The sequence below is a fragment of the Henckelia pumila genome, chromosome 4 (assembly GCF_033568475.1).
Source record: "Henckelia pumila isolate YLH828 chromosome 4, ASM3356847v2, whole genome shotgun sequence".
NCBI lineage: Eukaryota > Viridiplantae > Streptophyta > Magnoliopsida > Lamiales > Gesneriaceae > Henckelia > Henckelia pumila.
In genome coordinates this window covers 196939887-197011975 of record NC_133123.1, presented here as the reverse complement: position 1 = coordinate 197011975, position 72089 = coordinate 196939887, and the positions used below count along the sequence as shown (strand labels likewise).

At 36.3% G+C, this 72089-nt stretch overlaps 1 protein-coding gene across 1 annotated transcript; it reads right to left on the bottom strand.

Moving 5' to 3' along the window:
* Positions 1–47493: 47493 nt before the first annotated feature.
* LOC140866574 (uncharacterized protein At4g22758-like) lies at positions 47494–48800 on the bottom strand. The gene is made up of 2 exons (XM_073271600.1): positions 48172–48800; positions 47494–47827 (listed from the first exon to the last, which is right to left on the bottom strand). The coding sequence occupies exons 1-2, from the start codon at positions 48401–48403 to the stop codon at positions 47649–47651; spliced, it is 411 nt and encodes a 136-aa protein (XP_073127701.1). The 5' UTR covers positions 48404–48800; the 3' UTR covers positions 47494–47648.
* Positions 48801–72089: the final 23289 nt, after the last annotated feature.

Genomic DNA, 72089 nt, shown 5'->3' with positions numbered 1-72089 from the left:
TGGAATTTCCTAAAATGACATAGGGATGGACATTTTTGGAAATCACTGAATTCGGATTCAGAAAAAAATTATCTTGACTTTAAAAGGTGCAGAAATGGTTTCTGTGCACATTGGTGAAATCGGTTTATCAATCGAAGTCATGATGAATTTTATATTAATTTCTATAATAACGGGCTTGGCTTGTTGGGCTTAAGTTATGGATTGTGGGCCCTAAGAAGTTAGTGTCCTAATACAATTATAACTTAATCTAGTCTAGAAATTATATATATATATATGTGTGTATAATTTCGAAAATAAGACATTGATTCCTCCTTGGTATTTTCGAAATACTCACATATAATTTCTAAGGGGATTTTTCGAAAATTCCCCTACTCATTTTGAGAAAAATTCGGTCTGTGATTTTTCTGAAAAGTCACTTTCATAATTGACAGATCAAATCTGTTTATTCTCTACGATAAGCATCTGTTTGATTTCTAGTGCAATCAATCAGAGGGTTTCTGTTTTCTATTCGTGGACCTAATTCTGGAGATTGATCGAGCGAGTCATCGGTTCCCGGGATTTACAACAAGAGCAGATTAAATCTGTTGGAGTCCATAATCAAGCCTTAGCTTGAAGAGGTAAAAATATTTAATTGTGATTTTTTATTTTTACTTGCAAGATTTTAATCGTTTCGATTTGATACCCACTATATGGAATCGTTCCATATCGAAAAATAAAATTTTTAAACTTCCACTGCTCCGGGAATCATCCGTGTGATCAGAGAATGCGTGTTCCAACATCCTCTGTATGTACTGCATCAAGGGATATAAATCTGAATGATCTAAGTCATAGACTTGAAAATACAATGATAGAGGAGGATGATGAAGTCAATTGCTCAGAACAGTTCTACAAAAACACTTATATTCCAATTGTTGAAGCTTAAATTGAAACAGTTGAAAATATGTCTCAAACAAATCATGAATCAATTATTACTGAAGAATAAGAAGCAGTTCATCCAGAATAACCAGTTCTAAATAAACCTATTGAACCAAATCTTTGATGAAACAAAGATCATCCACTTGAGTTGATCATAGGTGATCCAATTGCTCCCATAAGAACAAGAAAACAGAATATAGATGAATTTTTTCATGCAACTTTTATATCTCAGAATGAACCTAAGAAGGTTGATGAAGCATTAGCTGATGCAAGTTGGATTGATGCGATGCAAGAAGAACTCAACCCGTTTGAACAAAGAAAAGTATGACATTTAGTTCCTCGACCTGGAAATCAAAATGGTATATGTACTAGATGGGTATTTAGAACAAACTGGATGAACACGGAACATTGGTTAGAAACAAGGCTTGACTTGTTGTTCAAGGTTATAAACAAGAGGAAAGTATTGACTTTGATGAATCATTTACACCAGTTGCAAGAATGAAAGCTATACGAATCTTCCTTGCTTATGTTTCATTCAAGGATTTCAAAGTTTATCAAATGGATGCCAAGTCAGCTTTTGTCAATGGTCTTCTTCAAGAAGAAGTTTATGTCGAACAACCACCAAGTTTTGTCAATCGAACTCATCCTCACTTTGTTTATCATTTAGATAAAGCTTTATATGGATTAAAGAAAGCTTCGAGAGCTTGGTATGATACTCTTCTTGGATCTCGTCTCATATTTATGAAGACATTTATTAAGTATATCGGAAATATAACAATACAGTTCAGAGAGAGATTCTAATTCATCAAGAAGAACGTTGCAAAAGATGACAATATATATTAGAGAGAAAGCTTCAGAAAAGAGTTAGTGAAGAAATATAAAAAGACCATAAGAAAGTTATCTCTCCGAGCACCTTGAATTTACAGATCTCACTTGCTCATCAAGCCCACATATTCAAGATATTCATCAGATCATCTCAAAGGATCATCAAATGCATTAGGATAACTTTCAACTGCTCATTAAAAAAGTGTTGAAAGAAGAGTTTCTCATAAGATTGAATCTACGGATTCATTCGAACCCTAATTTTGTTCATTCGTTTTTGTTAAGACATTGTGTCTTATTTTGTGTGTGGTGTACTAGGAGTTTCGATTTAGGCAAAGGATAAGTCCTACGATTGGAGTGGATTGCATACAAAAGAGTGTATAAACCAAAGTCATCTAGTGAATTCCTTTCTAAGTGAAAGAAGGAGAGACATAGAAGAAGTATGCTTCGAACTTCCATAATATCTTGTCTTATTTATTTATCTGCACAAGTTATTTTCACTCTTATATATATATATATATATATATATATATATATATATATATAACAAAAGCAATTGAACTGTTTATCTGCACTTTTCTAGTAGTCCAAACTGCTTTTAAAAATAACAGAAATAGTCTTGATAACTAACATTATTAACACTGCTCGCGAAAGGTTTTGAAAAATATTTTGAAATATTATAAGTGTGTATTCACCCTCACTCTACACACATATCAGATCTTAACAAAACGGTAACTTTCTCTTGCAACAAACCCCTCAGATTCTAAAAAACTCACTCCACTTAATTACCAACAGCAACAATAAAAAATGGGCAAAAATTTTAATATTTATAAAATCTTCCCTAATTAAATAATAATCCGAGATTAAAAGCATCCCAAATATTTCCATAAATAACTCCACATCATCTCAAATCCATTAAATCATTGTCAATCTAAAAAATTCAATTTTTAGTAAATAAGGTACTTCATCAAGTTTTATTAGTTTAGAACGTCAAACCCTGAAATGAAAAATATTCAAACTTCTAAATGCATGTGCATGTCCTATTTTATGCCTAAAACAGAATGTAACATAAAATAAAATGCAGTCACGTGTACATGATGTCCACAAGTGTAGTAACCCGCATTTCTAATTAGTGATTAATGAGTAATTAATCACGTGATCATGTTTAGATTAAGTAAAACATGATTAAGTAAGTTCCTGTTGGGATAACGGACTCCAGAAATAGATCCAAAATACTCGAACATGGTGGGCATGGCTCGGGAAGCTTGGACGCTCCGAACTGGAGTTCGGAGGATCCGAAGAGGATTGGAGGCTCCGTCGGTGGGATCGGAGGACCCGAACAGGGTTTAGGCTTACGTCATCAATTACGTCAGCAAGGTGATGTCATGGATTGAAAGAGTGGGTGCCCGGTGAGCCAACTTGTGGCTAAGGGCTTTGATGACTCTTTGTATAAACAATCTTTTGTTTAATATTATTTACACTTTTATTAATGGCAATGACTTTATCTTTCTTCATATTGTTATATTGTGATATACTATTGTTGTTTTGATAAAGACCTTGAATATACTATAGTGTATGTAAGATGTGGTAGAACATGGAGATGTCTATCATGAAACACATCTTATAGTCACTGTATATTCTAAACTGTTCCTAGTCGATTGAGCCGTCCGATAATAAGGATAAGGATCGCTCGAGTTTGAGACTAGCATTTGCGATGCAGAGTACCACGTTTCATTGGTAAGGAACATAGAGATGTTCGAAGAATGCAAATGGATATTCATACGATGAATGATCGAACTACCCTATCCGGACTTTCCAAGTGGTTATCACTTATCGAGTGGATAAAGTCCGCGGTTTTGGTTGTACACCATTAGTCCTTACTACTTGAAACATCATTGAGACTCTATATGCTAGTACTGTGCTTTGACTCGTTTACCGACTCTATTGGGGTCATTAGGTGTCGGGATTGGGTACAGTTACAACACATATAGGAGTCGATGCTTTGTTTTCAAGGATTCACCACATACTTGCGAGTGTGGATATCCTATGCGATCTAAGGAGATATTAGTGTGACGAATCTCTGGCCAGAGTACATGATGTGGTTTAAGAAATGGTTTTTTAGTAGCACATGCGATGTCACTATTTGATCTTCAAGATGTATTGCATAGTTATCGAATCTCGAACGACTCTCGATATACCAATGGTTGTTGATTCGATCGGGATATATGGATGAAGGGACCGTACTGTACGCTAACCAAAATCTATTGGTTTTTGCAGGCACTATCAGTGATACCTAGGGAATCATGGGGCGATGTTGCTAGGCGCTCATACCATGATTCGATGGGCAAGTCGGAAATTGTTGTTCCGAGTCACAAGGAGTTGTGAGCCCACGGCTAGCTGTATCCCTGAACCATTGAGGGTCACACAGAGTAATGAATTTTTAATCCCCGTTGAGATAGTTAAATTTAAAGAGTTAAATTTAATGAACAAAGAAGTTGGACTTCTTAATTATGAGTAGAGGAGTAAGATTTCCTAAAATGACATAGGGATGGGAATTTTTGGAAATCACTGAATTCGGATTCAGAAAAATTTATCTTGACTTTAAAAGGTTATGAAATGGTTTCTGTGCACATTGGTGAAATCGGTTTATCAATCGGAGTCATGATGAATTTTATATTAATTTCTGAACATGCGGGCTTTGCTTGTCGGGCTTGAACTTATGACTAATGGGCCCTAAGCTGTTAGCGGCCTACATTATAAATAAGTTATTGCAGTACAGAAATTAGACACAACAGGTCACAAATTTTCGAAAAACCCTAGTATTTTTCTCTGAAGTGGCCGCCCCCTTTTCCCTCTGCTCGGTAAAATCCAGTCTATGAATTTTGAATTACAGTCTGGTTTAACGGATCAAATTCGTTAATTCTCTTCGTAGAAAATTCTGATAGATTTTCTAGTGCAATCTATCAGAGGGATTAATTATCCGTTCGTGGACCTGATTGAAGAACAGTTCGTCCATCAGTTCCAGGGATATACAACAAGAGCAGAGCAATCTGTTGGTGTCCAAAATCTCGATTCGAGATTGGAGGTAAAAATTTATAATCGTTATTTAATTTTTACACACACAATTTAATCGTAAAAGTTTTGATACCCATTATGGAATCGTTCCATATAAAATTTTTAAACTTCCGCTGCACCGGGTATCAATTCTGATTGATCTGATCGCCGCGTTCTCCAACAGTGACATCACTGATGGGACTTCGAAGGACCCAAAGTAAAGATCGGACGGTCCGATCGTGTTCGGACGATCCGAAGTTATGATCGGAGGATTCGAACCAGTTCGGAGGGCCCGAAGCCGAGTTCGGACGGCCCGAACGTCGTCTATAAATAGAGAAGCCGAGGTTCATTTGTGACTCGCACCTTTTCTCTCTTCTCTCTCAATTCCTAAGTCTTATAACTCAGATCTAGGGAGATCTAGGCGTCCTATGGGGAATCCGAAAGTGGCTTAGTGATCTAGACGTCGTCGCGGAGCTATGGCCTAGTTTTGAGGCTATCGACAGCAAAGGGCTAACGACGGACGCAGGTATAGCTTTGGCATCCTAAAAATATTTAGAAGTACGCTTTAGCTTAGTTAAGGCTTTTAGAGCTTTATTGTTGATGCATGGATATTTGCATTGTAGTAGCAGTAGACTGGACTAGTAGGCTTGGAGTATAGGCCAGTGGAGCTAGGCTGTCCAGCAGTGTTAGAGGTACGTAAGTACTGACCGAGATAGCCGGCATGATATATTTGCTTGTATGTTGCATGAGTATGTGCTATATGCTTTATCATGTTTTAGCATGTTTTACCGTCTTAGCACATACATGATTTTACGTGTGACTGCATCCGGAGAGATGTGAGTCACTGACAGTCTCCATAGGGAACGATGATCTCATTTTGGACTCGAGTCAGGTATGACAGTTTCCATATGGAACTTGTATCCTATTTTGGATTCGGGTCAGGATGGGGTTGGCTCAGCCCTGATATGGAGTATACGAGTACCCCACGGAGTCGCCCTCTAGCCGGTACTGTATATTCCCGGCGCCATGAGCAAGTTTTTTCACTTGAGTTTTAAATCATCCGTGTGCGCATATTTGTATTTATATCATTGCTTCGTATTGAGCGTTCTAGCTCACGCCCCTTTGTTTGGGTATTGTGTACCTTGTGGCGGGGCAGGTTTGAGGCTGGACGGTCCAGGTGGCTCTCAGCAGGATTGAGCTTTGGGGAGTGCGAGGTTGTAGAGGGTAGGGATTTATTTACCCTGAACCTTCGATTTGGTTGTATAACAGTATTTATACACTTGTGGTAGCTTCGGTTGTATTCTGTCGATTGGATTTGTTGTATTTTAATTATCCGCACTTTACACTTTAAGCTTTTATTGCGTGCGCTTTTACTATAACTCTGATTAGGTAGTGGATCCGGGTTGGGTCACTACAACAAGTGAAGTGTTTTCTCCCATGTTGGTAACTAGGGATGGCAATGGGTCGGATCTAAACCCGGCCCCGCATTGAACACGACCCGACGGGGCGGGTTTAGACCCGGCCAAGCAGGTCCACATACCGAACCCGCCCCGCCAAAAATATATATATTAATTATACTTTAATATAAATATAAAATATACATGTATATATATTAATAATATATAATTATATTATTTATATTACATAATCAATATTTTATCCCTAATTTGAGTTTATAGTATTTTTAGATTTAAATAATTTTAATATATTATGACATTTTTAATATGAAAATATATTATTATGATTTTTTTTGTTATTAATTATTATTTAAATAAAAAATGATATATTTTAACTTGTAGGAATATTTTTGTGTCCTAAATATTATTAATATAAATTTAAAAAATAAATTTAATGATGATTTGTTAATTTTTTAACTTATTTAATTTTTTATTTAATAAAATTTAAATTATATTTAATTTGGCGGATCCAACGGGTCTAACTCGGATTGGACCCGTCGGGTCCGTGGGGCGGGTCTCGGGTTTTCCCGAACCTGCCCCGTTGCCATCCCTATTGGTAACATCCCCAACAATTGTAACGCCCGGATTTATTTTATTTTAATCCGAGAATAATTAATTTGGGAATAATTGGAGTTTTGATTTAAATTCTAATATTCTTAAATTGATTAGGATTGAAATTGAATGAATTGAGAAATTGAGGACCAAATTGTAATTTTGGAAGACTTGAGGGGCCTAAGTGCAATTATTGGAAAATTGTTTGGACACTTGTGATTCTGATAAGCAATCACGTGTAGGACATCACATTTCATCAGAAAATTTCAGAGATAGAACCGAGAGTGCAAAAGAAAGAAACCTCAAGTTTCTTCATCATCTTCCAATTCCGATATCTTGAGTTCCGGTTATTCGAATTCAATTCCGAAAGGTGTTCTGGACTCTTTGCAAGAAGACCTTCGATTTGATGTAAGTTTTCTTTTAGTTCCTTATGATTTGAGAAGTCGAAAATGGCAGAGATCAGATGTGATTATGAATTGATGTTGTTGAGCTTGTATTCGTTGTTCTATCGAGTTCGGGTTGAAGGATGGCTATCGATTATGTTCTTATGATTTCTCAGCCACTATTCGACTTATATGCTTGCTGATATGATGGGTTTGAGTTGATATGCAGCTGATATATGATGTATATGGTGATAGAATTGACTTAGTTGAGTTCGGGATTGCCGAATAATACCGATATGCCGTCGAACTTTTGATTTGAAGTTGTTTTGCTATCTTATGATTGAGCTGCTATTGAACTGAGTGTTAGCTGATATTTCCTTGATTTATATGCTATGATTTCAGTTCATAAACAGGGCACGTCAACTCGGAAATTCCAACTTTGAATCGGTAGAAGAAAGATCAAGGTTTGAAGCTATTCTACAATGGAGTTTGAATGGGTTTAAGTGCAGATTTTTATACAAGTCTTGTGATTGTATTGTTCAGATTTGGATAGCTTGAAGTTGCCTTGAAACATCACATTTGAAAGGTAAAAGTGAACTAGGATTCGATTGGGATTATAACTCGAGATGGTTTGTATCGAGTTCCCTAAATCACATACTTATTTTCTTAGTTTCTTTTATATGCTTTTATGTGAATGGTTGAATGAGTCTTGATGTTAATGAATGCTCTTTTGTTGATATATGATGCATTCATCTTGTAAGACTTGTTCTTTGATTTTGAAATGAACGAAAACGTTCGATTAGACGATTTGAGGGATTATATATGTATGGCCTGGGTGGTTGACTTATCCTAGCGTCTGATTTACATATATAATGGCTTCAAAGTCTAGAGAAGTAAGATAAGTAGCCCCACCTCGATCGGGAGAGTCGGTGGTTAGTTATGATATCTTCTTCTCGGGATCCCAAACGATGAATTAGAGAACCTTGTTTTAAAACATGCATTGTTGTTACTTCTATATCATGAATTTGATATATGTTTTGCTATGCATGTTTAGTTGCTTTTACTGGGAAATATATTTCTCACCGGAGTTATCCGGTTATTGTTGTGTTGTATGTGTCATGGCAATAGGCGGGAGTGGAACCGGACAGAAGCGAACTTGAATAACAAGGGATGAGAGAATAGCGTGATGATCCGGTATAGATGATGAGTAGCTGTCACTTGTTTAATAAGATCAAGAGTTATGTTGTTTAGATAGTAGACTTGAATCTTGTCTACTTTACTTTTTAAGTTGATCCTATGTTAGATTTGAAATTGTACACTTGAATATGGAATTATACTTGATCTTGTAATCACATTGGAACTAGATGTATTACTTTGGTATGGAGATGTTATTGTATATGATGTTGCCTTGTTAATGATTCTTAGAATATGGCGATGTGTTTTTGGATTTGATTCAACATGTCTAGAACTTGATCTTTATTTTGGGCATGTTTTTGTAGCAAAGAATCAAGTTGGGAAGCAATTTTCAGAACAAGAATGAGCTGCAATTCTTAGACAAGAATCTGCCTAGGGCAGCGCCCGAGCTGCAGAAAACAGCAGCCCGAGCGCACCCCTTTGGTGCTCACACCCGAGGGTGGGTGCCCGAGCGGCTGAAAAGAGCCGCCCGAGCGCACCCCCCCTCTAAAAAAAAAAAAATCTTTGCAGCTTCGGATGCTTGTTGATTTCTTATCTTTAATTCATGATCTTGGATTAATTTTATGATTTGAGAGATTAAGAACCGGGTCGTCACAACAGGTGGTATCCGAGAGAGAAAATTCTGGACTGAATTAGATAGTGAGTGGGGTAGATCGAGTCATCTTCATTGCTTCTTTATTTTATTATGCTATGATTTAATTACATGATTGAATTACATGTTGTAAATTCTAGCATGATTTACTTTCAAGTATTTTATTACATGATGTCGTATTTATTTTATTTGAAAGTATGAAGACGCATGCTTACTGGAATATCTGAAATGATTAGAGGCATGTGTTCTGATGAATTATGATATGCTACCTGATTATCTGAATGGATTGGAAGCATGTCTTGTTGAGTACTTCGATTATTTTTTTAAAGATTGAATCAGAACCGAGTCTTGATCAGAGATAAGATGATCGGAGGAGGACTGAGATAGATTTGATGATTGTGGTATCCTAACCCTTTTGATAATCAGATATGTCTCGAAGACCAGGACGACCTCCTCTTAGACCACAGGTTCCTACTCCTATGCCAGAGCAGACAGCTCATACTCCTCTGCCGGAACAAACAGTGGTAACACCGATAGTACCTCAAACTGCAGTCCCGAGTAATGAACAGGGAAGTACCTCTCGAGATATGACAGATATGACTGCCACTCTGATGGAAACATTATTGAAAAGATTTCAATCATACCATCCGCCTACTCTGAACGGTACTTAAAATGCGGTTGTATGTGAAGGATGGCTCGATGACATGGAGATGTTGTTTGATTCGCTTGATTATGGTGATGAGCGGAGAGTCAGATTGATTGGACATCAGTTGCATGAGGTTGCGAAGAGCTGGTGGTTCACGACCAAGAAAGCTTTGGAGCATAGAGGAACTGTACTGACGTGGAATGTCTTCAAAACTGAGTTTTACCAACGCTTCTTTCCAGTGTCGTACCGCAAAGATAAAGGTGCAGAATTTGCAAACCTGAAGCAGGGAAACTTAAATATTGAAGATTATGTTGCAAAATTCACTACATTGCTACGTTTTGCTCCACATGTTGCTGATAGTGACGAGGCTATGGCTGATCAGTTTATTAATGGACTGACTCCGGAGGTCTTTACTTTGGTAAACACAAGGCGACCGAATAATTTTGCTGATGCTATGAATAGTGCCAAAGGAGTAGAAGCTGGTTTGATACAATAGCGAGGAGCTTCGTATATCACTCAGCCTCCGAGACAGTCACAACCCTTAGCTCCAATCTTGCAACAACCTCCTCAATTTGAAGGTGGTGGTAGTAGCAGTGGCAAGAAAGGATATTTGCAAGCTCGAGGAAAACAGTTTAAGAAGTCAGGAAGCAGTTCTTCGAGTTCCAGTGGTACGAAACAGAAGACAGGAGTGTTTTGTAACAGTTGTGGTGGAGGTCATCCAACCGATCAGTGCCGAGGTGTATCTGGGAGGTGCCATATATGCCATCAGACTGGCCATTTTGCGAGGGTGTGTCCTCAAAGAGGTTCTGGACAGTCACGAGGTGCAGAGTCATCCAGATCAGTGGCTCAACCTGTGAGGCAAGCCTCTTTTGTTCATTCCTTCCAACCATCACATCCACAGCAACAGTCAAGGCTAGGAGGAAGTCAGACAGGCAGTCAGTCACAGAGACAGCGGGCTCATGTCTTTGCACTGACGGAGGAACAGGCACAGGGAGCACCAGATGAGGTGATTGCAGGTAACTGTTTTATTTGTGGTTATCCTGCATATGTATTGATAGATACAGGTGCATCCCATACGTTTATCTCTACACGATTTTCATCCTTACATGCTTTGTCTCTTGAATCATTACCTGCTATAGTATCTGTTTCTTATTCTTTGGGAAAAGGTCTTATATCTATTCAGACAGTTAAGAATTGTTTGCTACAGTATGATGGTAATGAGATAGAGATAGATTGTTTTGTACTTGGTTTGTCTGATTTTGACTGCATTATTGGGATTGATATGCTAAACAAGTACAGAGCTACTGTAGACTGTTTTCAGAAGATAGTGAGATTCAGACCTGAGATGGCTGGAGAATGGAAATTCTATGGTAAGGGTTCTCGTGCTAAGATTCCTCTGATTTCTATATTATCTATGACCCGACTTTTGCAGAAAGGAGCGGAGGGATTTATTGTATATGCAGTTGATATTTTGAAAATTAGCCCAAACCTGGCTGATTTGCCAGTGGTTAGTGAATTTGCGGATGTTTTTCCAGATGAGATTCCAGAACTACCTCCGTATCGTGAGATTGATTTCAACATAAAACTGATGCCAGGTACTGCACCGATTTCTAAAGAACCTTATCGAATGGCACCAGTGGAATTGAAAGAGTTGAAAGATCAGTTGGAAGATTTACTGGCCAAGGGATATATTTGACCCAGTGTTTCTCCTTGGGGTGCTCCAGTATTGTTTGTCAGGAAGAAAAACGGTTCAATGAGATTGTGCATTGACTACCGGCAACTGAACAAGGCAACGGTAAAGAACAAATACCCTTTGCCTCGTATTGATGATTTATTTGACCAGTTGCAGGGTTCTTCTGTGTATTCCAAGATCGATCTGAGATCTGGATACCATCAGCTGAGAGTTAGGGATTCTGATATTCCAAAAACTGCGTTTAGAACCAGGTATGGCCACTATGAGTTTATAGTTATGCCGTTTGGTCTGACAAATGCTCCAGCTGTGTTTATGGCTTTGATGAACCGTATTTTTCAGAAATATCTTGATGACTTCGTTATAATATTTATTGATGATATTCTGATATATTCAAAGAATTTGATTGATCATTCTGAGCATTTGAGAACCGTGTTGAAGACTCTGAAATCTGAGAAACTGTATGCTAAATTGTCAAAATGTGAGTTTTGGCTGAAACAGGTTGTTTTTCTTGGACATATCATATCTGGAAATGGTATATCTGTTGATCCAAGTAAAGTCGAGGTTGTGATCAATTGGTCTAGACCTACATATGTTCCTGAAATTCGTAGTTTCATGGGTTTGGCTGGGTATTATCGTCGTTTTATTAAAGATTTTTCTAGTACTGCAAAGCCGATTACTCAGTTAACTCAGAAGAATGCTCCTTTTATCTGGTCTGAAGCTTGTGAATCCAGTTTTATTGAGTTGAAGAAGCGATTGACCAGTGCACCAGTCTTGACGATTCCTTCAGGTACTGGTGGTTTCATTGTTTGTTGTGATGCATCTCATCAAGGTCTGGGATGTGTTTTGATGCAGCGAGGGCATGTGATTGCTTATGCCTCGAGACAGCTGAAGCCTCACGAAACCAGATATCCGATTCATGATCTTGAATTGGCCGCCATCGTATTTGCTTTGAAGATTTGGCGACATTATTTGTACGGGGAACAGTTTGAGATCTATTCTGATCACAAGAGTCTGAAATATTTATTTTCACAGTCAGAACTGAATATGAGACAGCGGAGATGGCTTGACTTGCTTAAAGATTTTGATTGTGAAATTAGATACTATCCGAGAAAATCGAATGCAGCAGCTGATGCATTGAGTCGAAAGGTATGTTCTTTGTCTTTATCGACTATTGGTATATCCCATTTAATTGAAGAATGTTGTCTTTCTGGATTAATATTTGACACGAATTGTCCGCCTCTGCGACTTTATCAAATTCAAGTTGAACCAGAATTACTTTTGAGAATTAAAGATGCTCAGAAATTTGATTAGAATGTGCAGAATTCGATTGAGAAAGTTCGATCAGGGCATGTATCTGAATACCAGGTTTGAGATGATCTTTTATATGTACGCAATTGCCTTGTAGTGCCTGATATTTCTTATGTGAGACAACAACTACTGAAAGAGGCACATTGTAGTCGTTATAGCATTCATCCTGGTGGTAGGAAGATGTATAACAATTTGAAGACTCGATATTGGTGGAAACCAATGAAGTCCGATATCACGGATTTTGTGTCTCGATGTCTGAATTGCCAACAGGTGAAGGCTGAAAGGAAGAAACCGCCTGATTTGTTACAGAATTTATCAGTGCCGGAATGGAAATGGGATCATATTTCCATGGACTTCGTGATGAAGTTACCTCGATCTTCTAGAGGTTGCGATGCTATCTGGGTGATTATCGACAGATTGACGAAATCAGCGTGTTTTACACCTTATCGTATGACATATAGACACGATCAGATGGCAGAGCTTTATGTCCGAGAAGTTGTCAGATTGCATGGAGTGCCGAAATCTATTGTATCAGATCGTGATCCTCGATTTACATCTCATTTTTGGTACAGTTTACAGAGTGCTTTGGGTACTCAGCTACACTTGAGCACAGCCTATCATCCACAGACAGATGGACAGTCTGAGCGTACCATTCAGACTTGGAGGACATGTTGAGAGCTGTAGTGCTTGATTTTGGCACTAGTTGGCAAGAGTCATTACCTCTTTGTGAATTCTCATACAACAACAGCTATCAATCGAGTATTGAGATGGCTCCGTTTGAAGCTCTGTATGGTAGAAAGTGTCGATCACCTCTTTTCTGGGATGATATCTCTGAGATACCTGACATTGGACCTGATATGATTCGAGATATGACTGAACAAGTGAAGCTTATTCATAATAGAATGAAGACAGCTCAGGATAGACAAGCGAAGTATGCCAATATTCGACGTCGACCTTTGTCTTTTGAACAAGGGGATAGGGTGTTTCTGAAGATTTCTCCATTCAGAGGCACTATACGATTTGGCAAGCGAGGGAATTTGTCTCCACGTTATATTGGTCCGTATGAAGTTCTTGAGAAAATAGGCAATCTTGCCTATCGATTAGCTTTGCCTCAATCCTTATCTAGACTACATGATGTCTTTCATATATCGATGCTTCAAAAATACCTTGCTGATGAATCTCATGTGCTTCAACTTGATGAGGCTGAACTCGACGAAACTTTGAGTTATTTTGAAAAGCCAATTCAGATCCTTGATCGTAAGGAGAAGCAACTTCGAACGAAGACTATTCCGCTTGTGAAAGTCCAGTGGAGTCGTCATGGTATTGAAGAAGCAACTTGGGAGACAGAATCAGACATGAGACAACGATTTCCAGAGATATTTCAATGATGTGAGTTCTCCTTTAGTTTTCTTTTATCTGATATATCTTATGTGCTGATATTACTTAAGATTTCGAGGACGAAATCATGTCTTAGTGGGGGAGAATTGTAATGCCCGGAATTATTTAATTTTAATCCGAGAATAATTAATTTGGCAATAATTAGAGTTTTGATTTAAATTCTAATATTCTTAAATTTATTAGGATTGAAATTGAATGAATTGAGAAATTGAGGACCAAATTGCAATTTTCGAAGACTTGAGGGGCCTATGTGCAATTATTAGAAAATTGTTTGGACACTTGTGATTCTGATAAGAAATCACGTGTAGGACATCACATTTCATCAGAAAATTTCAGAGATAGAACCGAGAGTGCAAAAGAAAGAAACCTCAAGTTTCTTCATCATCTTCCAATTCCGATTGAGTTCCGATTATCCGAATTCAATTCCGAAAGGTGTTCTGGACTCCTTCCAAGAAGACCTTCGATTTGATGTAAGTTTTCTTTTAGTTCCTTATGATTTGAGAAGTCGAAAATGGCAGAGATCAGATGTGATTATGAATTGATGTTGTTGAGCTTGTATTCGTTGTTCTATCGAGTTCGGGTTGAAGGATGGCTATCGATTATGTTCTTATGATTTCTCAGCCACTATTCGACTTATATGCTTGCTGATATGATGGGTTTGAGTTGATATGAAGCTGATATATGATGTATATGGTGATAGAATTGACTTAGTTGAGTTCGGGATTGCCGAATAATACCGATATGCCGTCGAACTTTTGATTTGAAGTTGTTTTGCTATCTTATGCCTGAGCTGCTATTGAACTGAGTGTTTGCTGATATTTCCTTGATTTATATTCTATGATTTCAGTGCATAAACAGGGCACGTCAACTTGGAAATTCCGACTTTGAATCGGTAGAAGAAAGATCAAGGTTTGAAGCTATTCTACAATGGAGTTTGAATGGGTTTAAGTGCAGATTTTTATACAAGTCTTGTGATTGTATTGTTCAGATTTGGATAGCTTGAAGTTGCCTTGAAACATCACATTTGAAAGGTAAAAGTGAACTAGGATTCGATTGGGATTATAACTCGAGATGGTTTGTATCGAGTTCCCTAAATCACATACTTATTTGCTTAGTTGCTTTTATATGCTTTTATGTGAATGGTTGAATGAGTCTTGATGTTAATGAATGCTCTTTTGTTGATATATGATGCATTCATCTTGTAAGACTTGTTCTTTGATTTTGAAATGAACGGAAACGTTCAATTAGACGATTTGAGGGATTATATATGTATGGCCTGGGTGGTTGACTTAGCCTAGCGTCTGATTTACATATATAATGGCTTCAAAGTCTAGAGAGCAAGATAAGTAGCCCCACCTCGATCGGGAGAGTCGGTGGTTAGTTATGATATCTTCTTCTCGGGATCCCAAACGATGAATTAGAGAACCTTGTTTTAAAACATGCATTGTAGTTACTTTTATATCATTAATTTGATATATGCTTTGCTATGCATGTTTAGTTGCTTTTACTGGGAAATATATTTCTCACCGGAGTTATCCGGCTATTGTTGTGTTGTATGTGTCATGGCAATAGGCGGGAGTGGAACCGGATAGAAGCGAACTTGAAGAACAAGGGATCAGAGAATAGCGTGATGATCCGGTATAGATGATGAGTAGTTGTCACTTGTTTAATAAGATCAAGAGTTATGTTGTTTAGATAGTAGACTTGAATCTTGTCTACTTTACTTTTTAAGTTGATCCTATGTTAGAGTTGAAATTGTACACTTGAATATGGAATTATACTTGATCTTGTAATCACATTGGAACTAGATGTATTACTTTGGTATGGAGATGTTATTGTATATGATGTTGCCTTGTTAATGATTCTTAAAATATGGTGATGTGTTTTTGGATTTGATTCAACATGTCTAGAACTTGATCTTTATTTTGGGCATGTTTTTGTAGCAAAGAATCAAGTTGGGAAGCAATTTTCAGAACAAGAATGAGCTGCAATTCTTAGACAAGAATCTGCCCAGGGCACCGCCCGAGCTGCAGAAAACAGCAGCCCGAGCGCACCCCTTTGGTGCTCACACCCGAGGGTGGGCGCTCGAGCGGCTGAAAAGAGCCGCCCGAGCGCACCTCCCCTCTAAAAAAAAAAAAAAAATCTTTGCAGCTTCGGATGCTTGTTGATTGCTTATCTTTAATTCATGATCTTGGATTAATTTTATGATTTGAGAGATTAAGAACCGGGTCATCACAACAACACAATAGTTTACCAAAATTATTTGTAATTTTCACACTTAATTAGCCTTAAACAATTGCAAGTACTTCTAGAAGTGATAACCTTCAAACTAAAAGAACAATATTCATTGGACTCAATTAGGTAGCTTTTTCATTTTCTTCCGATTCTTTATCAAGATTTTTGTTTATGACATTGGTCATCATTTGTAATATATATTCTCATACTTTTCAAAGCATATTTTTTATTCCTCTTGTTTCTCCTTCCTTTTCTACAAAGTGAGTTTATTACTTTTCTGGTTTTTGAAACTTGTGATTTATTGTGCTATTATCACAATTCAAAGTTTTTGTTTCTTGGAAGAAGATTGTCATATTCCTTCAGCACCAAGAGCGGCACAAAATATTTTTTAGAAAATTATGTTCAACACGAGCCTCAACTTATTGAATCCATTTCTGTTTTTCTGTCATCTTCAAATTTTTCTAACACCCACACCTCACAATGGATTGTTCTTACCTTATAAGGGCGAGCTCTGATCCCAAATCAGAAACGCGTGAGTCACACGTATATGGTCTCCTACTGAATATGTGTGGTCCTTGTATTTTTTTTCTATAAATATCGGATTTGTTAATTACATTTTATTCATTACTTTCATTTTGAAAAGCGTCCAAGCTAATTTCTATATTTATTCACGTCTCTAACAATCCTCAAATTTTAGAGAGCATATATATATAATTCATAACCTTCTTTTTGTACCTATTTTTTTTTATTCATGACGACTTTATTTTCAAAAAGATCGAGATTATGCCATAATCACTCATAGTCCTAAATTGGGAATGGCTTGTATCAAATTCTTGTCAATTTAAATAGCTAAATTTATGTTATTTTAGTTTTTAGTAAATTTTTCATACTTGAGTTCATAACTTTAGGCCTATTTTTTCGTTTTTAAAATTGGTAGAGTTGGTTTCCAAAAAAAAAAATAAAAAAATGTAGTGTTAAATTTAGTTTTAAAATTTTGTCCAAATTGGATACTGGTGAAGAGGGTTGCTGAGAAAATTAAAGGTTGGGGTAGAATGTTCTTCTTATCCGGTGGGAAGTAAGTACTAATCATATCCATATTATAAGCCATGCCTAACTATAGAATGTCATGCTTTTGCATTCCTAAGTTAACATGTAGTGCTATTGAAAAAGAGTGTGCAAATTTTTGGTGGGGACTTGATAATGACAAGAAGAAAATGCATCGGATTGCTTGGGATTCCTTATGTAAACCTAAATGTATGGGAGGCTTGGGATTTAGGAATCTTGAAGTGTTTAACAAAGTCCTTCTAACTAAAAAGGTGAGGAGAATAATCCGAAATCCAACCTCTTTAGTTGCGAGGGTGCTAAAAGCTCGTTATTTTAAACATTCAGACATAATGCAAGTAAATTTTGGATGTAAATCATCGTTTTTATAGCGATTCTTGGCTTGGAGTTGCGATCTTTAAGACGTGGGGATGTACTGGCGCATTGGGGATGGGGATTCAGTGGATATATATAATGATAAGTGGGTTCCTTCACTAAGAACAAAGCTCCGACCATGCGAGATTCAGAGCATTGATTGCGATCAGGTGAGGAGTTTGATAAACAATCATCAATGGAATGAGGATTTACTTAGGAATATTTGTCTTCCACACATAGCTCAGGAAGTCATGAATATTCCAATATCAAGAACAACGTTGAGTGATACTAGATTTTGGAAACACAAAGGGAAAGGGCAGTTTACGATGAGAAATGGATATCGAAATGGAATGGGATTCCACAAGCCACCAGAAAACCAATTGAGCACAATTACATCTGCGATAATGCATTGAGTGGGTGAAATCCAGGTTGTACCTTACTTGATTCTTGGAACGGAGAGCCATCATAGGATTTGGATGCACTTGATTTAGTAAAGAGAAATCGGGAGTTTCTCCACGTCAATTTTGTTCCCAAGATCTTCAGGGCAACTGATTCAAGTGGAATGGGTTGTTCAGGCAATGGAACGATCGGTAGAGAGGACTGTGGAATAGGGACCTCCGGTGTTGTAACATCGGGGGCAACATCGAAGTCCTTGAAGATCATCTCATTGTAGATATCCTAAGGATCAAAGTATGTCATGAAATTTGATTGCGAGAGTAAGAAAGGCTAAGGTTTGTTAAGAAATTCGGAGATCACGAAGGGTAAAACTCGATGAATCAAATTAGGGGATCCAATAATATATATATATATATATATATATATATATATATATATATATATATATATATATATATATATATAAACTGTAACCTTCTTCCACAACAAACCCCTCAGATTCTATCAAACTCACTCCACTCAGTTACCAACAGTAACAATAAAAACGTGCAAACAATTTAAAATAATAAAATCTACCTTAATTAAGGCAATAATCTGAGATTAAAACCAATTAAATATTCCCATAAATAACTCCACATCAGCTCAACTCTATTAAATAGGGTACTTTATCAAGTTTTATTTTTTTAGAACGTCAAACCCTGAACAAAAAAATATTCACTTCTAAATGCATAAGCATGTCCTATTTTATGCCTAAATCAGAATGTAACATAAAATAAAATGCAGTCACATTCACATGATATGTCCAAAAGTGTAGTGTTTTCTCCCATGTTGGTAACATCCCTAGTAACACACTAGTTTACAAAAATTATTTGTACTTTTAATATTTAATTAGCCTTAAACAATTGCAAGTACTTCTAGAAGTGGTAGTCTGCACACTAAAAAAAAATATTCATTGGACTTAATTAGGTAGCTTTTCCATTTTCTTCCGATCCTTTATCAAGCTTTTCATTTATGACATTGGTCATCATTTGTAATATAGATTCTCTAATTTTTCAAAGCATATTTTGCATTCCTCTTGTTTCTCTTTTTTTTTCTACAAAGAGGGTTTATTAATTTTTTGATTTTTGAAACTTGTGATTTATTGTGTTATTATCACAAGTCAAAGTTGTTGTATCTTGGGAGAAAATTGTCATATTCCGTCAGCACCAAAAGCGAAACAAAATCTTCTAAAAAAATCATGTTCAACACGAGCCTCAACTTATTGAATCCATTTTTGTTTTGCTGTCATATTCAAAATTTTCTAACATCCACACCTCACAATGATTGTTCTTACCTTATAAGGGGGGGCTCTGATCCCAAATGAGAAACGCGTGAGTCACACGCACGTGGTCTCCTACTGAATATGTGTGGTCCCTATATTTCTATCTATAAATATCGGGTTTGTTAATTTCATTTGCAATTAATTACTTTCATTTTGAAAGGCGTCCCAATTCTCTATTTACCTATTCACTTCTCTAACTTAAGCGTCAGGGGTGCTGGAACACCCTCCCGGTCCCCTCTCGCACTCTTTGTTTGTTTTTCAGATTCATTTTGGACTTAAATTTTTAGACTCGGGTTGGATTCGAATCTCGAATAAGGATCCTGAAATTTAGTGATCATATATAATTTAGTGAGCATATATATATATATATATATAATTCACAAACTTCTTTCTGTACCTATATTTTTTCTTATTCATGACGACTTTATTTTCAAAAAGATCGAAGGTACATATAATTCCATACTCACTCACAGTCCTAAATTGGTAATGGCTTGTATCAAATCCTTGTCAAGTTAAATAGCTAATTTTTTGTTGTTTTAGTTTTTAGTAAATTTTTCATACTTTAGTTCATAAATTTAAGTCTGTTTTTCGTTCTTAAAATTGGTAGAGTTGGTTTCCAAAAAAAATAAAAATATATAGTGTTAAATTTAGTCCAAATTGGATACTGGTGGACAGGTTGGCTGAGAAAATTAAAGGTTGGGGCAGTAAGTTCTTCTCAGCCGGTGGGAAGGATGTACTAATTATATTCATATTACAAGTGATAGTCGTGTTTGTGTTGCATATTTTAATGTTATTTTACTGTTGTTTTGCATGCATTTGTGTGTTTTAATTATGCATTTTGTTCATATTTCATATTTTGTGTCGACATTAAATGCTCTCGGGTTTATTTTGTAGGACGTGGCATTTTGAAGAAAAAAATGGACAGAGTAATCTCGATCGATCCGCCAATTTATACCAATCGAGCGAGAGGAGCATGAAAATTGAGTCAGAGTCATTTCCGCTCGATCCGTGTTTTTCAACCGATCGAGGGGCCGGAAGAACAAAAGGAATATTTTAATTAGAAACATTCTCGCTCGATCCGTGTTTTTCAACCGATCGAGCGAGCTGCGCAGTTCGAAAAAAAAAATATTAATTAGGAAACTTTATTTGTGAGGAATCTAGTCTATATTTAAGACTTTTATTCCGAATTTTAGAGATTTATTATCAGCCTTAGAAGGGTAGAACACCAAGTATTCCTTGGTGGCTAGGTTTTGTTCTAACTTTTCTTAGATTTCTTCTCTTCTTTTGATTTTTCTTGCATATTTCATGGATATTTGTGGCTAGACTTTAGAACTTGGTTGAGGAAGGCAAGCCCTTGAATTTATTTGTTTGTGAGATTCAAATTTTTAGTGTTTGATTATTATTGAGTATCAAAAGTTATTTTGGATTATTTTATGCTTGTATGTGAGATTTTTGGATTGATCACCGTAGGATTTCGCTACACAATCTACTGCTAAATTAGAATTCAAATCCGTAACTGTTTGAATCATCTAAGTTGTGAAGCAACTGCAATTAATAATCGTCCGCTTGTGAGTTTATTAAATTGCAAGAACAACGATTGATTGGATTAAATACATCCGCTTCTATATGTGTTGTCTAGATTCATCAGTTTTACTAGTTTGCATGTTGCCTTGAATTTTAATCTAATCACTTGTATTGGGTTGATTCATTGGTAAGGGTGTTAATTTAGAATGTTTGTGTCTAGTTAACTAAGATTAAGGTGAAACAGGAATTAAATTTTTAATGATGAATATTCAATTAGAATTAATTATTTTTAGATAATCGATGATCGAATAAATTATTTCAAGGGTGTAGTCGACCGATAACAGACTCGTTAATTAATTTCTTTTCTATAATTTTAATTCTTGCATGCTAGTTGGTAAAATTTATTTTAATTTTCTTTTAATTTTCGGTAGTTAATTTCAAAAACCCAAAAACCCCTTTATTTTATTTTAGTAGTTTTAAGAACACGATAAATTTTACTTTTCTCGTGGGAACGATCCCTACTCTCACTACTGCATATTTTATTTTTTCTGAATTGAGTCGGGCAATTTGGGTGCGACACGACTAAGCGCTACCAAATTTTGGCGCCGTTGCCGAGAAAACGGTGTTTAAGTTATTGTGTTCTATTTATTTTATTTTATTTAATCTCATTTTTATTTTCTTTTCTTTGTTTCTAGTACTTCTCCAGTCGCTCATGCTTTCAGGTGACTTTTCTGAAGAAGAATTTCCATACGACCCGGAGATCAAAAGAACTTTGCATAGGCAAAGGAGAGAAGCTCGCAGGAGACAAGAAGAGGACAAAATTTAGATTGAAATTCCTGAGAAAGAGATGGCTGCCAACGCAAATTTGAGCCTGAGACAACTGGGCACTCCTGATTTAAATCAGCAACCTTTATGCATTACTTTTCCTACTCTAGAAAATAATGCTACATTTGAGTTGAAATCCGGATTAATTCACTTACTGCCTTCTTTTCATGGTCTCGCAGGTGAGGATTCTCACAAGCACTTGATGGAATTCCTTGTGGTATGCACAAGTATGAAATCCATGGAGTAATAGAGGAGAAAATCCAACTAAGATTCTTTCATTTCTCTTTGAAGAGTGCTGCAAAGGATTGGCAGTACTATTTACCCTTTGGATCCATCACAACTTGGAATGAAATGAAGAGGATTTTTCTGGAGAAATATTTCTCAGCTTCTAGAGCAACAAATATCAGGAATGAGATATATGGAATCAAGCAATTTACGGGGAAATCACTTCACAAATACTGGGAGCGGTTCAAAAAGCTGTGTGCTAGCTGTCCGCAACATCAGATAAGTGAAAGCCTGTTAATTCAATATTGCTATGAAGGTTTGTTACCCCATGATAGGAGTATGCTTGATGCGGCCAGTGAAGAAGCTTTCGTAGACAAAACTCCAATACAAGCAAGGAATTTGATCGAGAACATGGCTGCCAATTCTCAACAATTTGGCACCAACAGAAGTAATCATGCACCTAAGATGAGTAATGAGGTAAATGTCTCTTCTCTTGAGCAACAATTGATTGAACTGAAGTCTCTTGTGCGTCAAATGACTGTAGGGAATGGACATAATGCAAAGGTATGTAGTATTTGCGCTGCAGTGGGACATGCTACTGACATATGTCCCACACTTCAAGAGGATTCAGTGGAACAGGTGAATGCTACTGGCTGATTTCCTGTACCACCACAGCGAAAGTATGATCCATATTCCAAGACATACAATATAGGTTGGAAGGATCATCCAAATCTTAGATACAAAAATCCTCAAGCGAATCAACCTGGACCTCAGACACAACCACATAATCAAGCTTATAGGCCATCGTATCCTCCACAACAGCGGCATCCTCAGATTCCAGCGCCAGGTGAGTTTCTTGAGAATATAGTTAAGGATCTTGCAACTAATACTCTGAATTTACAACTGGAAACCCGAGCAAGTATCCATAACTTGAAGAACCAGATGGGACAACTCGCCACTGCAATCAACAATTTGGAAGCACAACATTCCAACGCTTTACCTTCTTAAACAATTCTGAACCCAAGGGAGAACACAAGTTCCATTACTCTAAGGAATGGGAAGGAGTTGAAAGTCAAGGAGAAGGAACTTGATGCTTCGTCCAAGAAGGAGAAAAATGAAGAGATTAAGGTAGATGATGGAGAAGCAACTCAGGGAGAAGTGCCAAAAGGTAAGTTCCCTCCTCTATCTTAATATAAACATGTGGACCCTTTTCCCTTAGCACTTAAGGAATCTAGGAAAGATAAAGGGATTAAGGAACTGTATGAAACTTTTCGTAGATGTGAGGTAAATATTTCGTTGCTAGATGCTATTAAGCTGGTACGTCGCTATGCGAAGTTTTTGAAGGAGTTATGCACTGAAAAGCGGAAACAAACATTGAAGGGATGTCAGAAAGTGGAGTTGGGTGAATGTATCTGCTGTGATCCAAAGGAAATTGCCTGCAAAATGCAAGGATCCAGGTATGTTCTTTATCCCATGTACCATAGGGAATGTTAGACTAGAAAAATCCATGTTAGATCAAGGAGCATTGATTAATGTTATGTCATATTCCATTTATGCATCCTTGAAAATTGGTCCTTTAAACAAAACGGGAATTTTCATACAATTAGCTGATAGGTCTAATGCATACCCTAGGGGATTAGTGGAAGATGTGTTAGTGCAAGTGAACAATTTGGTCTTTTCTGCTGATTTTTATGTCCTCGACATGGAAAATGGTTATCACAATAGTCCAGTTCTGTTAGGCACACCATTTTTGAAAACGTCGATGACTAAAATTGATGTTCACTATGGCACACTAACTATGGAATTTGATGGTGAGGTTGTAAAGTTTAATATTTATGATGCCATGAAATTTCACAAAAGTTATGATTGTGTATATTCTGTTGACATTGTGGATTACTTGGCACAAGAATGTTTTGAGCAGGCAGGAAAAGATGAGCTAGAGGTAGCTATTATAGCACCCATTCAGCAGGATGAGGATGGGATTGATTGCAATGACTAAGTGAAATAAATTGTGAAAATTCTGAACAGTGCACCTGAGTTATCTCAATCAGGTAATCTTGCATATATCTCTTTACCAATTTCTAAAACTCAGCATCTTACATCTCTTTTGCAGGCGCCAGTTATTGGACTGAAAACATTGCCCAAGCATCTTAAATATGTTTTCCTTGGAGAAGGAGATGTAGGAAAACGGTGTTCAGATCAATTAGAATTGATACCCGGTGCAGCGGAAGTTTAAAAAATTTATTTTTATTAATATGGAACGATTCCATATCTGGGTATCAAAATTTTTACGATTAAATTCATACAAGTAAAACAAATAATCACAATTAATGTTTTACCTTAAATCTCAAAACGAGATTATGGACTCCAACAGAATTTAATCTGCTCTTCTTGTATATCCCGGGAACCGATGGCGTCACGATCAATCACCGGAATAAGGTCCACGAACAGAAAACAGAAACCCTCTGATTGACTGCACTAGAAATCAATCAGAAGTTTTGCGTAGAGAATAAACAGATATGAACTGTTAATTCAGATTGTAATTTTTCATAAAAATCACAAGCCGAATTTTCTCCGAAAGGGACAGAGGAATTTTCGAAAATCCTCTTGAAATAATTATGCAGTGTTCGAAAATTTGAAGACTGAATCACCCTTAATTTTCGAACCCACTACATGTATTTATAGATAATTTTTAGTTATAATTGTATCAGGACTCTAACTCCTTAAAGCCCACAATCCATAACTTAAGCCCAACAAGACAAGCCCGTTGTTATAGAAATTAATATAAAATTCATCGTGACTCCGATTGATAAACTGATTTCACCAATGTGCACAGAAACCATTTTTGCATCTTTTAGAGTCAAGATAATTTTTCTGAATCCGAATTCAGTGATTTCCAAAAATGCCCATCCCTATGTCATTTTAGGAAATCCCACTCCCTTTAGTTAAGAAGTCCAACTTCTCTTTCATTAAATTTAACTCTTTAAATTTAACTATCTCTACGGGGTTTTAGTAATCCATTACTTGTGTAACCCTCAATGGTTCAGGAATACAGCTAGCCATGGGCTCACAACTCCTTGTGACTCGGAACAACAATTTCCGACTTACCCATCGAATCATGGTAAGAGCGCCTAGCAACATCGCCCCATGATTCCCTAGGTATTACTGATAGTGCCTGCAAGAACCAGTAGATTTTGGTTAGCGTACAGTACGGTCCCTTCATCCATATATCCCGATCGAATCAACAACCATTGGTATATCGAGAGTCGTTCGAGATTTGATAACTATGCATTACATCTTGGAGATCAAATAGTGACATCGCATGTGTTACTAGGATAACCAATTAACCTAAAACACATCATGTACTCTGGCCAGAGATTCGTCACACTAATATCTCCTCAGATCGCATAGGATATCCACACTCGCAAGTATGTGGTGAATCCTTGACAACAAAGCATCGACTCCTATATGTGTCATAACTGTACCCAATCCCGACACCTGATGACCCTAATAGAGTCGGTAAACGAGTCAAAGTACAGTACTAGCATATAGAGTCTCAATGATGTTTCAAGTAATAAGGACTAATGGTGTACAACCAAAACCGCGGACTTTATCCACTCGATAAGTGATAACCACTTGGAAAGTCCGAATAGGGTAGTTCGATCATTCATCATATGAATATCCATTTGCATGCTTTGAACATCTCTATGTTCCATACCAATGAAACGTGGTACTCGGCATCGCAAATGCTAGTCTCAATCTCGAGCGATCCTTATCCTTATTTGCGGACGACTCAATTGACTAGGAACAGTTTAGAATATACAGTGACTATAAGATGTGTTTCATGATAGCCATCCCCATGTGCTACCACATCTTACATACACTATAATATATTCAAGGTCTTTATCAAAACAACAATATTATATCATAATATAACAATATGAATAAAGATAAAGTCAATACCATTATAAAAGTGTAAATTATATTAAACAAAAGATTGTTTTACATAGAGTCATAAAAGCCCTTAGCCACAAGTTGGCTAACCGGGCACCCACTCTTTCAATCTCCCACTTGCCTTAAAGCCAACTAGTCATACTACGTAATCCCATTGCTTCGCGATGTTTGTCAAACAATTGTCCTGGCAAGGGCTTAGTAAGCGGATCAGCGATATTGTCTGTAGAGGCCACTCTCTCGACACTGATGTCTCCTCTTTCCACAATCTCCCGGATGATGTGGTATTTCCTCAGTACGTGTTTGGACTTCTGATGAGACCTTGGCTCCTTTGCCTGAGCAACGGCACCCGTGTTGTCATAGTACATCGGGACTGGACCAACAGCTTCAGGAATTACACCCAATTCTTGGATGAATTTCCTTATCCAAACCGCCTCTTTAGCAGCAGCTGATGCTGCAATGTATTCTGCCTCAGTGGTGGAATCCGCTGTGGTGTCTTGCTTGGAACTCTTCCAAGAGACAGCACCGCCATTGAGCACGAATACAAATCCAGAGGTTGATTTCGAGTCATCCACGTCACATTGGAAGCTAGAGTCGGTGTAGCCTTCCAACTTCAATTCTCTTCCTCCATAAACCATGAACACATTCTTAGTCCTTCGCAAGTACTTAAGAATATCCTTTACGGCTTTCCAATGCATTTGACCGGGATTGGCTTGGTATCTGCTCGTGACGCTCAGAGCATAGGCCACATCCGGTCTGGTAGATATCATCCCATACATGATACTACCAATAGCTGATGCATATGGTATGTGTGTCATCTTCTCTATCTCTTCGTCAGTTTTGAGACACATAGACTTGGATAAAGAAACTCCATGACACATAGGTAGATGTCCTCTCTTGGACCCATCCATTGAAAACCTTTTCAATATGGTTTCGATGTAGGTTGATTGAGTAAGTCCTATCATTCTTTTAGATCTATCTCTATAGATCTGTATCCCAAGAATATAGGAGGCCTCACCCAAATCCTTCATCGAGAATCTACTTGATAACCATATCTTTGTTGACTGCAACATCCCTACTTCATTTCCCATGAGTAGAATGTCATCAACATAAAGTACTAAGAATGTTACCGCATCCTTAACTACTTTCTTGTACACGCATGGTTCCTCCGGGTTTTTGATGAAACCAAAATCCTTTATTGTTTCATCAAATTTCTGATTCCAACTTCTTGATGCTTGTTTGAGACCATAGATTGATCTCTGAAGCTTGCATACCTTATGCTCACTTCCCATGGATGTGTATCCCTCAGGCTGCGTCATATAGATCTCTTCCTTAATGTTTCCATTAAGAAATGCAGTCTTTACATCCATTTGTCATATCTCATAGTCATACCATGCTGCTATGGCAATAAGGATTCTTATGGACTTGAACATTGCGACTGGTGAAAAGGTTTCATCATAGTCAACTCCTTGTCTTTGAGTATAACCTTTTGCCACCAATCGTGTCTTGTAGGTCAATACCTTTCCATCAGGCCCAAGCTTTCTCTTGTAGATCCATTTGCACCCAATTGGAACAATTCCATCGGGAGGATCTACTAAAGACCAAACTTGGTTAGAATGCATCGAATATATTTCCGATTGCATAGCTTCAAGCCATAAATTTGAATCTGCATCAGAAATTGCTTCCTTGAAGTTTCTTGGATCACATCCAATGTCGGGTTCACTTTGATCCCCTTCAAGAAGAAGACCATATCTAATAGGAGGCCTAGAAGTCCTCTCGGATCTCCTAGTAGTAGGCGTGTCTTGTGATGATTCTTGAGGTGTAGGATCGCTATTTTGTATCTCGGATTCTTCTCGAATTTCTTCGAGTTCTATCATCTTGTCTTTCTTATCCAATAAGAACTCCTTCTCCAAGAAGGTGGCATTCCTTGAAACAAACACTTTTGTTTCATTGGGATGATAGAAATAATATCCGATTGAATTCTTCGAATACCCCACAAAATAACATAAGGAGGATCGACTATCCAACTTATCTCCCACTGTCTGCTTCACGTAAGCAGGACATCCCCAAATCCTCAAGTACGAATACTTAGGAGCTTTGCCATTCCATAACTCGTATGGTGTTTTATTTACTGCTTTAGTGTGGACATTGTTTAACAACAATAGCGCCGTTTCAAGCGCGTAGCCCCAAAACGAAGGTGGAGCTCAGTGAAGCTCATCATTGATCGAACCATGTCCAACAAAGTTCGATTGCGACGCTCCGAAACACCATTAAGCTGAGGTGTCATAGGAGGAGTCCACTGAGAGAGAATCCCATTCTCTTTTAGATAGTCCAAAAACTCGGTACTTAAGTATTCTCCACCTCGATCCGATCGAAGTGCCTTAATACTTTTACCTAGTTTGTTTTCTACTTCAGCCTTGAATTCTTTGAACCTTTCAAATGCTTCAGACTTATATTTCATTAAATATACATACTCATACCTAGAATGATCATCAGTAAAGGTAATGAAGTAGGTGTTGCCACATTTAGTACCAATCCTAAATGGACCGCAAACATCTGTATGGATCAAATCCAACAGATTTTGACTACACTCAGGTTTTCCTTTGAAAGGAGATTTAGTCATTTTTCCCTTTAGGCAGGACTCACAAGTAGGTAGAGAGTTAATATCAGACATATCAAACATGCCCTCTCCCACTAGCTTATTCATCCTCCTTGAGGAAATATGACCTAGCCTAGCATGCCAAAAGTTTGCCGGGTTTTGACTATCGTCCTTCCTTTTAATTGTTGTTACCGGTTTATCAACATAATTAATTGGAACGTCTTTTAATTTTAAGCTATATAGATCATTTTCAAGTTGTCCATTTCCAATCAAACATTCATTCTTGTAAATATTGCAAATCCCATTTACAAAATTGCAAGAAAAACCATCTCTATCAAGCATAGAAATAGATATAATGTTTTTGACCAAATCCGGAACATATAAAACATCTCTCAAAAATAACTTAAAATTGTTCTGCAAAACTAAATAAATGTCTCCTATATCTTTGGCTTCGACTCTAGAACCATTCCCGAGCCTTAGCTGGGTCTCACCCATCCTTAGCTTACGACTTCTTGTCATCACTTGCAAATCATTGCAAATGTGAGATCCACATCCGGTATCCAATACCCAAGAAGAAGTATTAAGCGAAACATTTATTTCAATGTAAAACATACCCTTTGCAGTTCGCAACTGTTCGAGGTATTCCTTGCAGTTACGTTACCAATGACCGGGTTTCTTGCAGTAATGGCAAACGTTTTCATCTTTTATTCCAATTGAAGCCTTAGCCTTTCCCTTCTTATTTGGTACATTCTTCTTGGGCGGGGCAGAACATTTCTTACCCTTTCCACTTGGTCCTTTCTTAGAGTTAGAAGAGGAGCCAACCAAGAGTACCGGTTTATCCTTCTTTAGTGTGGCTTCATAAGTCACAAGCATATTGACCATCTCTTCAAGGGTGGCCTCTATCTTGTTCATATTGAAGTTCATCACAAAGCCATCAAACGACGAAGGAAGTGAAAGAAGCAACAAGTCCGCATTGAGTTCATGCTCTAATGTCAGTTCGAGTTTTACCAACTTTTCAATGAGCCCAATCATGTGTACCCCATGCTCACGGACCGAAGTCCCATCTCGCATACGGCATGTCATGAGCTCTTTGACAATCGCAAATTTCTCGGCCCTTGACTGAGCTCCAAAAAGTTCCTTGAGTGCGCTGCGAATGTCAGCAGCATTCACCGCATCCTCAAATCGCCTCTGGAGTTCATCAGACATTGATGCTAGCATATAACTCTTTGCCTTGACATCATGGTCCCACCAATCGTCAAGCTTTTTCAACTCTTCCGGACTAGTGTTAGCCGGGGCTTCCTTCGGAGGACGCTTCTCTAACATGTAGAAAGCCTTCTCCGAATTTAGAATGATTTTTAACTTACGGAACCATTCCGTATAGTTAGCGCCAGTCAACTTGTTTTGATCGAGAATTGAGAGTAGTGGATTACGCGAATTCATAGTAATGAAATACTGAAAAGGAAACAGACAATAATCAGTGATTTGTTTAATTAATTTACTAAGACATAAAATATGGCGAATTTCATTTTATGAATTACACTCCCACTATTTTGACGATTTCACTACCCTCTAGTGAAAACGAGAAACATTTTTTTTAGTGGGAACATGGATTCCAATTGACAAACTATGTTCCCGAATAATATCAGCCAACCATAACTTTCAAAAGGTAGAGCCCAATTGCTTCCAAAGAAACCTCCATGTATTTACCTCATGTCCAATAAGGGCCCAATAATATGACGCCGTTTATTGTGACATGTCAAGATGACCCATCAATATTAAGTTGTGATGGACGGTCGCCATGTGGATCCCCAATAATATGAGCCAATCCCATGGGAGTTCCACCCAACTTACAACATGTGTCGATCCAATGTACAGCTTTCCGACGAACGGGCCCCCCCAATAATATGAGCCGGACCGTATCCGCGGGTAGCATCACATACATTGATCGTTGATGGAAGGTAGGAATATTTAAACAATATTTAAAATTCCCTTTTGTTTATCTTGATATCAATTTTAAATCATATTTAAAATGAGGGATTTTATTTTGAAAATTTGTCTCATCATGCAAATATATGTATGCTTGCGGGATTCATACAATTTAGTCTAAACATGCATACATCAATAATATCATATATTATTAAAGGATGATCGATCCCATTAACTATTCGACCCGTGGTTGCCAATCACGATTCTAAGTCCAATCCTAAGTGTTATGCAAGTATGCAATGCAATCCTATTACATTGTGCTTTCAATTTACATTTCTTCGGTCTTCATTGTCTGCTGGGCCCACCATTTCTTCAAATCTTTGTCTCCCACTAAGTCTAATAAATTTACAATAAATTTCGATGACAAATATGGGATACATTTTTAGGGGTGGGAACGGGCCATAAACCAGACCCACTTTTATTACATATGACAATCATATTGGGCTATAAACCAAGCCCATTAATAAATACCAACAACAATAAGACAAATGTAAATCACCTAACATACACCTAAAACATTGGTCATGGCAATCGATCATCCTTTATCCATTAATTAATTCAATAATTAAATAATTGGATAAACATGCAATGGCATCATAATTTAAAAGATAAAATCATATTTTATCTTATCCATCCATAAGATCATATCTTATCATCAATTGTACAAAAATAATTAATTTTATAAAATTTAATTTAACGGATAAAATTTATAAATTTTCCAAAAATTCAAATTTATCCAAAAATCAATTTTAAAAATTTCGGAATCAAACAATTCGATCCGATGCCTCGTGATCTAATCAAAAACAATTTTCGATCGGATCAAACACAAGAATTTCAAAACTTCAAAATTTTTAAAAAATTAAAATTTTAATTTTCCGGGCTGCCCGGGACAATCCCGGGCAGCCCGTGCCCCAACCGGGGCTCGGGCTGGGCAGCGCACTGGGCAGTGATCCGATCGCTGCCCGTGTTTTGCCCGTCAAAATTTTGATTTTTTTTTAAAAATTTGTTTTGTTTAAAAAACGAGGCTTAAAAATTTTGTACAATCGATTAATTTAATCGTTTGATCTGAACAACCTGGCTCTGATACCACTGTAGTAAAACGGTGTTCAGATCAATTAGAATTGATACCCGGTGCAGCGAAAGTTTAAAAAATTTATTTTTAACGATTCCATATCTGGGTATCAAAACTTTTACGATTAAATTCATACAAGTAAAACAAATAATCACAATTAATGTTTTACCTTAAATCTCGAAACGAGATTATGGACTCCAACAGAATTTAATCTGCTCTTCTTGTATATCCCGGGAACCGATGGCGTCACGATCAATCACCGGAATAAGGTCCACGAACAAAAAACAGAAACCCTCTGATTTACTGCACTAGAAATCAATCAGAAGTTTTGCGTAGAGAATAAACAGATATGAACTGTTAATTCAGATTGTAATTTTTCATAAAATTCACAAGCCGAATTTTCTCCGAAATGGACAGAGGAATTTTCGAAAATCCTCTTGAAATAATTATGCAGTGTTCGAAAATTTGAAGACTGAATCACCCTTAATTTTCGAACCCACTACATGTATTTATAGATAATTTCTAGTTATAATTGTATCAGGATTCTAACTCCTTAAAGCCCACAATCCATAACTTCAGCCCAACAAGCCAAGCCCATTGTTATAGAAATTAATATAAAATTCATCGTGACTCCGATTGATAAACTGATTTCACCAATGTGCACAGAAACCATTTCTGCATCTTTTAGAGTCAAGATAATTTTTCTGAATCCGAATTCAGTGATTTCCAAAAATGTCCATCCCTATGTCATTTTAGGAAATCCCACTCCCTTTAGTTAAGAAGTCCAACTTCTCTTTCATTAAATTTAACTCTTTAAATTTAACTATCTCTACGGGGTTTTAGTAATCCATTACTTGTGTAACCCTCAATGGTTCAGGAATACAGCTAACCGTGGGCTCACAACTCCTTGTGACTCGGAACAACAATTTCCGACTTACCCATCGAATCATGGTAAGAGCTCCTAGCAACATCGCCCCATGATTCCTTAGGTATTATTGATAGTGCCTGCAAGAACCAGTAGATTTTGGTTAGAGTACAGTATGGTCCCTTCATCCATATATCCTGATCGAATCAACAACCATTGGTATATCGAGAGTCGTTCGAGATTCGATAACTATGCATTACATCTTGGAGATCAAATAGTGACATCGCATGTGTTACTAGGATAACCAATTAACCTAAAACACATCATGTTCTCTGGCCAGAGATTCGTCACACTAATATCTCCTCAGATCGCATAGGATATCCACACTCGCAAGTATGTGGTGAATCCTTGACAACAAATCATCGACTCCTATATGTGTCGTAATTGTACCCAATCCCGACACCTGATGACCCCAATAGAGTCGGTAAACGAGTCAAAGTACAGTACTAGCATATAGAGTCTCAATGATGTTTCAAGTAATAAGGACTAATGGTGTACAACCAAAACCGCAAACTTTATCCACTCGATAAGTGATAACCACTTGAAAAGTCCGAATAGGGTAGTTCGATCATTCATCATATGAATATCCATTTGCATGCTTTGAACATCTCTATGTTCCATACCAATGAAACGTGGTACTCGGCATCGCAAATGCTAGTCTCAATCTCGAGCGATCCTTATCCTTATTTGCGGACGGCTCAATTGACTAGGAACAGTTTAGAATATACAGTGACTATAAGATGTGTTTCATGATAGCCATCCCCATGTGCTACCACATCTTACATACACTATAATATATTCAAGGTCTTTATCAAAACAACAATATTATATCATAATATAACAATATGAAGAAAGATAAAGTCAATACCATTATAAAAGTGTAAATTATATTAAACAAAAGATTGTTTTACATAGAGTCATTAAAGCCCTTAGCCACAAGTTGGCTAACCGGGCACCCACTCTTTCAGGAGAAACATTGCCATTTATCATCTCTAGCAGTCTGGAAGCCGAACAAGAAGAACAACTTGTCAATGTTTTAAAGGACCACAAGACTGCTTTTGAGACCTCGGTTCTAAATCACTAATCTCGGATTAAACAACGATTATGCAAACAAGATCCAAGTATTAAAATCAAGGAATAAAAAAAAATTTAATAGGGCCTCGCTCGGTCGGTAAGATCTAACCGATCGAGTGAGCAACAATTGCAAAAGTCACTGCCCGAAGATCACCAGCCCCGCTCGATCGGTAAGATCTAACCGATCGAGCGGCCACCAAAATGCAAAATAGAAACTCAGCAAAATGACCTCTGCTCGATCGGTTAACTCTCACCGATCGAGCGGTGACAGTACTGAAGCAAAAGTCAGCAGAAAACTTGAAACTCAAGTCCAATACATTCAAAAATAATCATGCATTACAATCACAATATTTCCAAATGATACATGAAGTTCTAGAGTTGATCAACTGCTCATAAGGATAGAACATGCATCGGTTTTAGCTATTACAATCTGAGTAAAAAACATAACAAGTTCGAGTTCTAACATGCTTCAATCTTAAACTATATAAACATGCTGATTCAACTTCTAAACCGAGTCCCACTACTAACTCTCCCTCTTGATGCTAACCAGGTCTTCGCTGACTTGATTCTGCCCCACCTGTTGCCAAGCACACATACAAAACAAAGCAACAGTCGGATAACTCCGGTGAGAATGATATTCCCAGTAAAAGCAACATAACAAGTAATACATGTAAAATAACAACAACATGCTTTCAAGACAACATAATCAACCCAAAACGAATGATATGCATGTCTTTAAAATAGGGATATCAACTCTGATAAACAAGGGGTTGCTGCTCTGCTTTTGGGATCTCGAGGATAAGATCACGTAACAACTCACCGACTCTCCCAATCAAGGTGGTGTCACGTATCCCAATCCCCTAGACTTTGGTGTGACTATAAGGAGTATGCTGACACTAGGTGAACTTCTACACCTAGGCCACTCGCAGTATAGCCCCCAAACGTCTAAACAAAAAGGGTTGTTCTGCCCGCTGAAATCAAAGGTTTGGCTCAATATGAATGCATAAGAAACATAAAACATTAATCCACATAATAAAAGCTCATTCAACAACAAAATACAAGTTCCACATGCTAGAACAAGTATTGATGCAAGTATGTGATTTTAAGGGAAACTCGAGAACCAACTGTCTCGAGTATGCTATCCCGCTAACGATGACTTCTTGCCCCTTTCAATGCAATTAGCTCCAACTCTAGATAAGCTATAACAAAAGGTTATATCAAAATCTATGCAACCTAAACAACAACAACTGCTCAAGGTAATCTTTTTACCGTTCTTCGTCCAACTCTTCGACGATCAAATGCTACTAACACAGGGCTTGAAAAACTCCAAACGAATCTGTACGGAGGCAAAGAAGATCAACAACGACGATCAACTCACAAGCCAAGGTTCAACAACACAAAACGGTTCAAAATCTCTAAAACTCAAACCGGCGGCATAACAACTATAAACTGAACAAACCGAAAACACAAACAGCAGTACAAGGTTAAGACATCACCAATATATTTCCATGATACAGGAGCCAATATCTTGTTGGGAAATAACTTTTTACAAATGTTTAAAAAATACACATAATATAACGAGTTAAGACGACTTATGTTTACTACCATTTGTGAACTTAATATTATTGGTCAATGACTCAAGATGGCCTTTTATCGTCAAATGCCGATAATGTTCCGCAGCCAGCGTGGTGATAAAGGACAACTTTTTCACCCAAAGATGAAAGATTCTAGGATATTTGAAGAAACCATGTTAAAAATAACAAGAAAACAAAAATTCCAAATAGAGGACATTGATCTTCTCAAGGTAACTCTAACCCACAGGGATATAGAGTTGGAGAACAAGGTATCCCTTGAATATGTCAAAAAGAGGCTCAAAGAAAGTTATAATGAGCATCTTTTTGCATGGTGGGATAGAAATCAACTCAAAGCTAGCCTTACTTTAAAGGAATGCAAAGAATATGAGTTTGTTAGATATAAGCCTATCTCGATGAACGTAACAGATCAAAGGGATATGAGAATGATTATCAAGAAACATTTAGACATTGGCCTAATCAAAGAAGGAGTGTCACTATATAGAAGTCCATGTTTTCTTGTCAGAAATCATGGTGAAATAAAAAGTGGCAAACTCAGGTTAGTTATTAACTACCAAGAAATTAATAAAATCCTGGAGTTTGATGGGTACTTCATACTTAGTAGAGAACATCTAATTAGTTGTGTACGAAATGCTAGGGTGTTCTCAAAATTTGATTGTAAATCTGGATTTTACCAGATTCAGATGGAAGAATGCAGTAAGAAATTCACATCCTTCTCTACACCACAAGGACATTATATTTGGGAAGTTATGCCTATGTGATTGGCTAATGCGCCCCAAATATTTCAAAGAAAGATGGATAATCTGTTTAAAGATTATTTCAACTTCATGTTTGTTTATATTGATGAAATTCTTACAGCATCAAAAAACATAGATGAACATGTTAAACATTTAGAGACTTTCTCTAAAATTTGTAAACAAGAAGGACTAGTTTTATCCGAAAAGAAAGCAGTCATAGCAACAAGGAAAATTGAATTCCTTGGCATTGAGATTGATGAATATGGAATAATTCTACAACCCCATGTTGTGGAAAAGGTACAGAATTTTTCAGATAAACTCAAAGATGTAAAACAGCTCCAAAGTTTTTTCGGTGTAGTTAATTTTGCAGTAATGTTCATAAACAACCTAGCGATGTACAAGAAGGTGTTCAGTCCTTTATTAAAAAAGGATGCTAGGTTTATATGGACCGATGAACATACTAAAGGGGTAAACAACTAAAGGATATATGTAAGAAACTCCCGAAAATGGCTATACCCGTAGATGAAGATGATTTGGTGTTATTTACAGATGCCAGCGATGATTGGTGGGCTGCAGTCCTTACTAAGCTCACTCCAGATGGGGAGGTAACATGCAGATACTGTAGCGGCCTTTTTACAGAATCTGAGGGTATTTGATGACATATCAACGAAAAGGAATTTTACGCAGTTAAAAAGGTTTTTGAGAAATGGCCTTTATTTTTACTTGCTAAAAATTTACTTTAAAAGTTGATAATACTCAGGTATAAGCTTTCTTAAAAAATAAAATTGAATCTAAACCAAAGCAAGCTAGATTATTAAGATAGCAATCTTTATGTCAAAATGATATTTTTGATATTGTTATTATTAAATCACATGAAAATATTCTTGCAGATTTTTTAACAAGAGATAGAAGGCGGTGACGTGGATTCCATTATGAAAATGCAGAGGCATCTCAGGGAACACCTTGGGTTGCTTCAAACCGAGTTCAACCAGTTAGCCATTAATGCTGAAATGGCTGGCATGTTACAACAAGATGATCGGATCAAAGTATCTAATCGAATTACAGGATGTATGCAAGCTCAAACTTAACTATGGGCTGTTATTCAAGGGCCAATTGTAAGGGCTATGGAGAAACCATTGGTGTCTCATAAACAAGAAATGCTAAAACCATTGGTTTTATAGGAACAAGAAATACAGCCATCGGTTGTGAAACAAGATGTTGAGGATTCCAAAACTCAAGAAACAAGTGCTAATCTATCATCAACTTTTGATGATCTACATAGAGCAACAATTGATGAGGATAACTCATCAAGTTAACCCTCTGCCTCTGGGGTAAAAGAGGAAGAGATCAATCTTAGGCCCAACACAGACAATGACAAATCTAAGATTGATACTAACCCAGCTGTTATTTCTCTATTTCAGGTTTATCAACAAAAGTGGGAGAAATTAAGTACAAGAAGTAACATTAACCCAAACACTTGCAGGGTTGATGTTGCAGGGATATATCCAAGGGTTTGGCAAAAAATTATGTCAACCCTAAGGATGTAAAGCTATGGTATGAATTTGGGGCTCTAGCCTCAGTTTATACAACTTCACCAGGCTTCCAGGAGATATCGCAACTACCAAAATGGATTCAGGAAGCAGTCCAAAAAATATGGGCAAATAATAACCATTTGTCCAGAGGAGATGTGCTCGAGTTATACTTCTTTAGTGCAGCTCCAGAACCAACAGGGAAAGGATCACACGAGTCCTTTCATTTCAATTATATAAGGAGACCTGATATGAATAATCAAAGATTTATCAAGGATCCTATATCTGAAGAAATATCATTTGTGTCCACTTTCGGAGAGAATGAAATCTCAACTAGGAGGGCATGGGATATCTGGGTCTGTCTAACTGAGATGGACAAGGTCAAGTTTCCATTCAAATTTTATCAAAATTCGGTGAATGGATCATTCCTGTTAAATACAATGACAGGAAAAACTACGACTTTTGCGGAAGAACTCTTCGAAAAGAAGAGAAATTTTTTGTGGAACAACAAGCCACCGGGGAGTAAAGAAACTCGCCAAAAATTTTGCAATATGGCTCATATCGAGAGATGGTCAGAAAATATCTGCCCAGAATGTCCAAACCAAAAGGATCCAGAATTTGGAAAAACCTTCAAACCCCGAACGGATCGGAGGGATTTTTTCGAGACTAGCAAAGGTGGACAAGGACCATTGAAGACACGCTTTCACAGGGGCCCACTTCAAAAGCAATAGATGTCCCGACAAAATTAAAGATGGAATGTGAGGATAATAAAGCCAAAAGAAAGTGGCAGACATGTGACTCCTCAACGAGTAAAAGATGTCATCAATAATAACATAAATAATTCAAGAAAGCTGCAATAAATAATGACATAAATAATTCAAGACAGCTGTAAGATTCCCGAAAGTTTCTCGTTGAAACGAGTGGAACTTCAGCTATAAATATAGGCAGTTGAGGAAGCTGAAGACATCGATCATTTCCTTCAGTTTTTTTACAAATAAAATCATTGTAATATTTCTCTTTCTACGTTTGTATTAAGTTTTTGTAATTTCATGTATTTCAAGAACAAGGCTACGATGAGTAAACTAGTTATCTCCTCCTCTTCAGAGGAGGTTGATTTATGTAATAATATGTTGTCTGAATAAATTTCCGAAGCTCTTCCCTATCATGTTATTTTCATTTAAAAATTAAGCTTTTACTATACGCCTTAAGGTAGGAAACGAAATAAGGTTGTGCTAGTTGCTGCTGAAGGAGTCTGTGTCAGGAACCATCGGTTGCGATCGCGTGGTTCGGTTGCGAGGAGAAACCTGTAAAATCCGGTGGACATAACCCGGCAACAGTGTGGTCAAAGATGTAATTTGCTTTAATTTACTTACGGAAGAATTATGGGCTAAAGCTTTTTATTAATAAATTGGGAAATAAAAAGCAGAATAGGTAATATTTAGTTTCAAGGACATATTCGAGAAACTTTTTAATTAATAAGGGATATTTTTAGGATACGAAAAATAAAAGGGATATAATTGGGTCGATAATGAAACTATAAGGATATATTTAAGAATTATCACTGAAAAAGTGCATGCCTTTTTCGATTTTCTGATGTTATTTCAATATTTTTTGGGTGGTTACGATCATTTTTTTGGATCAAAGTTATACCACATGGTGAAACATGTCCCTGCATGAAAATAACTTTAAATTTCAAATTAAATTTCATTTTAGTAGATTCATTCATTTCATCTACAAAACCATCTGCATTTATATTCTTTTGTTTTTCTGAAAAGAGAGTTCATATAATTTTTTATTGTTGAATTGTGATTTATTGTGATATTATCACAAGTTTGTTGTTTTTGTTGTATCTTGAGAGAAATTTGCCAAATTCCATCAGCACCAAGAGCGAGGAAAAAACTTCTTAAGGTATATCGTGTTCAACACGAGCCTCAACATTCCAATAAGTTTTTGTTTTGTTATCATCAAAGAAATTCTAATACCACATATATATAACTACAAGCTTAAGAAGTTTTATATTTGAAGTTGACTACTACATCAACAACCAATGTTTCTGCGATGCATGGGGAGAAACCGGAAAAGTTCATTGGCACAGACTTCAAACTTTGGCAGCAAAAAATGCTTTTCTATCTCAAAAACTTGAGTTTGGCAAGGTTCCTTAAGGAAGATCCACCAAGTATTTCTGAATACGAGGTCAATCCCCGTAGGAGGGCAGTGATTGATGCATGGAATCAAAGCGACTTCCTATGCAAAAACTACATACTCAGTGGACTTGACCATGCATTGTACAATGTGTATTGTCAAGTCAAAACAACAAAGGCACTTTGGGAGATACTTGAAAATAAGTACAAAACGGAGGAAGCTGGTCTTAAAAGTTCATCGTATGACATTTTCTGGATTTCAAGATGGTAGACTCCAAATTCGTAGTGAGTCAAGTGTAGGAAATGCAAGTACTACTGCATGAAATTCATTCGGAGGGGATGAGTCTAAGTGAGTCCTTCCAAGTTATTGCGCTAATTGAGAAAGTCCCTCCATTGTGGAGGGACTTCAAGAACTATCTGAAGCACAAAATAAATGAGATGGGGATGGAGGATTTAATTTTGAGATTAAAGATAGAAGAGGACAATCGAAACACCGAGAAAAGCCACAACATGTTAGCAGCAAAAGTGAATATTTTTAAGTCAAGTAACAATAGGGGAAAGAAAAGGAAGCTCATGGCTCGGAAAAAAATATCATTCAAACCAAAATAAGAAGTTTCAAGAAAGTTGTTACAATTGAGGAAAACCAAATCATAAATCAAAAGATTGCAGACTTCCAAAGAAAGGAAAATAACAAGCCAATGCGGCTCAAGAAAGGTCAGTACCATTTGATATATCTGATTTGGATTTAACCGCAATTGTGTTTGAAACGAGTATGGTAGACAACCCCAATGAGTGATGGGTTGATACGGGTACTACCCGCCACATATGCTCCGATAAGAAGATGTTTTCCACATACACTCCAACTTATGGGAGAAATTTTTTTATTAAAAATCTGCCACATCGGACATTGTGGGGTAGGAAAAGTCGTCTTGAAGATGACGTCTGGAATAGAGGTGACTCTCGTTGAAGTGCTACACATTCCTAAAATAAGGAAAAATTTGGTGTCGGGTCATCACTGGTGAAACATGGGTTTATGCTGGTATTTGAATCGAATAAGTTTGTACTAACCAAGAATGTCATTTTGTTGGAAAGGGGTATCTCGATGAGAGCTTATTCAAGTTGAATGTAATCGCGGTTCGTCGCAAGATTGATGGCAATAAAGTTGATAATTCTATTTACTTGGTTGAGTGTTTTGATTTATGAAATGTTCGTTTAGGACAAGTGAATTATAACACACTGCGATGACTAATGAATCTGGAATTATTGCCTTAATATATTGTTAAACCAACACATAAATGTGAGATATGTGTTAAAGCAAAAATGACTAAGCCGTCATTTCATTTAGTTCAAAGATGTCAACTCCTTTACAGTTAATTCACACAGACTCATGTGACTTAAAATTCGTACAAACTAGAGGAGGTAAAAAGTACTTTGTGACGTTTATAGACGATTGCACGAGATATTGTTATGTATATCTTTTAAGAAGTAAAGATAAGGCACTCGAAGCATTCAAAACTTATAAAATTGAAGTTGAAAATCAACTAGAAAAACAAATAAAGAATGTGCGCAGTGATAGAGGTGGCGAGTACGGAGCACCATTTTATGAATTTTGTTCTTCATCCGACATTATTCATCAAACTACCGCACCATAATCACCTCAATCAAACGAAATTGCCAAATGAAAAAATCGAACTTTGAAGGAAATGATGAGAGCATTGTTAATAAGTTTGGGTTTACCCCAAAAATTGGGGGGTGGGGGTGGGGGTGGGGGGAGCGATCCTTTTAGCTAATCACATTTTGAATAAGCTGCCACACAAGAAAAATGATAAAACGTCGTATGAATTATGGAAAGGTCACAAACCTTCCTACAAATACATCAAAGTGTGAAGGTGCTTGGTAAAAGTTGAAATCCCTAAGCCAAAGCAAGTTAAGATTGGCCCAAAGACAGTTGACTGCATATTCATAGGATATGCCCTTAACAATAATGCTTACAGATTTATTGTACATGAATCTGAAATTTCTGGACTGACCAACGGGGTGACTATTGAGTTCAGAAATGCAGTGTTCTTTGAAAACATATTTCCTAACAAAAGGAGTAATCAGGCGACTGATATTCAAAGAAATGTATAAATGTCAAATGAAGGCTCTTCTCAAGGAGACGAACCAAACACGAATAGAGGCCTAATTGAATTGGCAAGTCAAAACATCTCTCCAAGAGAAGGTTCAGCTAAATATGATGTTATTTCTAATAAAAGAACTAAAGATATGATGAACGAAGGTTCTGCACCAAGTGAAGAACCTAGAAGGAGCAAAAGATATAGAAATAAAAAGTCATTTGGTCCAGATTTTCTCACCTACATACTAGAAAATGAACCAAATACTTTTCTAGATGCATTGTCTAGCCCTAAAGTTCCATACTGGAAAGAATCCATTAATATAGAAATTGATTCCATTATGCAAATCACACTTGGGAATAGGTGGCTAAAGGATAAAGACAAAAGGAAGGCCTTGACTTTTTTGATACTTATTCACCAGTCTCAAGAATAACTTCCATTCGTTTTCTCATTGCTATAGCATCATTTCATAACCTTGAGATACACCAAATGGATGTCAATGTAGCATTCTTGAATGGTGAGTTAGAAGAAGAGATCTATATAGATCAACCCAAAAGTTTTGTTTTTCGGGGTCAAGAAAAAAAGGTGTGTCGACTTGTTAAATCCTTATATAGATTGAATCAAGAGCTTAAAAAATGACATGAAAATTTTCACACCATAATGCTATCAATTGGGTTTAAAATAAACGAGTATGAAAAATGTGTCTACATTAAAGGTACAAGAGAATCTTATGTTATCGTATGTCTATATGTTGATGATATGCTTGTAATGGGGAGTAATCACGATGTGATGAAAGCAGCAATGAAAATGTTGACGAAACATTTGATATAAAAGATATGGGCATTGCCAATGGAATACTAGGGATTAAAATATCTAGGACTCCTGAGGCGATAGTCCTGTCTCAGTCTCAGTCTCATTATTCTGAGACTGTCTTAAAAAGGTTTAATGTATATGATTGTTCTCCTATAAAGACGTCTCTTGATATGATCGTACACTTGAGTAAAATCATGGGGAATCAGTTTTTCAATTGAAATACTCCAGAATTATTAGAAGCCTTATGTGCATCACGAACTGTACACGGTTTGATATCGCTTGTGCGGTAAATAAATTGAGCCGATTACGAGTAAGTCAAATGATGTTCATTGGAAAGCTTTAACATGGGTGCTTAGATATCTAAGACACACTCTAGAGTATGGATTTCATTACACAAGATATCCTGCGGTACTTGAATGATACAGCGATGCGAATTGAATTTCCGATACGAAAGACTCTAAATCCACAAGTGGCTATGTTTTTAGTATTGGTGGTGGTACAGTCTCTTGGAGATCGTCAAAAAAAACTTGCATCACTAGATCCATAATGAAATCTGAATTCATAGCACTTGATAAAGCTGCAGAAGAAGCAGAATGGCTTAGAAATGTTCTGGAGGATACTCCCTGTTGGTCAAACTTAGTGCCTGCAATTATGATACACTATCACAACCAATCGACAATTGCAGGGGCGCATAATATTATGTATAATGGTAAGTCTTGACATATTCCTCGAAGACACAATACCGTACAACAATTGATCTCAAATTGAGTTATCACAATTGATTGCATCAAATCAAAAGATGACTTAGCGGATCCGTTTACAAAAGCACTGAATAGAGATCAAGTATGCAACTTGTAAAGATGAATGAGCTTAAAGTCTACAAAATAAAGCTCTCATAGTGGTAACCCAACCTTTTTTATTGGAGATCCCAAAATCTTGGTTCAATGAGACAAATAAATTATGAGAACTTGAGTAAACACTCAAGATTTTTTTCCAACTCATTCCTAGGACGAAGAGTGTTGCAGTCTGCCAACATAGTGAGGTTAAGTTTTAACTTTTAATGGTTCTTTGCCTGAAAACGGCAGAGTATATTAGGATACTCTCATGAGGAGACCTTCTATGTAAGTGTGAGGATGGGCCGCCTTGGTGAAACACTTACGAAGCCAAGATGTGTTCCATAGCCAAAATAGACACAACCAAAAAACAAATAGAATTGAAGAAAAATCATTGTGTAGGTACTATTGTCTGGGTTTACACAAAACGTCAAGAATTTCAAGACATCATGTTCACTTTGTGTCCTAGTAAATCCGATAGTGTTCTACTACGAAAGGTTCAAAGTCATAAGCTACCTCTCCTGATGCACTGAATTTTTGTGTGAACTCTCTTTGACATCATGTGTATTCATGAATTAATTTCACTTATGTGAGAGATTGTTGAAAATTTTATTTGTGTTTAATGAATTAAAATTAAGCAATTTGAAGCTCGAAAAAAGGAATAGAAAAGAAAAGAAAAGAAAAAGAAAAAAACCAAACAAAAATTGGAAAATATAGGTGTAGGGGCGCCAAAAATTGCTCCCCTGCAATGGCCCTGCTGCCTGGGCATTTTCCCAGGCGAGCAGAGGGCGCCTAGGCGCCTGTGACACTTTCATGAAAAAGTGCATGCATTTTTCGGTTTTTCTAATGTTATTTCATTCCTTGGGTAGTTATGATCAGTTTTTTGGATCAAAGTTATACCACATGAGGAAACAACATGCCCCTGCATGAAAGTAACATTAAATATAAGATTAAATTTCATTTTAGTATATTCATTCAATTTCATCTACAAAATCATCTACATTCATATTCTTCTGTTTTTCTGAAAAGAGAGTTCATATCATATTTGGTTGTTAACTTGTGATTTATTGTGTTATTATCACAAGTTTGTTGTTGTATATTGTGAGTAGTTTCAAAATTCCGTCATTACCATTAGCGAGGCAAAAACTTCTTAAGGATATCGTGTTCAACACAAGACTCAACATTTTCAATTTGTTTCTGATTTTTGTCATATACAAAACAGTCCCTACACCACAGATATATATATATATATATATATATATATATATATATATATATATATACATTTATAACATGAGAGATGACAATAAGTTGACTTTTTATAACCCTAAATCTAATCTTTAATCAGGTCAATTCAAACTCAAAGTTACACCTATTCAACCTACATCCAAAATTTAATAGAAATAATGCTAAAGATATAATAAATACATCTTACATCGATATTTATAATAATTATATTGTAATATTTTGCTATTATATGTGAGATTTTGTATTGAATTTATCATGAGATTTTGATAAATGGAATTTTGGTGTTAAATTTTTCGTGTCGTAAGAATTATCATACAAATCTCGTTATAAATGCAATACGTACGATTCAGTTTAATATAATGGGTCCGTTGAACTAGAGAGAGAGAAAATAACGAATTTTCGGTATATCGAAGTTATCGTACCGAAAAAGTACTGAATTTTTGGTATACCGAAGATTTCGATGCAGTATGGTACGATAATGATATGAAATTTGTAAATTTTAGTATATGCCGACATACCGAAGTAATATATAAAATTTTTAAAATATATAATATTTTTAAACAATAAATTTATAAAAAATATATATATGATTTTTTTGGTATAAAACAGTATATATATACCGATATCATACCAAAATCTCGATATATCTGTAAAATTTTGGTATAATCGGTATGCTAGTTATATATACCGAAAATTACAGAAATTTTGTACTGTATGAATATAAAATTTTCTTACACCATAATTTTTGATACAGTATAAAGTTTTTGTTACGACAGGGTATACGGTATACCACCCCCTATGTTGAACCATAAAAAAGTTTATATTTGCAATATCTTTTAGCATTCTTTGTCAACTAGTGTATTTATAATAAAAATTGTATTAAAAATTCGAATTTAAAGTATTTCTGATCATAGATGTGCATGATAATTTAACCATGTGGTAATTATTTACACATTTGAATATTTTAAATAAATACATACAACGAAACAAAAAAACATACATAGGCGTGAGCGGCTCTACATATGGGCAATGGGGGCAGCTGCCCCCCTTGAATTTTTTTAAATAAAATTACTTATATATTTATAGTTTAAAAATTGTAATTATGAACATAAATTAGGAATTAAATACGGAAATACAAAAGAGGATCAAAAATTTAAGTTAATCTGCATCGTTTAATATGTGAAAAGTGACCCAAAAATTTGTGGCTCATAGTCTTTAAAAAATTGTAGCGCAATCACTATGTTTTTAAACCTAAACACAAATGGGTTTTAAGTTTTTTAAACAAGCTATAAACAAATTTTTTGAAGAAGAATTGTTAGCTTACAAGCTTTTGAGTTTGACTTTTAATTTATGAGTCACAACAACTGCAGTGAAAAAAAAATTTTTTTGCTGAGAAAATTATTATGAAGATATTAGTTTGTCGAATGAAATTATTATTAATTATTTTGAAAAAATATCAAGTCGTAGGGATAAATTGTAAGTGAAATTTTAAATCTAAAAATATTATTTAAATGAGAGTACTATATTTAACTTTTGTTTTGTGATTATTATATATGTGTTGTGTGTGTAATCTTTTATTCTGTATGGCTGTCCTCCCTCAATAAAATTTCTAGATCCGCCCCTACGTGAAACGAGGCATGCTCCACACAAAAGCATCGAAGTTGTGCTAAAAGTGTCTCTAGAGACTTTGGCACTGGTCGATGCACAGGCCGCATTCAAAGGTCGCGAAAAAGACGATTGATTCATGGTACACCCTCTTAAGTACGGCTAACATTCGATACGTAAGATTCAATAAAATAAAATGCGAGCATTTTATTATTAACTTTAAACGATTAAAATTTGAACAATGCCCTCCAAAGCTTGAAAGAAGCATTACTGTAATCTTAGGCCCCGTTTGGATTTGGTAGACATTTTTTAAAAAAATGCTTTTTTAAGCTATAATTTTTGGCTTTTGAAAAAACTCTAATTTTGACTTTAAAAAGTGCTTATTTAAGCACTTTTTTGGTCAACCAAACAATTTATTAAATGAAAAGCACTTAAAAAAGTGTTTTTTTGGTCTGGCTTTTGAAACCAAACGGGGCCTTATTATCTTTGTAACTCTAATAAAAAAAAGTAATCCGATTGTGACAATTATTGTGTTAGGAGTTTCAATCAAGGGTTGATTAGATTAGGTTTGTGCAAATGATTGTATAAATTAAATTCTTCTAAAAACAGAAGAATAAGAGACGTAAAAGTTTTAAACTCGAAGTTCAATAAAAAATCTTGCCTCTTTTACTCTTATTTCCAGTTTACTTTCTTTCCGTCTACCTAAACTATCAAGTTCAAGTTCAATTTCAATTTCTTTTAGTCTACCTAAACTATCAAGTTATCAAATTCAATTTAGTGTGTGAGATGTTTTCCGTCCCACCAGATCAGTTCTCACAAGTAAATTTTGTGCAAAATTTTGACAATTGTACTGGTAACTAGCTTAATTGTAAACTAGATTAATTGTAAGACAAGTTTCTTAAAATATTTGTAAGTGGTGTATTCACCTCTTCCTTTACACATTCTCCGATCCTAACACACAATTATGATCTCATTAAATCCAAATATGATTTATTTGTCATATCATTGCACTTTAATTTTATACAATTCTCACTTTTATACGTACTTCTCCTAAATATATATTTTTTTAAAAATGTGCTTTTGATCTTGTAAATTGATCTCTCCTAGTGATTTTGGTATCTTGTTATGTAATTTTAGTCATTCTTCCATGAAACTGCTTGATGTCGATAGGTATCGTTGACATGTCAGATACCAAAGTCTCCCCCAAGAAATTAAAAAGAAAACAGAGAATGTCTGAAATTTTGATGGCTCAACAAAGGTAAACTAGAGAGAACAGAGAAACTTAGCACAAAGGAATAAGATCCAAACACAAACCAAATGACGAGCAAGTCTAGTTTATTCAGGCGAAGAAACAGATGTAGTCTCACATAACGACAAAGCAAACTTACTAAAGATCAGTAAAACATAACCAAAACAACACCAGAATCCTTAACAAAGACACAAGTGTTTCCCACTTGCTTGACTCGATTTACTTTAATGAGAAGAAATCTTAGGATTGAGAGATTTATTGAACCATGTCCTCCAACTTCCAGCAGCTTTCCGAGTCATCGGAGAAGACTTCTCCCCACCAATGGCAGTCGTGGTTTCCGGCTTCTTGCACAGCACGAAATTGCGTACACCAAGCGAACCGATCATCTCCCAGGAATTTAGAGCTACAAGCAGAAGACAAATTTCAATGAATACTCATGGTCATCAAAATCCCATCACCACACTCAACAAAATTTACTCAACAAATCCAAAAAAAAAAAAAACAACTTAAAGTTTGTATTAACACATGGGGTTTTATCAATTCGACAATAAACCGATATCATATAACAATCAGTCAATCAAACAGACTAAGTGAAGAATCACACAATCGAGAAACAGAGCATATAAATTCGAAATCTTTTCAGCAAACAGCTAAAGGGTGATCCATGATTGACACATTACGTTAGATATTTCACAACAAAACGTGATAATATAACGAAGAAACAAACATGAACACAAAAATTACTACCTTCAGTTCCAGCAATAGGGCAGTAAAGTATGAAATTATTGAAGTTGGATCCAAGAACAGGGAGTCTGCCTTCACGAGCATACGATTTCAGCACAGTATCCATAACATCAGCAACAAGATCCTCCTCATTCACCACAAATCGAATGGGGCCAGAGCTCCCGTGCACCGTGACGCTAATCAAGAACCTGTTTCCCTTCAAGGGCTGGTTCTTCTTAGGCTTACAAATCAACATTCTTTATTACAAAATTCTTTCCGACAATATTTTATAAGACCTGAGAAAAAAGGAACCAAAATAAAAAGGGCCGCAAAGATGGAATCGAGATTGGGACACAATAAATTCGCGTTCTTGATTCAGGGGTCGAGGCCGAGGCAGCGGTAGTACCAGCCTTCCATGCACGATCCGAAGCAGAAGAGATTGGCGGCGGAAATCAAAGCCCCTCTTCTTGAGGAAGCGGGGTTGATCATCAATTGTGCGCTCGAGATTTCCACCATTCACAACGGGGAATTGGGATTACGAAAAGGTATAAAGAACAAAGGAATTTCGGGGAAGAAAAATGGGGAAATCGAATTACGATGGAAGCAGATGGCCGTCGGTATATATTGCCGATCGATCACAATGTAGAACTCCTGTTATGGTTAGGGTTGGAATGTGTTTCCTTTTATAATTCAAATTCATCCGTATTATCATAATAATAATAATAATAATAATAATAATAATACAAATTCATCATGACTATTATTCTTTTAAAAAAAATTCTTTTTATCAAATTCCCCATAAAGAAAAAGATAAAATTTTGTATTATTTTACCGAATTAATAATAATAAATTATTGAAAACTTTTTTTTTATTTGAACGGTTTATTAAATCCTTATGTGTGTGTTATAAATTGTAATTGGATATATATATATATATATATATATATATATAATCTCTTTACGATTTCTATTATTTATGTTGCAAAATTTCGATTTTAGTATTTTAAGATTACACTTAGATGTAAGGATTTCAAATCCACTCTTTTCAGTTTTCATGTTTATATAGTATTTCATGTTAATTAGAATGGATTCCAAGTCCACCCAATAATTATGTCATTTGAAATTCATTATACTTCTATATAACTAATGTGTAAATTAGTAATATGTGGATTTATGATTTGATATATTGTTTCAATATTAACGATAAAATACAATCAAAATCTATAGATTAAACATTCCATTCAAACGATTGTTAACTTCAAAAAATAAATCAAATTTTAAATACATACCTTATTTATTTGCACATTAATTATATATATAAAATAAAATGAAGTTCAATGAAACCAGTATTGACTATTGAATGAAATCTATCCTAATTAATATGAAGTACTAAACAAATTAAAAAATGAGTGGATTTACAGTTTATCATCTTAATTACTTTTCTAAACAATAAAAATACATTTGAAATCCATGAATTTACAATCTTTCCATCCAAGCATAATCTAAATACTTCTTTGTTAATTTGTTTTTTTCAAAGTACGTGCTCACGTGCATAGGGTCATAATAGGATCCCTAAAAAAAATTTGTCAAAAATTGAAAAATATAATATTAAGACCTATTTTTGATAACATAAAAAACTGAAATGGTAAACTTGCAAATTTTGCTAATTTATATATTAATCCATGACTAACGTTATGGTTACATTATATAATGCACAACGTTGCATTTTACATGCAGCGTCAGATTTAATTATCAATACCACATATTCTTAAATAAAAATATCAATTCTACGCGGTATTTGGGGCAATTATTATTAAGTCCTTTTGATGTTATTTATTTTTTAGTAAATTAGATCCTATCTGTACAAGCATTACCTCAAATAACATCTAAAAGTGAAGATTTATCAATACATATGAGGTACACTATATTTTCAGTAGACCCCATATATATTGATAAATTTTATATAGTTGACCCCAAATAAATTGATAAATTTCCACTCTTGTACAGATATGATGAAATTTTCCCTTTTCTTTTGACCAAATTAAACCTTTTATTTTTATATATATGACAAGATTAAGTTAATATTTAAGTACTATTGAAAAGTGGTTGGTAGGATGATTTGGTATTTTCTGTAAACCACAGGGGTGATTATGAATTTTAACCCTTAAAATCAGTGATCAATTGAAGTCAGGATGAAATTAAGAATTTGAGAATTGTGGGGATGATTTTGAAATTAAAGGATTCTCATTATTTTATTTATTTTATGATTTGGTTCTTTTGTGCGCTCCTTTAGGTGTCTTTAGAATCATGGACTCATGGTACAAGGATAATTATGTATGAAGAAATCATAGAATAATTCTTTTAAAAAATAAAAATCATAGAATAATAAATTCAGGCTGCGTTTACTTACCTTGATAAATGAAGGATAGCACAATTAATACCAACTAATCCTATGTTTACTTGAAAAATTGAAAATGGTTAGAAATCTCTAGGCCCGTTAATAATAGGATAAAGAGATGATTTTTAGTCCTAAATTTTTAATGGGATTATAAATATTATGAGATGAAAGAAGGAACAAAAATCAATAATGCTCTACTCTTTATCTTCCACCTTCTTTGCCGACTTCTTCCCCTTTCTTTCACCCACTTCGTCAATTCTCAATCTCTCTGATTCTTCCCCTCCGATTTTTCCTCTACTTTTCCCGCTTCTTCAATTCTTAATATCCCGCTTCTTCCCTCCAATTTGCCGCCTAATTTACCCTAATTTATAGAATATATTTCATCTCCAAGGTCAGATGGTGCCTACATTTTCCACTACGAAATTTTTAATCAACCAAAGCTCGCAAGGTATGATTGTTCTAAATGAAATTCTCTTCTTGTGTCTTCATGCGTAAAGTATTTGATTTTTTTTTGTTTCTTTTTGTACTTTCTTCCCCAGCTTTCGTGAGTATTTTTATTTTTTCTTTTTCTTTTTTACTTTCTTGCTTATTTTTTGACTTTCGTTCTTTTTTATTTGATATATAAATTATTGTTATAAATTTATTTATTTTTGGGGTAATATCGTTTATTATGGGTGTGCTTCAATAGATGGATAACAAAGAGCTATTGTCTTTGATCGTCATGACACTATAAGAAATTATCTCCAACTGCATTATATTTTTTAATGCTGCCATTGCTGCTCATAAAGAACTTACTCGACGACGCAATCATAGAATCATTAGAAGGATTGTGAGATATAATATCGTAGATAGATTACCTAGACAAATCTCACATCTTCGGAGGATTGTTGATATTGGAGATGTTGAATGTGTAAACAATTTGAGAATGAGTAGGAATGCTTTTGCTCGTCTTTGTTATTTGGTAGAGCATGTGGGGGGTTTGACCGATTCTAAATACGTTAGTGTACAAGAAAAGATGGCTATTTTTTTAGCAATTCTAGGAAATCACAAAAAGAATCGTATTATTGGACATGACTATTTGCGCAGTGGGAACACCGTTAGTAAAAATTTTCATGATGTATTATCATCTATACTTAAGTTGCATCACATCCTTCTTGCCGAACCAGTGCCCGTAGCAATTGACAGTACCAATGAAAGGTGGAAATATTTTAAGGTACTACTTCATTGATAAAATTATTCAGTAAATTTTTTTAAGGTATATCAGAAATTATGCTATTTAAAATTAACCAACCTCTTAATTGTTTTAGGGTTGTCTTGGTGCGTTAGATGGGACACACATCAACGTTCATTTATGCCAAAGTGAAAAGGCTAGGTATAGAACAAGAAAAGGTCTTACGACTGTTAACGTGTTAGGTGTTTGCGATCGTGACATGAAATTTGTGTATGTTTTGCCGGGATGGGAAGGTTCAGCCGCTGATTCTAGGGTATTGCGTGACGCATTAACCAGGCCAAATGGGTTGAAGGTTCCGAGAGGTATTTCATTAACTAATACAAACTGCTCTTACATTATTTAAATTCAATTTTTCTCATTCAAATTTATTGATCATATCTTTACACATGATAACAGGTTGTTATTACTTATGCGACAATGGTTATGCCAATGCAAAGGGTTTTTTAACACCATATAAGAAAGTCCGCTATCATTTGAAATTTTGGGGAAGTGGAGCATAATCATCACAGAACTATAAAGAATATTTTAACATGAAGCATTCCTCTGCACGTAATGTAATCGAAAGGACATTTGGGTTACTAAAGAAACGGTGGGCAATACTAAGAAGTCCTTCTTTTTACAGTATTAAGGTCCAAAATAGGATGATTTTGGCATGTGCTTTGCTACATAATTTCATACGTTCAGAAATGCCTATGGATCCCCTTGAGGATTTATTGGAAGAAGAGACCATAAATAGTGATGATGATGAACCCAATGGTTATATCAATAACGTAGAGTCCTCGTCGCAGTGGAAAAGTTGGAGAGATAATTTAGCTACATCAATGTACCATGAGTGGAGGAGTGTACATTAAATTTTTTTTTTCATTGGCATTGGATTCGTTTTCTTTGCATTTTATGATATTCACGTGACATTAGTATTTTATGTTATATTATTATTTTTAATAATTGTGTAACTAATTAGATTCTTGTTACTATTTTATTTCTACAACATATTTTTTATGTCAATTCTTATAGGTATGCAAGGTTTAAGTAGTGCTTGTGAAGAAATGAAGGGTAAAAAGAATGAAAAAAGTAGGAGAATATGGAGTCTAAAAGAGGAGGAGGCACTTCTTTCAGCATTAAAAGATCTTGCACATAAAGGATGGAAAAGTGACAATGGATTTCGTAGTTGTTATTTGATTGTGCTTGAGGATTCAATGAAAAAAGCTTTTCCGGAGACAGATATACGTGGCACGCCGCATATCAACTCCAAAATTCATGTTTGGAAAAAGAATTATGGCACTTTGTTCACTATACTTTCCACTAGCGGCATAGGTTGGAATGAGACTGATAAGATGATAGATGCACCAGATGATGATTGGGAGGAAATTGTGAAGGTTTAAGTTATAATTATGTATGATAATTTATGTTATGCATATCATGTTTCTAATTCTTGACTTTTTGTAGAATGATCCAAATGCACGATGTATGAGGAATAAGTCATGGCCATATTATGATGACTGGTGTGAGATATTTGAAAAAGATCATGCAAACGGTCACAATGCTGAAGGATTCATTGATGCAGTGCAGAATATTTTCGATCAAACTCGACCAAACAATGAGAAGGATGATATAGAGCTTGAAGATATTTTGTGTTCAGATTTTGAAGATATCAAGTCAAACTCGTCAATCAAGCATATTGGTGGGTCTTTTGAGAAGAAAAATTCAAAAAAGAGGAAAACTGTTGACAACAGTGAAAATCTAATTGAGGTAATGAAGCAGTTTGCTGACAAGACAGATTCTAGACTTGGGGAAATTACTAAATGTCTTACTGCTGCATTTGATGTTACCACTGCTACTAATGACGTTTTTGATGCATTGGATGGTTTTGCATGGTTGACAATAGAGGCCAAGGTTTTAGTGGCAAAAAATTGGTGAACAATCCACAAGAGTTGAAACTTTTCTTCAAGCTTCCTGATGATGCAAAGGCCATTTTGGTTAAGATGATGTTGTCATGAAAGAATGGTGAAACAACATCCGTTCTAATAATTTTAGATATATTATTTTGCATATTTCTTTAAAACTTTTTGATGTTGTTTTTTATTGTTGGTTTTTTTAAAAGAATAATTACTTTTGTTTTGAGTATTTATTTACATCATATTTTGATGCACTTCGTTTGTTCAAATTTTGAATGCATGTCCTCATAATTTTCTTGAAATACACTATATCATTCACTTAATTACCGTAGTGATGAGAAATAATTTATATGTGAACAAATAATAAAATTTAAATTTTAATCATATTCACAATTCTAATCTTAGGCTAGAAACCAAACATATGATTATTATGATAGCTAAAGGGTGAAATCGTAATTTGTTTTTAAGTATAATTTCAATCCCAAAATTAATCTATCCAAGTAAATATATTATTATTTATCCATAACCACTCTCTATCCTATCAAATTATCTTAATAATCATACTTTAATCTATCATTGGCCAATCCTATCATTCAAAGTAAACGTAGCCTCATGTGATTAATTCAAAATTTATGACAATCAACATCAAAAGTTTAGGATATTGTAGATTTACTTGACATTTTCAAATTAGATTGGTCTGTGTGAACGTTACATTATTTTATGTATAGCGAGAAGCGCAATTTTAATTTTATAGCGTCACCTTTGTATTTTTTGCAAATTTCAGATTGGTCATGTGAACGTTAGAAATCTGTGTATTAGATCATGCCAAATTTTATTTTTATAGTGTCATATTTGTATTTTTTAAAAAAATTTCGGTCCATTTTTGTGTGGTGTCAACGTAGCGTTGACATAGTGATCATGTGGGTAGTACTACTGTAGAAAAATGTACCATATTTTAAGTTAATTAAATATTAAAAATGATTTAAGTGGTTACTATCTAAATAAATCAAGGGCTTAATCGGGATTAAAATATGAATTTCAAGCTTCGCATCGAACGAAGGATTCAGAAGATCCGTAGAGCGGTAGAGTTCAACTCACCTAATGTGTATTACTCTAACCATAGATCTAATCTCTCATGATTTACCACCTCAATAATATATCATTAATTACATCCATGTATAGAGATGTGAACCATTGGATGCATGATTTGAGTACTACCCTTGGTGTAGGATCTTATTAACCCCAAAGAACAAGTTCGAAAGCACCGAATATAGACTTTTTTAAGTTTGGATGCAAGGCAGTTCGGAAGCATAGTTCATGTTCGGAGGTATATGATCAGTTCGGAACGTCCGAACTATGATCGGAACGTTCGATCTGTTGCAGGACATGTTGAAAAATGGATTCACGATCGGATGTAGGACACGTGGCAGATCGAAACGTCCGAAGTCTCGATCGGAGCTTCCGAAGCCAGCTGTCCATGAGGTGTCCAAGCAGTGGCAACTCATCGTTGCATGCAGAGTTCGGAATGTCCAAAGGAGCGATCGGATCGTCTGAACTCAAGCGATCGGAAATGTGTCATGCATGCATGCATAGTTACGAATGTTCGAACTTGGGTTCGGAAAATCCGAACCAGGTCTAGATAGGGCTTCCGAGGCCTCATTTCAAATCACAATTTCACAGTTTCCCCTATCGATTCAGTATACATTATAATTTAGCCATACTTTTGAAGGCCGAGCAATAACAAGGTGCTTTTGGAATAACAGTGGAGTTGTGCATAAAATCCATGGATTGAAATCAGCAGACTAACGATGGACGCAGATGGTATGAGAATCCTATTAGAAAATTAGAAGTATCTACTAGCTTAGTTAAGGTTTTTCAAATAGGATTAGTGATATGGTGATCAATTGACTGTAGGCTTGGACCCTACACCCTAATTGTATTCGACCTATTGCATAGAGGTACTTAAGTACTGACTAATATTCTCAGCGAGTATGCATGCTTATATGTTATATTTATGTGACATGATATATTTTTAATTCTTTATTTACATACTGTAGTAGTCTGATTTTCGAAATAATTAATTAATTATCTAAGGATGTTTAGAATGGTTAAAACATGATTGAAGAATCCTCAGATGAAATTAATTAGTAGAAAATCGGATTCAGGACGTTCAGAAATGGTCAGAAGGGTTTCAAGTGTTCAAGCAATTCAGAAGGTCCGAACGTGAACTAGGAGCAGATTGGTGGTTCCGAAGTCTTCGAAAGTTATAGTGGAGTTCGGAAGAACAGAACTTTCCCCCAACAGGCAGATATGGGTTTCTGATAGGTGATTTGATAAGAATGCATTCGGAGGCTCCAAACCCCTAGTTCAGAAGGTTCGAATTCTGTCGGCAACTTGAGTTGTCCAATCAAGGACACGCGTTCGGTGGAGGGTGTTTGGAAGGGCGATCGGAAGTTTCTAAGAGCATTTGGAAGCTGCGAACGAGAGATCGAACTTTCCGATCGTGGTTTAAAAATGGGGAGCCAAGGCCCTCATTTTCCTTGCCCACTTCCCACTTTTCTCTCTTGGTTCCTACTTTCTTCTAGTGGGTTCTAGGCATCGTTTCGGAGGCCAATCGATATCGAGGAGCTAGGGGATTGTAGCGAAGTTGTGCCTAGAGTTTGGGGTCATCGCCATCAAAGGGATGATGACGGACGCATGTATAACACTAGAGTCTGATTAGCTTATGTAAATAGCTATTAGTCTAGTTAAGGCTTTTAGTAAGCGATAAGTGATATGTTGATTATCTATTTATAGACTTGGACTTGAGTACCCGAGTGGCTATGTTTCTTGAGTTGCTTGACTTGCTTGACTAGAGGTACGAACGTACTATCCGAAATATCTTGGTTGAGTATGCATGTAAGGCCTAAAAATATTTACTAATTAATTACGCAATTTAAGATTTAAATTCCGAATATGAGAAAATATGAATTTGAGAATTTATGGAATTAGAGATTTAAATTTCAGGTCGAAAATATTTAATTTGAGGATTTATGGATTTTAAGATTTTCATATCCGGAATTCTTAAATTAAAAGATTAGAATATTTGAAGTGATTATTTATGGGATTTAAGATTTAAATTCCAAGTTTCAGAAATTAAAGAAGATTTAATTAGAAGATGAAACTCGCGTAGGAATCGAATTGCAATTATCAAAGTTTCAAGGGTAAAGTTCGAGATTATTTAAATTTAATCCGAGAATATTTAATTTGAGAATTTTTAGAGTTTAGAATTAAATTCTAATATTTTTAAATTATTTAGGATTAAAATTAAATTAAATCGCTTGTCCGGAGATTAATTTGCAATTATGCCAAAGTTCAGGGGCCAAATTGCAATTTCCCTTGGCAAGTGGAATCACACGTGTATATTTATATATTGGGATGCATGTGTTTTTCCTTTAAACTTCAGAATTGGGACAGTAGACATCGAGAAAGGGAGGAAGAAAGAACCCCAAGGCTGATTTCGTTTATTCCAAGCTTCGGTGTTCGTTATACGCCCGATAGAATTTTCGATTGATCATATATTTGCGATCATGGCTTCGAGTGCTACGTTTTGACTCAAGTTTTAAGAAGTTGAGTCAAGAATTGGAGCAACAAAGAGCTTGAACTAGCAATGGTTGAATGAGCAGATTTGATAAGTATTATGTTGATCAAACTTTGCAGAATTTGAGCAAATTGGAACCGAGATAGAGGTATGAGATGACGTTGATTTCTAAGGGAAAGAATACTCAAGATGGATTGAGATTCTTGAGTTCCCGTTTAAATCACATACTTGCATGATTATGTACTATTACTTGAATTGATTGATTCTTGATATTATTTGATTAGCATGAGTATGCATTACTTGATTCATGAGTTGAATAACATGCTTTATGTGGCTAATTGCTCGACTGTGTTCGATGTTTTGTTTTATTCTAATCTAGGAATCAAATGATTGTGTTATATTATAGTATGAGATTATTGAGATATAAACAATGGTGAGAGCAAGCATTGTTTTTGCTAGCATTGCATCATCTCATTGAGCATCTTGAGCTTCACTTGTTTCTAGATTTGCCACCATATCGTTGATGAGTTATAACATCGATACGGGTATCAATGATGAGTTATAGCATTGGTACCCAGACGCCGAGTATAGCATCAATGATGAGATGTAGCATTGATGTCAAGATGACGAGCTTTAACATCTAAATCGGTGCAGATTGTGATCCTTGATCTTTGATAGCGCTTTTCATTGAACATGCATTGCATATTTTTATTTTCCATAAAAGATCATATATGGTAATAGATTTATGAATTTGAAATATATATTTGACAGAAAGAAGATCAGATTTTGCATTTTCGGGTAGCACAGGGCTTGTTCGAGCGCACCTTCGCGCGCTCGAGCAAGGCTGAGCAAGGCTCGACCTGAGCAGTGCTCGCTCGAGCGCATGAAGGCGCGCTCGAGCGAGGCCTAGTTCTAAAAAATAAAAATATTTAATGGCTTGATCAAAGTGATTACTTGTAAGTCATGTTGTTTAATTATCAGATTGCTATTGATTTCGAATAAGAATTGAGATTAGTACCCGAGGTACCCACAATGCATGTTTTATGTTTGCATGTTTATATAGCATGACTTATGTGCATATATTATTTCACGATTATTATGCTTCATGCATTAACATGTTGAGATTGTATCTTGATATAACTCGTAGTGGAGCCGCTCAACCCCGAGTTATTGAGTGGATGGTTGGATCCATGGATTTGGATCAGGTCACATATATCCAAAATTTTCTTTTGGTATGGGATCCACCTCCTGATGCGACGGTCCAACGTGCTACCTACCATGAAGCCTCTTTTTTGAGCAGTGTTTTATCGTGATAGGTTTCCGGTACCCATTCACTTGCATTATCATTCATAGCATGTGTATACTCATACCTTCGTGCTGAGCGTTGTTATCGCTCACGTCCGTGTATTTTTTTTGGATGCCCCATTTGGCGGGGCAGTTTCAGGTTACCCAGGATTTGGACCAGGGTTTTGGTCTCATTTGATGCCAGTAGAGTTAGTTAGGATTGATCCACTTGTGTGCTGGAATTTTATTGGATTGTATATTATTTTGGGTATCCGTTAATTATCTACTTTATACTACTGACTTAGTATTGATTTAATTTTTCCGTAGTTATCTATGATTACTGTTGTTTATGTTTAATTTCATACTTAAGTCTCTGTTAGTAGGTGATTTCGAAGAGGGTCGTTACATTTATGTTATCAGAGCATGCATTAGATCTTTGGGATATAGAAATTTCTGTTAGGTTTGATTTTTGTTAGGTTTAATTTCCATTGGGACATTATGTTAAATGGATAGAATCGACGGCGAGAGTAGCTATGACAACGATGGACATTGGGGAAATGATCAGAGACATCCCCAAGATCGTCGTCACTAGAACAATCTTCGTATATTTGATCTGCGTAGATCTATCTGGTTGGGGCTTAAGCCATTGTTGACCAATGAGACTCCAAACATAGCAGAGGATTGGGCAAAATGTGTGGGATTCCGCTGTCCATTTTGCTATGACCTGGGAAGGAACCTTTGAAGATTCTCCACAAGTAATTGGAGAGATTGTCATGAAGATCCTACCTCATCTACCAGATAATGGACCCCATACTATTGGAAGGATCTGGTAGATAAGTAAGATCTTATAGATATTTGGAGGAAGAGGTTCTGCCATAAGTTTGTACTAAGGCATAGTAGAGGCAGCCAACAACCTCACGTTCAAGATCAGATGATATCAGGATGGTTACGACATTTGACTTGTATAGGGTATCATAGACGGAATTAATGTAAGATTTCTGCATATAGTCAGGTTGCAAGTACTGAAACAAGATTGTTGTAACAAGTATTTTTTTTTCAGTATTTGAATCATTTATATTATTGATTCTAGAATTTTGGGAAGTTCCTAGTTGTTGTAAGTAAGGATTTGTAATAAGAAACCCGGTCCAGTGGTTTAAAGTTATATAGTTTGATTCCAGTATTTGTTTCTAGTTGATTAAGTGTTCAACTACTGTGACTCATTGATTATTTGATTAATAGTGGTTGTAAGTACTTTCCATGAGAATAGTTCTAGGAGTTTCCCTAGAAAAATTGAATAAGTTGTGATCTTGAGGATTGTTTGCAGGGATGACGAGTTTCATCAGGGGCATGGTTTATACCAAGTTATGTAGACTATGATGGTTTTAGATTTAGACATTGAGGAAGCGCGACCCTATGCCGGTATTTGTTCTGGGAGCACTGCATGCTTCAGAGGGATTACAAGGAAAACTACCTTAGTATTGATGTTTTAAACAGTCGCAGAAAGGGTATAACTACCAGGAATAATTCCAATAAGAGTTGTATTCATTTGATTAAGTTTGGTACTGGGTTAGTACCAAGGGATTGTGGTATATTCATCATCCGATTTCATCAAATCCAGATTGATGTTTCATTTTTGACAAGTATTGTTTGAGACAGAGGACTGTTCCTTGACTTGAGTAATTATATAAGTTCAGAACTACGTATGCAATATAGTCTATATCGAGGAATGGACTGGGGAAGTTTTGCTGAATAGATTCAATCTGGTGCTGGATTAGTTCCAGTGGTTACTTGTAGTTATCGTCTAACTTTGTCAGAGATAAGCATGGTAAATCTTTGGTGTAAGATTTTTGTAATTCCAGCATTCTTGGTAAAGGTAATTCCTTGTTGAAACCGTGATTTCATGAATTGATCAATGGGAACTCTAAGATTAGATTATGTTGATCCCTAGTGTTCGAGTCCAGTAGGAATCATGGACCGGAAACAGATTGAAACGACTAGGTACCTCTAAAATAGTTATTTTATTTAATAAAGAAAATACGGGGTTTTCGAAAAAAATTTCCATGACTCGTTTGAAACTATTAAAAAGCCAACCTGTCACAAGCACCAGTTCAAACAATTAAAATAACCACCGAATAAAATCCGAATCAGAATACCACGAAATAAAAGTAAGTTAACCCCGCTTGATGCGGTACGACAGGTGGATAAGTTTACATGCCAAAGGATCAAAAGCAGGGAAGAATCATTATGCGAATAACTGTAAATGTTTAAATTACTACGATTCATTATTACAAATTATCAGAGTTTGCCGAACTAAAAGAAAAACAGTGACGGTCAAGGGCCTGCATCACCAGTGGCCTCACCCTGGGGATCCTGCTCCTCAGTACCTAGGAAATCGTACTCACCTGAAAACAAATAAGTGTAGTGAGCCAAAATGACTCAGCAAGAATAGGGGGGGGGGGGGATAACGAGTACTACATAGATACAAGCACAGACATATTGAAAATAACTTGTAATAAAATACTTTTGTGCCCTTAACTTAAAATAAATGATTTCTAAAAGAAAGGAGTGAGCATGAATGACACATATGCATGGCTAAGTCAAAAATAAATAATTGAATAAAATGATCTTAACATAGTCATAAATATTGAACTTAGTTCCTTGGATTGTGACTCTGTGATTTCGATCATGATCATGGCTGCAGTGCACTATGCCGCAAGGAAGTCAGGATAAAACCCAACCCAATCTTGCCCTGAATTGGTAAGGGAGGCCAAGATATCTCTCAACCCCACACAAACAGATGCTAAGGTAAAGAAACCCATAATTTGGTTAGGGAAGCCAAAACGTCTCCCAGCCCCACGCATACACATGAATAAATGTAGTCACAACCATCTCACTTCGTTCATAAAAATGCTTTCCTTTCATACTTGAATATGGACTTAGCATGCATATGAAGATAGTACGTGAATGTAAATATTACTCAATAATCATGCATATGACTAACACAAGGATGATCGGGATGGTGATTTAGGAACTAAACCAAAGGATGGAGAATTTAACCCATGAATTGCACTTACAAAAAATTAGAGCAGTTTGCCCGTAAAATTATTAACTAGCTCGTTTCTTACCCAAAAAGGATTTCGCTTGCAACTACTACACCATGACACTTAGAACTAAGTAGGGAGATCATCCTCGGGATTTTTTTCCTACGCGTTCATTTTTCAAAAGAGCGGTTTCCGGGCAGCAGCCCCTTAGCCTCAAATACATTTCTGCGTCTTAACAACTAAAACTCTAAAACTCAACCCAAACTTAACTGAATCGATTCCCGCTTGAACCAACATATTCACAACATCATAGACTAATTCTAGAACCGAGCCCTTGACCAAAACCCAAGTTTAACCCCTGCTTAAAAATTTATTTCTGGACAGCTCCTAAATTCACAAAATCTGCTCAAGATCACTCCCTCATATCCAATCCAAATCCTGCCTATTTGTCCCTCAACCCAAAGCCACTATCTTAGCATCACAAACCAACTTATAAGCTCCCCCAAAGCTCCTTAAAATTCACCATAACCCAGCCCAAGAGCAGCTCCACCAAGCAACCAAAAACAAATTCCTAAGTAGCTGGGCAGTTCGAAAACCTTCCATCCATGGCCACATTGCAATTTGACACATCCTAATGCTACCATGTGAACTACATATCATCCATGGTAGCCCCTAATCCACCATCCGAATCAACACAACAAAACATCATATATAATCGAACCAACAAGCTAAGGGAAAAATTATGGAAATTGTTCGATCATCATACTATGCAACAAATGAACTTTCGAACTCAAGGCATGATGGAAAGCTGGAAAAAAAATGCTCAAATCATATGCTATGCAACCTCTGAAAATTCGAACATCATGCCACAAAATAACCTGGAAATTTTTGAACTAAACCATGTAAGTAAATCTGGAGATTTGTTGAGCCGATGCCAAGCACATTTCTGCATTTTTGAACATCACAAGAATGGAAAATAAATCTGGAGTTTCGATGGTAATAAAGCTTTCTTGACACCCCTTTTTAACAGCCAAACAACCTTTCACACATCGCAAGCAAAGATTAAAGCATCGTAATGTAGGGAAGAAAAAAAAATCTGCTCGTTCGCGCTTAAAAAAAAAAAACAGGGCACAATCATACATAGGAAATTTCAAATGCTCAAAGAATGCAACACACAATATATAATAATCACATAACAAAGAAAAGAATCCATATCCTTGCCTATCCAAATAAAATCGAAATAAAACGAGAGCCCGGAGCCGAAAATAGAAACAGAAGGAGTGAACCGCTCGAGCTGGAGGAAGCTGGAATTGAGCTCAAGAATCACGACCAGCTTGCCCAGGAATGATTTTCCGGGGAAAAAATGAGGATTAAAGGCTTTGTGAAGAAGGAAATGAATAATCTGATGCCTCCCTTTGAAGAACAGGGCAATCTCGGCTGTGTGTGTGTGTGTGTGGTGTGTGTGTTTAGCGTGTGGTGTGAGTTTTGTGTGTGGCTAGGATTTAATCTTGAGTTCAAGTGCTAGAATAGGTAACCCTAAAAAAATGTGAATATATGAAATTCCTAAAAAAGTGAAACACACTCTTAAAAAGTGCTAAACCAAAATAACAATTTAAGACTACAAATTAGGTCGCACTAAATAAAATGCAAGCTTAAAAATCCTATCTTAAAATATTAAATTTGATTTTACTAGTCCGGGAATAAAAATGCTAATTTTCGCAAAAGTTAAAAATAATAAATTCTGATGCGCGGGAAAAATATAATATTTAGCCAATTAAACCAAAAAATTAAAATATTTAAAATCATAATTTTTAAAGACTAATTTAGGCATGAAACTTAAATTAAGAAATTCTAGGCGTCACACAGATGGCATAACTTGATCGGGATTGTGAGGCTGAGCATAAGTCACAGTAATTTTCTAACAGTAGATAATACAATTATGTTAGTAAATGGGGACTTGTAGTTCTGTCGTAGAAGAATGTAAACCCTAGCAACGATGGTAATAGTTTTGTGAGCCGGTTTTTCTTTAGGACTTAGCAATGGAAGATTACCCTTGAGAGACCATTAATGCATACCATTAGAGAGTTTACAATCAGTGAATCTCAAATTGATCAAAGTTTTCAGAGTGTGTATATATCCTTATCAAGAATAGATGACGAGATATTTTGATCATTGGAATCTAATGTACTATAAGATCAGAGTAAGATCTAGAGATCCAAGTTGCGTTCTGTTTGGAATAGGACTTTAAGAGTTTTAGTTGTTTTACAGTGAGTTAGATCAGTACACGGATGAGTGAGTTGAGTCTTTTGAAGACTAGCTATGTGAGATCTATTGGTTCACTCAAGGCACAATTTACTCTACAATGTTAAGAGGTTCTTGCAGTATCTTCGTGAGTTTTGGAGCTGCGGTATTGCAAGAAAAAGTGTAATTGTTTTCAATGGGCTCGCAAGATGGAACAATGATCACAAGTGGGAGATGACAGTAGCTGAGACCTACAGTTTTCTAGGACTGGTAGGATTTTTTTTTTACTGACTTCTCGGGTTTTATTTTGAGGCGCTAGACCATTGACGTGACTGTTTCGACAGAGTCGACTCGGGAGTAACCTAGATTGCAAAAGAATTTTGGAGAGTTTGAAAATATCTGATTTCCCTTCTTGAGTTCACCAAGATGCGTGAGCCAGGAATTGATAGACTTGTTTTTTCAAGTAAGAAAATAAACTATATTCTTGTTTTGAATACTGACATATCTTCCAAAGTTATGAGATAGATTTAACCATTTGACTCAATCTAGTAGTACCAGGAGTTGTACTAGCCAACACGAGCATCCAATAGTTTTCGATATTGTACTGTTCAGGGTAATAAACCCAAATGTTTTTGTTCTTTAAGATAGGTGAATTTTGGACAATAACGTTGTCATAATGCATGTTAATTAACAGATACATTGTCATTATCACAAATTAATATCCTTACGGGTACGTTGATTTTGCCTGCAATGTCAGAAGTAACTTAGTTATGGGTTTATTCAGATGTTTGACTATAAGTTAAGAACTTTGGCATAGTTAGCCAATGGGATTGGTTGAAGACAATTATAAATCTAAGATTGATCTTTGAGATATCAGAACCAATGATAGATCAGAAAGGTGATACAGTGGAGTTTGTATATTATCCTTTCTCTTGATATCGACAGAAGATAGTTAAACGTCGATGACCTAATGGATTCTCACATAAACTGAATTTCCAGATTTCATGAGTGACTAGTTGCAATAGATGATTGCAATTTTTCAATGATGTCGTATTGCTAGTTGAGTTACAGTAAACTCAAAATTCTCGAGCTAGTACTGTTCCTTCAGTGTAAGTCGGAAGCATGTAAAGTAGTTAGAAGGGCTACTTGTGCTTTCTGTAGATGGTGCAATTAATGATATTGCTAGCCATAGTGTCACAATAACTGATGGGATAATTTTGGTACAGTCTAGTTAGGCAACACTTGTGAGACCTCGGTTCTAAAAAACTAATTTCGGATTAAACAAGTAATAAAGCATACAATAATCCAAGGTCCAAGCAAGAAATAAAAATTTTTTTAAAGACCACGCGCTCATGCGAGATGAACATCTCGTGCGCGCGAAGGCTACACTTCCAGAGCAACAGCTGAAGGCTCGCGCCCGTGCGAGATTGAATCTCGCTCGCACGCGGGCCACCATTCCAGAACCCCTAGAAATTCTCCCCGCGCTCGAGCGAGATACCATCTCGCTTGCGCGCGGGTAGCCTGGGCAGAAAAAATCAAGGCCAACAAATTCTTTCGTGCTCGCTTTCGACATGCATTAAAATACATACACAAAACGGGGTGTAGAGAATACACACAATATCAAAACATGCTTTCATAAGACCTAAGATCAACAAGAAGTCTAGATCGATAAAAGTTCCAAACATGATTCGACTCTATATTACAATCCGAATACAATACAAGTTCGAATTACAATTTGACTTCTAAATAAACCGAGTCTCACTTCTACTCAAATCAACCCCTAGCCTGCTGCCTCTGAGTTGATCCTGCCCCACCTGTCTCCAAGTACACATACAAAACAAAGCAACAGCCGGATAACTCCGGTGAGAATGATATTTCCAGTAAAAGCAACATAACAAGGAATACATGTAATATATCGATAACATGCTTTCAAGACAACATAACCAAATCAAAACGAATGATATGCATGTCTTTAAAATAGGGATATCAATTCTGATAAACAAGGGATTGCTGCTATGCTTTTGGGATCCCGAGGATGAGATCACGTAACAACTCACCGACTCTCTCAATCAAGGTGGTTTTACGTATCCCACTCCCCTAGACTTTGGTGCAACTATAAGGAGTATGCTGACACTAGGTGAACTTCTACACCCAGGCCACTCCCAGTATAGCCCCCTAAACGTCTTAAACTAAAAGGGCCGTTCTACCCGCTGAAATCAAAGGTTTGGCTCAAGATGAATGCATAAGAAAACATAAACATTAAGCCATATAACAAAAGCTAAAACAACACAAAATACAAGTTCCACATGCTAGAACAAGTATTGATGCAAGTATGTGATTTTAAGGGAAAACTCAATAACCAACTGTCTCGAGTATGTTATCCCGCTAACGATGACTGCTTGTACCTTTCAATGCATGTAGCTCCAACTCTGGATAAGCTACAACAAAAGGTTATATCAGAAACTATACAACCTAACAACAACAACTGCTCAAGGTAATCTCTTTACCGTTCTTCGTCCAACTCTTCGACGATCTAATGCTGCTAACTCAGGGCTCAACAAACTCCAAACGAATCTGTACAGAGTCAAGAAGATCAACAACGATGATCAAAACTCAATAGACAAAGTTCTAAAACTCAAACACGGTTCAAAATCCCAAAACCTCAAACCGGCGGCATAACGAATATAAACTGATCAAACCGGAAACACAGACATCAGTACAATATCGATATCAACTCATATCAATGCTAAGACAACAATAACAACTCAAATTCAACACATATCAAAATCCTAATTTTCGAATTTGGCTTCCAAAAATCATAACAATTCCAAAAGTCGCTCTATTTCAAAACCGACTGAGAATAAACGATCAGAACTCGATCAAGAACAACATACTCGAAACTCAATCGATTCTAACAACATCCAAAAAATAGAATTTATCTGATCGGAGAAATACTTACGATATAACGGAGCTCTCGTTATTGTGATCGCTAACTGACTTCAGAAATAAATTCTAACGGCCGGATCGAACTCGGGAAGAAATCTGGAAGCTTCAAGGAGCTTTGGGGCGCCTCTAATGGTGGAGCACGGTTTGGAGGGGATGAAGGAGGTGAGAAGGAGACTAAGTCAACATTTCCATGTGTAGATAATATATAAAATCCAATAATTGCGTTTTAGTCCCTGAAATTTCCAAAATTTGCAAAATAGACCCTGATCAAAATCAAGTCAACTCTTGAACTTTGTAATCTTTGATTAACTCAATTAAGCTCAATTAAGATAAAATCGGGGCGTTACAACACTACCTTTGATTATATTGTGTGTAAGTTAGATATCAGAGGAATCTCAATTTTGTGCTTTAGAGCATCGTACCAGCGATCGTGATCCTTGAGATCTGCTAGGATTTGAAGATATCGCTTGGTGGTTCGGTGGGAATTTTCACGTGATAGTATTGGTATTCTTTAATGAGACCAGTCTTTGTATATCTGCTCAAGATATTAGGTGATTAGATTATCATTCAAATTCAACCATGTGACAAAGGAATTGATGATTGAGCTTTGTTGACTCGACCGGTAGTGTCTCATAACTTAAACTCTGAAGAGTGCTAGAGTTTAGCATCAGATTTTAGATGCAATAGTGTAACTCTAGATAGACCATAATCAGTTGTTCGAAACAAGAGTAAAATAGGTTCTACCTATGTAGATGAGTTTCTTATCTGATAAAGGGAACAGAGTTTAGAATAAATTTTTTTTCTAACCTTAGCTAAGCAGTTAGCAACTTAGCAGATGACACTGTGAATATTTAGCAAAGAAGTGCTTAACAAAAGAGACTTCAGTGCCATACAGTAAAGTTTCAGATATATTTTGGTGACTGATTTATACTAAGTTCTAAGTTCAAAAAAGATGTGTATTCGACAGGGAATGATGGTTGCCAGAGGTTGAATGTTCTTGTGGTTTAGATCAATGATTGATCAATATTTTTGGGTATCCTATTGTGGGTACATTTTCAGGGTTGACTAAGACCTGATTTCGAGGACGAAATCTCTTAAGGTGGGGAGAATGTAATAGCCCAATTTTTTTATAAGTAATTAATTTTCTAAGCATGTTTAGAATGGTTAAAAAATGATTGAGGAATCCTAGGATGAGATTAATAAGTAAAAAATCGGATTCAGGATGTTCGAAAATGGTCCGGATGGTTTCAGGTGTTCAAGCAGTTCGGAAGGTCTGAACGTGAACTACGAGCAACTCGGTGGTTCCGAAGTCTTCGGAAGCTAGAATGGAGTTCGGAAGCTCCAGGAAATTCGGAAGCTCCTATCCTGAGTTCGGAAGATCCGAAATTTTCCCAGACAAAAAGATATTGGTTTATGATTGGTGATTTGACAAGAGTGCATTCGGAAACTGCGAACCCCTAGTTTGGAAGGTCCGAACTCTGTCGATAGCTTGAGTTGTCCAATCAAGGACACACGTTCGATGGAGGGAGTTCGTAAGGGTGATTGGAAGTTATGAAGAGCGTTCTGAATGAGAGATCGGACGTTTCGATCATGGTTTATAAATAAAGAAGCTGAGGCCCTCATTTTCTTGCTCACTTCTCTCTCTTCTCTCTCGGTTCCTACTTGCTTCTAGTGGGTTCTAGGCATCGTTTCGGAGGCCAGTCGATAGCGAAGAGCTACTGAGATCATAGCGGAGTTGTGCATAGAGTTTGGGGCAATCACCATCAAAGGACTAACGACGGATGCATGTATAACACTAGAATTTTATTAGATTTTGTGAGTAGATATTAGTCTAGTTAAGGCTTTTAATAAGCTATAAGTGATATGATTATCATCTGCTTATAGGCTTGAACTTGAGTACCCGAGTGGCTAGGTTGCTAGAGTTGCTTGATTAGAGGTACAAACGTACTATCCGAGATATCCTGGTTGAATATGCATGTTCTATATTTGCATTTTTATATGGAATGTCTTATGTGCATATATTATCATGATTATTATGCTGCATGCATTATCATATTGAGCTTTTACCTTGATATAACCTGTAGTGGGGCCGCTAAAACCCGAGTTATTGAGTGGATGGTTGGATTTGTGGATTCGGATCAGGTCACCTATATCCACATTTTCCTTCTCGTATGGGAGCCACCTCCTGATGCGATGGCCTAGCGTGATACATATCATGACACCTCTTATTTGAGCATAGTTTTATTTTAGCAGAGTTTTACTATGATAGGTTTTTGGTACTCGTTCACTTGTATTAGCATTCATAGCATGTGTATAATTGTACCTTCATGTTGAGCGTTGTTATCATTCACCTCCGTGTATTTTCTTTAGACATCCCATTCGACGGGGCAGTTGCAGGTTACCCAGGATTTGTACCAAAGGTTTTGAACTCATTTGATGCCAGCAAAGTTATTTAGGATTGATCCTCTTGTGTACTGGAATTTGATTTTGTTGTTTATTATTTCGGGTACCACTTATTTACCGGTTGTATATTGTCGGGTTAGTATTGATTTAAGTTTTCATAGTTATCTCTGATTATTGATGTTTAAGTTTAATTTCATGCTTAAGTCACTGTTAGTAGGTGATTCCAGAGCGGGTCACTACACATAATGTATGTGTGCATACACGTTGAGTTGTATCTCCTTCGAGATAGCCTTTCTAATAGGGTCGCTCAACCCTACACTTGTATATACTGCCTGACACAGGGAGCTATCTTTATGACAAAGACTAATGCTATGGTGGTATAGAAGAGTGTGTGAGCTACCCCGCGGTCGGATTCCAAGATGGTGCTATATACTCATTGGTGCCTAGTTTGAGCAAGACTTGGTAGTTGACCAGTCACCTAATCATCTCATGCTGCATGCATCATATTAGTTTGTATACTCATAATTTTGTACTTTACGTAATTCGTTCAAGTCCTTAGTGTTATCTGGGACACCCCATTCCACGGTGCAGGACTCAGGTTGGACGGATCGACGTAGGGTTAGGTGCAAGGACCAGGGGCTGTTGGGAGTTTTTATTTCCTACAGTTAGATTTTGTATTTTTATATGGTTAACGTATAATTACATTTGAGTTTTGAGTACCGATTTTATTCTTTTATTTATGCCATAAACATGTTTTAAGTTTTTGGAATATACTCTGTTTGATAATTATTTTGTATTAAGCAAACTGCGAGTTAGTAGGTGATCCTTGAAAGGTCACTACGTTTATGGTATCAGAGCATGCATTGTATTTTGGGTCTTAGCATGATAATTTTTATTTAATCTGCATTAATCTTTTCAGAAATGGCCATATGAGGAGATGAAATTCATGGCAGTGTTGGCTATCAGGGAGATGAGGAACCTCCGAGACATCCTCATAGACACCACCATCATCGCGAGGGTCATCGTCGTTTCGAAATGCATAAATTTTTGCAGAAAGGACTGAATCCATTAGTGGGATGTAAGACTCCTGAGGCTGCTGAGGATTGGCTTGAGCGAATGGAGAGAAGTTTTTGTGCATTTGAGGAGCAGAAGATGGAGGACACTAATTTTTTATTGGAGGGACGTGCTCGAAAATTGTGGAAATCCAAGTCTACCCAGTTTCTCCAGGAGCAAGGCCAGATATTGTGGGCTGATTTCCGCAATAATTTTATGAAATTATACTTCCTCCAGCTCTCTGTCAGGCCAAATAAAGAGTTGCCAAATTTGAAGCAAGGCTCTTTGAAGAATGATGAATACCATCAGAAATTCATTGACTTGTTGTTGTTCTGCCCGCATATAAATGTCAGTTCAAGGCAGAGTATGATCACTTCTTGAAAGGCTTGAACCAGGATATCTTTGATCGGGTCATGGTCTGTGATGATCCGACCTCCTACGAGACTCTAGTGAATTGCTGCCATCATGCAGAGATCACCTTTGATCGTGTTAAGGCGCTGCAGTCTTCCCAGCCTAGTGGATCACTTGGACCTTATGCATAGTCTTTCAAAAAGCATGGTTCTACTTCTACTTATTTTTTGTTTCTCATGGAGCATTTTGATTTTTCAGGAAGAAGAAGGAGGGGTGCCCTGATCACTGCGGCAGGAAGCATTAGACAGAAGGGTGCTAGAGGGCATCTGGTGCTTTATTTTTTTTGCGACAAGAAGGGTCATCTAAGAAAAGATTTCCCCACTTAGATAGGAGCTTCTAGTGGATCAGGATCTCAGGATTTTGTTCAGCCATGCCAGCCGTCAGCACCGCAAGGTACTTGTACTTTGCAATCACGAGCCCAAGGGTAGGTTTTTTCTCTCAACCAAGACCAGGCTAATGTTGAGAGAGAGATCATACATTTTTGTTATGTGTTATACTTGCACTTGTTTTGATTGATATTGGTGCATCGCATTCTTTCATATCTAACTGTTTTCTCAAGTCATATGTATCCCTAGACCTTGACTAAGCCGTGTCAACTCTGATGGATCAGGAGGTGATAACTAGGCGTAATGAGCTGCCTTCTAGAGTTTGAGGGCCATATTTTGAAGGAGAATCTAATGATTCTAGCGATTTCAGATTTTGATTGTATCTTGGGGATATATATGCTCACATTGTACCAAGATACTATGGATTGTTATCGAAGACTTGTTAATTTTTGTCCATATCAGGTTGGTTATTTTATGGTGAGGGGGAGCAACCTTCGATGTCTCTTGTGTCGGCTCTGAAGGCTTGTCGTGTCTTAAGGTCAGGTAGGGAAGGTTACCTCATATATGTTGTTTATATGTCCATGAGTTGTCGTGGTATTGAGCATTTATCATTAGTCAACGAGTTTCCTGATGTTTTCCCCGATGAGATTCTTGGCTTCCCTCCAGTCTGTGAGGTGGAGTTTGGCATTGATTTTTGCCAAGAAAGACATCGATATCCCGAGCACTATATCCTCTGGCTCCGTCAAATATACGAGATTTGAAGCAGCACTTAAAAGATCTGTTGGATAAGAGATATATTCATCTGAGTGTTTCTCCATGGGAAACACTCGTCCTGTTTTTCAAAAATAAAGATGGATCGATGCGGTTATTGTATTGATTACAGATAGCTGAACCATATCACCATTAATAATCAGTACCTACTACCATGCATTGATGATTTTTTTTGATCAACTTCAGGGTACTTCTGTCTATTATAATATTGATATGAGATTGGGTACCACTAGATGTGTATCCGATAATTAGATATTCCTTAAACTGCTTTCCGTACCAGGTACTAAAATTATGAATTCTTGGTGATTCCATTCGGTCTGATGAATGCATCTACAGTCTTTATGGACCCTATGAATCGAGCAT

Bases quoted from the DNA above. Each gene is read 5' to 3' on its own strand.
- LOC140866574 (XM_073271600.1), bottom strand. From the start codon at position 48,403: ATGTTGATTTGTAAGCCTAAGAAGAACCAGCCCTTGAAGGGAAACAGG. The intron at 47,828-48,171 runs GTAGTAATTTTT...TTCTGCTTGTAG, and splicing joins CCCTATTGCTGGAACTGAAG to CTCTAAATTCCTGGGAGATG.